Raw genomic sequence first — 72,089 nt, 5'->3', positions numbered from 1 at the left:
CCGGTCTGTTCCTGGGATTGTGGAGGTGGATGGCTGGTACATCACTAGACTCCCGCTGGCCAAACCTGGGGCCTGACCTCACCTTCTGTCCCTCAGCACTTAACCAGTTCAAATTGAATCAACTATTGAACCTCAGTTTTTTTTTTCTCTACAGCTATGAGCTCTTAAAAGCTAGAAGTAGCCTAAAGCGTAGGAGTGTCTCTGACTACAAACCCATTTGTGTCCTTCAAACCTGGCATAAATCTCACTTCTGTGATGTCTCTCCTGATGTTTGTATGCGTGTGTCCCGCTGTTGAAAATATAGACCCCACGATGGCATGTTCTATTCATCTGCATATGCCTGGTACCCGACACGAAACTGGCATACAGTTGGATCTCAAAAATATTCGTTGAATCTGTAGGTCCTCCTTCTAGTCCTCAGTGCGTTCCAATTTAACCGGCATTTATTAAATCTCTACCACTTTCCAAGCTCCAAGTTAGGTCATTTTCACATCAGTTCTCTAATTCAATATTCTCTACAGGCCCCATTATTATCTCCATTTTTACAAATGAGGAAACTGAGGCTTAGGGAGATGAAACAGGTAGAGCCTGGATTCGAATAGACTTCCACTTCCCTGGCCTATGCTCTTTGCTTTCCTGCTCAGAAGATATCCTTTGATTGGGCGCTGAACAGTAACTTCATGCCTATGCATGAGCTGACTGCTTGAATGAGCTCAGTGGAGTGTGTGTGTGTGTGTGTGTGTGTGTGTGTGTGTGTGTGTGAGCTTTGTTAAACTCTGAACATTACTGATGCTGCTGGCCTGTTCATGGTGCTCATCCCAGCTGGATGGCTGCTGCCAACTACATCACTCGTGGGTATCCTCCAGTTTAGACTCCCCAAGCCCACCCTGCAATCTGATCATGAGATCAGGTCAGATGGATGCTGGAATCTGCCCCTGAACTTGGCTCTAAATTGGATACAGGAGCCAGGCCGTCGCGTAATTGGCTTGCTCCCACTGATTCAGAGCACACCTCTCGCTGACCGTTTCCTCTGTTGAATACTAAAAATATGAAATTGTCAAGTGTCTACCCTTTAGTTGTCCTGCAACGGAGCTGCCAAAATTCTAATCGGCCGATAATATCCACCCGTCTCAGAAGAGGCCCAGGCACACCCCCACTCATCAAAGCCAGAATGAAAGGTGGTCCTTGTTACGCATATTCCATATGTGCTGAACTTGCATGTAGCTCTCACAATCCTCATAGCCAACCCTGTAGGCAGAGTTGCTATTGTTCACTGTGCTTTACAGGTGATACGCTGGGGGCTTCCGTGGGCTGGGCTGTTGGTCCAACATCACACAGCAGAGTGGGGACTCAGAGTAGATCTGGGCTCCTGGCTCTCGCCCACGGATGACACCAGCCCGAGGGAGCTTTCTGCTGCTTCTAAACCTGCTGGCCCCAATCACAGGTAGGATCACCTCGATTCCTGCTCATTACCTTCTGCCCTATTTTACAGAGGATTCAGGGCAGATTTGAATCTGGCCTAGAAAAACATCTTCCTGACCCCTCAGAGAGGGAGAGAGACACACACAGAGAAAGAGAAGAAATGTGTTTCTAGGCTGTTTAGAAACTGAGGCATTTCCACGAGAACGCCTGCTAGTCCTTGGGACACTTTCAGTGCCTCTTCCCGGGGCTCTTGTCACACTCCGCCTTGTTGATTTCTGCCCTGTCTCCCCTTCAGGCAGGGAGCTCTTCAAGGACGGTGTCTGTGTCCGACACTTGTGTCTCCTCTCACACCCAGTCTCAGCGTTCATCAGCATGCACCGAGGACTGGTCGCACACCACGTTCCGTATCTGACACTTTCACAGTCACAACCAGCTTTCCTGTTTGCAGCAATCCATGTGGAGACAACGGTACAATGAACCCATCTTACAGATGAAGCTACCGAGGCTGGGAGCAGGGTGGCAGGGAGGGGGAGAATTTTCCCAAGGCCACAGAGCAGGAAAGAACTAGCCCAAGGTCACGGGCAGAGCTGGGAGTTGAGCACTGGCCGTATAGCCCCACTGTGAGTGATCTTTGCTCAACCCTGAAGCTGTCGCCGAGAAAATGCTTCATCAGTGTCTTTGGTTGAATGAGGAAGAAGGCAAGGGAGGAGGAGAAGGAAGGGTATTGAAAACAGTTGAAGAGAGCAAAATAAAGAGAGACAACAAACTATTTCAAAGCAGTAAATTGATGGAAGGTTAGAGAAATGAGTCTGGGGTCTAAATTCCTTTCTTCTCAGGCCAGGAAAAGACGGGCATGGCCCTAAAATCAGAAAAACAAAACAAGGGAGCAGCTAGAATTTGAGCTTCTGAGCGGATCTTTCCGTGGACTCTCTCTGGGGATGGGCACGCTCCTGTGGTCCACCTCGCAGCGTCAGAATGCATATCCTAGCTGTGTCCAAGCAGTAAGATTCTTTTCAATGAGCCTGACCAATTTATAGATGCGATATGCATCAACTATAGCAGTTAGAGGTTTCTGCCCTTGGAGTTAAATAACCAAGGCCCAAATTCTAGATCTGTTCTTTCCTAGCTGCCCAATCTTTGATAAAACCTCTTATGTCTCTTAACCTCCGTTTTCTCATCTATAAAATAGGCATGGCAAGATTCTTCATTTCACAGAGGGCTAGTAAATCAAATAGTGAATATAAGCCCCTAACAGGAGCCTAATTAAATATTTCCCACATTGCTCTATCTAATGAATTCCTTTTAAATGAGAAGAGATAAAATAGTCCCCATTGCTGTGAGTTCCAGCTGCCCACGTGGGTTATCACATGGAGACAATTGAGGGCAGTGGGGCTTTCAGGGACTCCGGAGCCAGACTGTCGGGATTTAAACCTGGCTTCGCCATTCACAAGCCAAGTGACCTGGAACAACTTACTTAACCGCGCTTTGCCTCAATTTTTTCACCTGTAGAGTGGGAATGATTATAGGACTTCCTTCTTAGAGTTCTTAACAAATATGTGGCCCTGGGAACCCTGCCTAGCGCACAGCAAGTGTTCAGAAACTGTTAGTTATTCCACTGTTAGTTATTGTCACTGTTATTATTCTGTGCTGAGGGTTTCCTTGTGGCCATTTCACTGACCCTTCCCCCTCTACCCCCACCTTCCAACTGCAGAGCTGGAGGACCCAGATCTGCGGGGCAGAGAGGCACTACTTAAGCGAGGAGAGAGCTTCGTCATCTTTCACTGATGGCAGGAGGACTCCTTATCAATAATTGAACAGTTTTTCCAGGAACCCAATCTAGAGAGTGCAGTGCCCTGACTGCTGCAGAGCCCGGCTGGCTGGGGCTCCCGGAAGGCTCTGGGCACCGTGGGGATGGTTATCTGCCTGCTCAGTGGGCGGACGGGTCTGGTTGCTACTGGAAGGGCTCCCAGGGCAGGGTGGGACTCAAAACTCAAGCCTCCCAGCAGGGCCCTTGATCTTTCCCTGGCCCTGCCCTCACAGTCCCATCCTGACAGCCCCAAAATAGAAGGTCTATTCTGTACCCAGTATGCTTGAGCCCAGAGCCTGGAAGTCATTCTGAACACCTTCTGTTCCCTCACTGCTCACTTTCAGACCATCCCTAAGTCCTGATAATTTCAAGTGTGACCCAGATCTGCCCCCTTCTTCCAGTCTCATTACCACCACCCTAGTCCAGACATGCTGGGGCCCCCACAGTAGCATCTCTCTGCCTTTTCTGACCCTCACCTGCAATCCTACTGCACCCCCAGCACACATGTGCATGCACGTGCACACGCACACACACACACACACGCGCGCACACACACACACACACACAGCAGCAGCAGCAGCTAAGAGTAATCTTTCTAAAATGCAAATCTGCTCATGTCACCTCCATGCCTAAAATCTTCAGTGTCTCTGTGCTGCTCACAGGACAATATCCAGCCCCTCCACGTGTCCTCAAGCCCAACTTTCACCCCAAGCCCTTCTTGTCTTCACTCATGACCTTCTAGACACACGACCTTCTATCACGCCCTGTCACAGAGCCTTCTCACCTTCAGTCCCTCCCCCATCCTGTTCTCTCTCCCATATCTGCCTCCTACTTATCATGCAGTTCTCAGATAATGTCACCTCCTTAGAGAAGCCCTCCCTGACCTCCTGTCTAAAGCAGTGATTCCACACCCTCATCCCTTCTTCTCTCCACAGCCCCTGCATACTTCCACCGTGAGGCTCATCCCAACCACAGTGATTGTCAGTTTATCAGCTTCTTTATATTTAGAGTCTCCCTCCCCTGCTAGAAGGTGAGCCTAAGAAACACAGACCCTGTTTATCTTGCTCACAGCTGCATTCTCAGAACTTCCAGTAGACCCTGATGTTTGAAATGTGGGCAGCAAATATTTATCACATGAATGCACGGGAGCTAGGATGTCGTGTAGTGTTACAGGGTGAGTGCTGAACCCGACTAGAGCCCTGGGTTTGAGTCTCAGCTCCCTGTGTGCAGCGAAGCCCTGCACTGGACCCTCTGAAGCTGCAGCGGAGTCAGGAGACCTGAGGTCTGGCCTGGGCTCTGCACCTGACTGGCTTGGTGAGATCGGACTGCTCACCTTATCTCTTTGAGCCTCCTTTTCTTCATCTGTCCAAGGGGTTGGCACTGTCTGCCTCATGGGGCACTTGTCAAGATTCCTTGAAGTGGTGGGTGTGGAATCTGGGCAGGTAGACAGAGACTGACACATTCTGGGGGTGATGGGAGGTGAGTCTAGGGTCTGTCAAACCAAAAGCAACCAACCATCCCAAAGCCTGGCAGATGGCGCCCACTTCAAAAGAGCCAAGACAAAGCACCAACACTCTCCGGACTTGACCAAGTTTCCCTTTGGGAATGAGCTGCTAGGGAGCTCAGAGAGACCTTGGGCCCTCAACCGCAGACTTTTCTCCTACAGCATAAGTGTCCATTATGCAAACTGGCTATAACCAGATGGTTAATTTAGAGTATACAGTCGGTCTCACATGGCCCCCTGAGGGAATCACAAGGGTGATAGGTGAATGGCTTTGAAGTTGTAACCTTTGCCTTGAGAGATTTCGTCATAACTTTGGCTGAGATAGATGATAAAGAGGATAAAAAAATACCTTGGATGCTTTACCCTAATGCCAGAGCTGATGGCCGGCCGGCAGAGAAGTAGCATGTGACCCAGCAATGCGGCAGCTGCTGACATTTAGATTTTATGGCTGTGAACTCCCAGCTACAGAAACACTTTTACTGCTGGGACTCCAGGAGGAAAAATTATTTTTGTTATTGTGACTCTAAAGCTCTCTAGTCTAACCCCCCTTATTTTTTTCTGCTATCGAAACAATTTATTTTATAACTATGACCCTGAACTCAGGATTTCGTTGGCATTAAAGCCAGAAACGGGCCACCATTGCTTAGCGATCTGTGTTCACTTGCTTGCTGGAGTGTTTTTTTTTTTCTTTTTTTTCATCTTTGGAAAAACATTAATGAGTGTAAGGCACTTAACTCAGGATCTGGTATATAGTAAGCGCTCTGTAAACATGGGTTGCTCTTATTCCTACTCCTGTTTTGTTAACAGAGTATATATAAACGCATTTCATAGTCAACAGTCTCAGATCCTTTGTGGGGGATGAGATGAATGGTAAAGAAATCCTAGGGGTATGGGGTAAGTTCCAAGTGTCTGGATAGAGTGAATTTGGTTCCATTTCCTAGGGATCCTATATCCATCAGGTAATGCCTGTCTGTCTCTAAAGCTGACCTAGATAAGAAGCCCCAAATTAGATGGGAGAAGGAAATTTACATAAAGTAAGAAGTACCAGGTAGCTCCAAATAACCTTATCATTTTGAGGCCTCATGGCAACATTGGAAGGTAAGCCTTATTTTCCCCAACTTACAGACAGGGAAACTGGGTCTCAATACGACTCAATAACTCACCAGGGGAATGGAGATAGAAAATGGCCAGGCTGGATTTGAACCCAGATTTTTATGACTCTTAGAACTGCAGTTCTCTGCTCTCCAGAATCAGCTCTCAGGTCCCCGCCACTGCTTTGGGCGCTGCAACAAGTTTGAGCTTACAAGGTCTACATTTTTTGAAAAAGTAACTTCCTAAGTTGCAATTCGTTTTTTAGTGTTCATTCTCCACATTGTATGCGCTTCCCAGGTGGTGCAGTGGTAAAGAATCGGCCGGCCAAAGCAAGTGACACAAGAGACACAGGATCAATCCCTGGGTGGGGAAGATTCCCCTGGAGAAGAAAATGGCAACGCACTACAATATTCTGGGAAATCCTGAATTTCCTGGAAAATCCCATGAACAGAGGAGTCTGGTGGGCTACAGCTCAGTGTTGCAAAGAGTCAGACATGACTGAGCGATTGAGCACGCATGCACACACTTCAGGTTGCAGGCAGCCCTGCTTCAGACCTCTGACTTCTCTTGACTGGTCAGACCTCTCATCTGTAATCCAATCCACAATGCTAGCAGAATCCAGTCAAAATAAGTTATCAGCTGTCAGAGCTGCTTAAATATTTCATGGTGGCCTGGATCAAGCTGGAGGACAGACCTCTGCTCTGGGGACAGGCAAGGAAGCTAATAGGTCAGCACTGGCACCAGATGTCCTGGAGCTGGGAGAAATGGTCCATCAGATGCGGCAAGCTGACAACGGATGCTTCAGGTTAAGCATCTTTTAAGGACAGCAATGCATGTTTATATGAGACAAAATTTTTCAATGCCTGATGTAGATGGACATTGAACCTGGCCTTAAGGAATAAGCTGCTTTTGTGTTTATATAAACATTATATCAGTCCTTGCATGATCTTCTAAGAAACACATACACACATGAGACTATGAGGCCTGCTGAGCTTACCAATAGGCAGATGGGTGAATAGAGGCTCACAGAATTTAAATGACATGTTCTCGGTTATCCGGGAGGTAATGGCAACTTGGGGGGTCTGATCCCAGTTTTCTCTGTCTCCATCTAAGAGAAGTAACAAGTTATTGAAAAGATCTTGGAATCCAAACAGAAAGGAAACCAAGGTTCTCTTCCAGTCACTGCCTGTAGCAAGAGCACTTTCCCAGCTGGAGTTACAGTTTCCATCTTCTGATGGACTTCCTGGGACTCGTTGCCTACGCAGTCTTTGTCCCTCCGCAGCAGATCAGGTGGCGGCTTCTAGAGAGGGCAGGGAGATACACCAGAGGATGAGAAAGCCATTCCAGTCCTGGGCCTGGAATCTCAGCCTAGGGATTACGGACATCATGGGCAGAGAAACCAGCTGCAAACCAGGAAGCTGCTTATGTGTTGGTTGTCTGTTTTTTAAGGGTTTGAGTGCAATGACAGAATGCTGATGATTAGGGCGAAATGTCAATGAGATTAATCAACTGAAGCTTGCCTCCTTCCTAGAGCTGGTGGGCCCATACTGCTAGGGAAAGAAGGAACCTGAATTTGAACAGAGGGAGGGCAAGAGTTCTGAAAGGTGGTGGCTAACAAGTGAGAGATGCCTCGGTTTGGAATGCCAGCTCTCCACTTCTCATTCACCCAGAAATTATTTCTTGAATGCCTGCTGCATGCCAGGCACTGAGCTAAGTCCTGGAAAGTGAGATGGTGAATAGCCTTCATGGGACTTGCATTCCAGTTTGAGGGGAAAGATTGTGATGCCTAAACCAGAGGTTTCATGAATCCCAAGGGTTCTGCAGGAGACAGGACAGGGTGAGATGGGGTGATTGGCAGGAGGTACGTCCAGCAAAGTGCTCTTGCTACAGGGAGGTGACAAGGAGTGACTTCAGAGGTGGACTTGAAGGATAGGCTGGAGCCAGCCCAAGGGAGAGGGTCAAGCAAGAGGAAATAATTTGAGACTGTGCACACATTTTCAGCTGAAAATAACAGAAAACCTGACCCAGTGTGGCTTAAATAATAAGGAAGTTTCTGACTTCCCTGACGGGGAGTTCTCAAGTACAAAGGCGAAGAGTGGGGGACACAACAGTGCTCAACCATGTCTTCAGAATGTGCGATCTTCCACGTGACTCTCTGCCAGCCCCAGCATCCCAAGGCTGGGTCCCTTTTATGGTTGTAGGATGGCTGTCAGTAGTTCCAGGTGTATCTGGACCTGTGTCTAGGAGATGGAATGAAGAAAACTTCTCATAAGTCATTTTGAAAAGGGAAGACAATTTCCCTGGGACACCTTCACCACTACAGAATACTCTTCTTAAACCAGAACTGGCTCACAAGCCCAATCCCAAACCAATCACAAGTGAAAGAGGTGGTACTACCCATGGTTAGACTAGAGATCTCTTCAAGAAAATCAGAGATACCAAGGGAATATTTCATGCATAGATGGGCACAATAAAGGACAGAAATGGTATGCACCTAACACAAGCAGAAGGTATTAAGAAGAAGTGGCAGGAATACACAGAAGAACTATACAAAAAAGATCTTCATGACCCAGATAATCACAATGGTATGATTGCTCACCTAGGGCCAGACATCCTGGAATGCGAAGTGGGCCTTAGGAAGTATCACTATGAACAAAGCTAGTGGACGTGATGGAATTCCATTGAGCTGTTTCAAATCCTAAAAGATGATGCTGTGAAAGTGCTGCACTCAATATACCAGCAAATTTGGAAAACTCAGCAGTGGCTACAGGACTGGAAAAGGTTAGTTTTCATTCCAATCCCAAAGAAAGGCAATGCCAAAGAATGGTCAAACTACCATGCAATTGCACTCATCTCACATGCTAGTAAAGCCAAGCTTCAGCAATACATGAACCATGAGCTTCCAGATGTTCAAGCTGGTTTTAGAAAAGGCAGAGGAACCAGAGATCAAATTGCCAATATCCGCTGGATCATCGAAAAAGCAAGAGAGCTCAAAAATAAATCTGTTTCTGCTTTATTGACTATGCCAAAGCCTTTGTGGATCACAATAAACTGTGGAAAATTATTCAAGAGATGGGAATACCAGACCACCTAACTGCCTCTTGAGAAAGCTGTATGCAGGGCAGGAGGCAACAGTTAGAACTGGACATGGAACAACAGACTGGTTTCAAATCGGGAAAGAGGTATGTCAAGGCTGTATATTGTCACCCTGCCCTGCTTATTTAACTTATATGCAGAGCACATCATGAGAAACGCTGGGCTGGAAGAAGCACAAGCTGGAATCAAGATTGCCGAGAGAAATAGCAATACCCTCGGATACACAGATGACACCACCCTTACGGCAGAAAACGAAGAAGAACTAAAGGGCCTCTTGATGAAAGTGAAAGAGGAGAGTGAAAAAGTTGGCTTAAAACTCAACATTCAGAAAACTAAGATCATGGCATCTGGTCCTATCACTTCATGGCAAATAGATGGGGAAAAAATGAGAGACTATATTTTGGGGGGCTCCAAAATCACTGCAGATAATGACTGCAGCCATGAAATTAAAAGACGCTTACGCCTGGAAAGAAAAGTTATGACCAACCTAAACAGCATATTAAAAAGCAGAGACATTATTTTGCCAGCAAAGGTCTGTCTAGTCAAGGCTATGGTTTTTCCAGTAATAATGTATGGATGTGAGAGGTGAACCATAAAGAAAGCTGAGCACCAAAGAATTGATGCTTTTGAACTGTGGTGTTGGAGAAGACTCTTGAGAGTCCCTTGGACTTCAAGGAGATCCAACCAGTCCATTCTGAAGGAAATCAGTTCTGAATATTCATTAGAAGGACCAGTGCTGAAGCTGAAACTCCAATACTTTGGCCACCTGATGTGAAGAAATGACTCATGTGAAAAGACCCTGATGCTGGGAAAGATTAAAGGCTGGAGGAGAAGGGGATGACAGAGGATGAGACAGGTGGATGGCATCACCAACTCAATGGACATGAGTTTGAGTAAACTCTGGGAGTTGATGATGGACAGGGAGGCCTAGCGTGCTGCAGTCCGTGGGGCTGCAAAGACTTGGACATGACTGAGCAACTGAACTAACCTGAATGGTTAGACTGGGTATCTAAATACAGTGGGATATAGGATAATCCCTCCGCCCACCCCTGCAAGTGGACACATCTATCCAAATCAGAATTCTGTTGGAGGGGGGTGAGGAGTATTAACAAAACAACCAAGAGTACCCAATACAAACTGGCACGAGCTGGGATTGAGAGGTGGGAAAAGAAGGCAAATGGTACAAGAGGGAGGTGTCCTAGGAAGAGGGGCGGTCAGGGAGAAGGACAGGAGACCCCTGATTCATGTGTGAGCCAGGCCATTACTCATCCATGAGAAATGAAGGTGATAATCATACATTTCACAAATAAAGGCACCGGCAATTATAAAGCACGCCATTATTTCATGAACCACTAAGAAAGAATCACCACCATCACCCTATGACATGCTGTTAATTGTAAATTATGCTCTGGTTTCTCAGGTGTTAAAATGTGAAATAGAAATATGTGAAATTCAAGTCACTGAAATATCATGGTGGCAACCTCTGGGCCAGAGGTAGAACTGGAATCTAAATCCAGGTCCCCTGTTTCTCCTGCTACGTGAAGGTCTGATGTCTGATTCTGTTTCCCACTGTGGTGGTATAGTTCCTGTGGGGGAGACTATTAAGGCCAGGCCTTACATCGAGGGCTGACATGTTTGATTCCTGATGGGGTAGGAAACATACATGGCGGGGAGTGAAACAACCTAAGTCTGATTGTTCTTGGGCCACTCGGCTGTGACAGGACCTTGGACAAGACCCTTGTCTTCTCTGGGCATACTTCCTCTTCTGCCTCCCCACGTGCGATGAGGATTCTAGGAGCCTCCTAGCCCATTACCCAACACATTTGCAGGTACCCAAGAAAGTCCACTTCCTTTTTGTCTTGCAACTGGGTAAAGATTCAGATATAATTCCCCAGAGACAGAAAAAGCCTTTGCTCTCACCCCCTCTTCCAAACACACCGGCCCTAGTGTTGCATCTAGAGTCCACAGTGCCTGGAAATGGACATCACCATGGATCCCTCTGGATGGCAGCTAAACATGCTCTGTCCAGCCCACCACGTGCCACCAGCACACTTGCTATTTCAGTCACAGTCACTAAGTGCTCCCGTCTAAACCTCTTGAGGCTACAAGGTACCAAATGTTTTGAATTAATTGGCTTCTATTTTCCTTCCCCGTACATGTGCCTTGGTGCTTTTCAGGGCAAGATTGACTAGAGGAACCCTTCCTGAATTCTGGCAGCCCTGACTCTACTTGGAGTTAATTATCTCTAATCTGCTGTACAATTCCCTCTGTACATTTTATGACACAGAGTGGAGGCATAATTTATCCGAGTCGATCATTTGAGATCTTTTCCTGCAAAAAGACAATTATTATGTGTGCGCCTTATAAAAATATTCATTCTGCCCTCATTGTGTATCTGTGATATGTTTATGCAGGACACAGTTCTGTGCCAAGCATCACACTACATCCCTTATAATTCATTACCAGGCTAACTACTCACAAGTCTATCAGGTCAGTAGTCTTACCTCCCAATTGGCAGAGAAAAATCTAAGTTCAGGATGAAGAGGGAGCCCCGCCAGGATCTGTGTCCTTCCATGACTTACTTTTCCATAACCTGTAATAATTCGACTTCCTCCCTTTGTCCCCCAGCCCTGGGGCTGCTCCTAGCTTCCCTCTGCGGCTTCCCCATCCCGGGTTGTCCTCTAACCCCTTGCTGTGAGTGACCTTTCCTCCAGGGCTCTGGCTGGTCCCACCCGCCCAAGACCATGCAGCTGACAGATGAAGGGTGACTCTGAGACCCCATGTTCTCCCTCTGCCCACCCTCTGCACTGTTCTGCCCTCCAACCCTGTTATCCTGAGAACTTCTTTTTTGAGGATAAGAAAAAGAGAGACATGTTACATCTTCTAATGTCTGTGTTTTTGGCAGGACATTTAGAGGAAAGCAGGCCTTTTCAGAATCTGGTGAAAGGCCATGTGTTTTGCTTCCAAAACTCTATTCAAATTGAGCCAATTGACATCTATCACCTGGTTCCTTTTGACTCTTGTTCAGAGGTAGAATCAAAGGTGTCTTTGGGGAGCTGTGTTGAGTTCCCCAGTTTCCCATAACATAGCACACACACTGGGGGCTTAGAACAACAGGAATTGTTCTCTCTCAGATCCAGAGCACGGAAGACCTGAGTCACAGTGCCAGCAGGCCGGGCTCCCTCTGAGACCCTGGGGGCCCCCGTCCTGGCCTCTCCCCAGCTTCTGGGGGTACTCGGCAGTCTTTGGTGTTCCCTGGTCGCAGCTGTGTCACTCAGCCTCTACCTTCTCCCACGCGTCTGTGTGTCTCCTCTTCTTCCAAGGCACCAGTTTTATGGGATTAGGCACCCCCCCTCCACCGACTCCAGATTGACCTCATCTTACCTAATTACATCTTCAACAGCCTTATTTCCAAATACGGTCACTTTCTGAAGTCTGTGTGGGGGAGGGGGTGAGCCTGGCTTCCAACATATCTTTTTGAGTGACACCGTTTAACTGATAACAGAGCTATCATGGAAGACTGAGGGTCAACTTCGTGGGGGTCTGACTGCCACGTGGAGGTGGTTTTAGAAAAAAAGGTTTAAGAACAGAAAAAGACCAGAAGCCACAATTAACTTTAATTGTTTAATAATTTTATTTATCGGCTATGCTGGGTCTTCATTCCTGCACAGGCTTTTTCTCTAGCTGCAGAGAATACTAGAGAAATACTAGCTGCAGGGGCTACTCTCTAGTTGCAGTGCAGTGGGTTTCTTGTTGCAGAGCACAGACTCCAGGGCGCTCGAGCTTCAGAGCTGTGGCCCATGGGCTCCATAGCTGCCCGGGCTCTCAGACTCTAGAGCACAGGCTCAATAGCTATGGCACACAGGCTTAGTTGCTCTGTGGCAGGTGGGATCCTCTCAGTCCAGGGATTGAACCCATGCCTCCTTCATTGGCAGGGAGATATCTTTACCACTGAGCCACCAGGGAAGCCCCCAGGGTAAACTTTTAAGGGCAGCCTTTTTTTTTTTTTTTTTCTTAAAGGACTGTAGGCAGTATTTGCATACTTTGGCTCACATCCATTTCAATTTCCATTTGGAAAGACGAGGATGGCGGTGGTGGAGACTCAGAGGTGGGTGATCAGACAGATCATTTCCACAGAACTAACAGGACCTGCAGACCCAGTGTGTGCATGTGTGGTGGGGTGGAGGGATGATGGTAGGCTTTTAAAACATCCCCTTTTCTTGTGCTTCAGAGAAACGTGTATTGATCTGCACCAGTCTGTATAATGTGCAAGAGCAGGGGGCTGCAAGGAGAGAAGGGGCAAGGGAAACCTGGGGCAAGGAGCAAGGGTCTGGAGGAAGACAGGCTTTGGAGAAGAGTCTGCAAAAATGCTAGCATCAGCCCCCTTTTCCCCTCTCTCCCAGCCTCCTTTCTTCTCTTCCATCCATAATTCTTCCAGGCCTCCTCTCCCCTCCTCAATTGACATTCAATATATCCCACATCACATCTTTCCCAATGGCTCAGTGGTAAGGAGTCTGCCTGCAATGCAGGAGACATGGGTTTGATCCCTGGGTCAGGAAGATCCCCTGGAGGAGGCAATAGCAACCCACTCCAGTATTCTTGCCTGGAAATTCCCATGGACAGAGGAGCCTGGTGGGCTACAAGAGTCGGACACAACTGAGCACAGAGCACATATCCCACATCATGATCTTGCTTTAAAAAATAAGGTCGGGCATTAGGCCCCCCAACGGTCCCAGATTAAAGGATCTATCCAGGCAGAAGTAGGGGCTCCTGAAGAAGCTGCGTGGCAAGGAAGCTGTGGGTGTATAGATGCAGCGTCTCCAGCAATGACAGGACACGCCCTGAGCTGTCTGGAGTCTGAACAGGCATTTAATGAACAAGGCAGAAGCTCCCCAAGGGCATTATAAAAGAGTTATTCCCTTTTTATAACTTTATTTTCTGTTTAAATAGGCTGGAGTTCTTTTTTTAAGTGTGAATATTTTTCATATTTGGTATAGTTGGTTTTACACATGTAATGTATACAAATGGAGTATCACATTTACTTGTTTCCTTTAATCAAGTAATTTACAGGTAACTGATTCATAGTGGGATCGTCATTGAAGATATTGCCATAAAATAACAGTTCTGAGTAATTTTAACCAAAATATTAGAACTGAAATAGAAAGTTGTTAAATCCCTGAAAACGCTTATCTTACCAAGTCATCAGTAAGATGTGATTGTCATTTCAATGCCATTTTTGATTGACCATCAGAATCCTTGGCTCAGTATATACATAGCTTCAGATGCTTTCTGCCAATAGATTAGATTTTAGAATTATAAATAGGCTGATATTCTGATTGCAGTAGGAACTCTGACTGAGAGGAGCCACTGCCCTGCAGAATTAGAGGATCTGGGAGGAAGCTGAGTCAGGTTAAGAGAAAAGGACCTTGGGAGTCCCACTCTGTGTGCTCTTTTCAAGACTTCTTGTTATAAGAAAAATGGAATTGATCCTCTTTGGTGTTTAACTATGAGCTGTATCAATGACCAACTATGTGCTCAGCAAAATAATTGCGACCAAGAAGAAACTCTTGCAACATTTGAATTTCCCACGTTTAAACTCTTAATTTTTTTTAAATGATAAACACCACATGTACATCAGGAAAAAATATTTAGACAACGAGTAAACAGTAAAGCATAGATTTTTCCACCTACCTCTAATTCCTGGTCCTCCTAGGGGCAACCTCTATTTTGAACTTTCTTCAATGAACAATCTTTATAAAATAAAAAGGCAATGTCTTCTTTGCTGATAGTGTTCTGACTGTTCCAAATGGAATTGCTTTAAAGTAACACAAGAGGTTTTTTAATTTTCCCCCTTTCCCCCCAAATAAACTTGTGTCTTTGGAGAACTGACTAAGTTTTCTTATAATTGGTCAGACCAGCTCAAGGTTAACCAACAAGGCTAGGACACGACCAGTGAAACCTGGAGATACCTTGTGATATGGGTGTTGTTACTCTCACTGGTCGGCATAGTTGTCCCCATTTGACTGATGAGCAAACTGAGATCCAAAAACACTAAGTGACTTACCTAAGGTCATAGGAAAAATAAGGTCTGACCACAGGTTTGGCAAGCTCTCTTCAGTACATGGAGCTGCCTTCTCACATATTCCAAGAAGACTGTAAATCTGTTTCAAGGTCAGTGATTCCTAGATTAATACAAAAGTAAATGATGGAATCAACTGATCAATCAGTTTCCGATCCTACTCTGTATAGATAGATGATTTAGGAGGTTATTCAGGTAAGGAGCATTCAAAGATGGCTGCACATTTTTTTTGCCCCTTCTCCCATGAAGAGGCAGTGGTGGTTTACTCAGTAAGTCGTGTCCAACTCTTTCAACCCGATAGACTGTAGCCTGCCAGGTTCCTCTGTCCATGGGATTCTCCAGGCAAGAACACTGGAGTGGGTTGCCGTTTCCTTCTCCAGGGGATCTTTCTGATCCAGGAACCAAACCCCGGCCTCCTGTGTTGCATGCCGATTCTTTACTGACTGAACTATGAGGGAAGCCCTCTCTCACGGAGAGTATATTTCAAATCTGGATTGACTTGTGACTTGCTTTGACTAAGAGAATCCAGCAAAAGTGATGCCATGAAACTCATGAGACTTGGCTTTAGATTTTCAGCTTCCAGGCTCCCACCTTGGAAATGCTCCCTGTTGGAGTCCAGCTGTCCACGCCACATGGACATACCGCATAGAGAACAGAATAGTCAGGTTGACAGCCCCAACTGAACTCCTAGCTGACAGCCGGGACCAACGACCACCCACTACAAGAGCAAGTCATCTCAGCCGAACTGAGCTTCTAGATGAAAGCAGCCTCTGCTGACACCACGTGGGGCAGAAGAACTGCTCAGCAGGGCCCAGTCAACCCTCTGAGTCATGAGAAATTATCTCTGGTTGTGGTTGTTTTAAGCCACTGAGTTTTGGGATGGTTTTGGTACACAGCAACGGATAGACCGAGATACCTAAGTCATGTCCTTTGCCATATGATAGCTTACAAACAAATTTCTGGCGATCTCATATGCTGCTCTATACCCTTTTTATACATTTATCATCTGTGTAAATAGGCAGGACTTCTGATGAGAGTCACTGAAGGCATTTTTGCTGAGCAATGTCAGGATGTCTGAATTTTACAAAGATCTCTTTGGCTGTAACTTGGAGAACATCTGGGAGAAGGAGAACACGGGGAGGCAGGGAGCCCAGTTAGGAGGCCACCACCAAGGATGATGGTGATGTCAACTTGGCGGTGGCAGGGAGGAAATAAGCGCATAAGGAAGATACTGAAGATGTAGCTTTACACGTCTTGGTGATACAGAGGTAGGGGTAAGGAAGATGTCCAAGTTTCTGACTTGATCAACTGGATGGATGGAAGTTCCGATTACACAGATCAAGAACCCTGGAGACAGAAGGGCAAATATTAGCTTCCTTCTTTCCTTAGTGTGCGATAGTGCTGAGCAGTTGCTGGCTTCAAATCCAGCCTCTAATTTATCCTCCAACCTTAGGAGATGTGAAGACTGGGTGATCATTCCAATAAGCACATCTGATCATGACAGATTGCTACTTAAGACCTTTCACGGCATCTCCATGTTTTAAAGGTGAATCCACAGTCCTCCATGACTTGCTCCTTACTCTTCCAGCCTCCTCCAAAACCTTTCTCTGCAAGTTCCAGGAACATGTGGGTTCCACCATGCACCACGCTCTTGTCTGTTTCCAGACCTTTGCTCCCATGGTTCCTTTTACCTGGATCTTCCTTCTTCTCTTCTTTGTTCTGCTGAATCTTTTGTCAAGGTCCAGTCATCACCTCCTCTAGCAGCTTTCCCATCTGAGAGTAGGCATCAATCCTCCAAGATCTGAGAATACCCTCTGTTTACTTCTGGAGCCGGCCTGCTCAGATTCCATTGTAATGGCCTGTTTATGCATCTGGTTCTCCCTCTGGACTGAGAATTCCCTGAGTATTTGCGTCCTCAGAGTTGGCGCAGAGCTGAGTGAGGGCTTTTCCCCTGCATTACCTCATTTCTTAACTATACTATAATCGTCAGCATTTTTATTATTGTTCTTGCTTCTGCTTTTGTAAGGGAATCCTTTTAGGGCAACACTGTCCAAACGAAATCATAAATGTACTTAAAAGAAAAGAACAAACAAACAGCATTTCAGAGCTGAAAAACTGAAGAAAGAGGCCCAAAGTTTATACACAGCTTCCCGTGGTAGTGGTTTCAGTGAGAGGACAATGAGTCCCCGAGTAGTGTTCTACAACTCAAACAAGTCCCAGGGGACAGATGGAGAGTCTAAGGAGTGTGAAATTGCACAGAATTGGAGAGCTTCAGCAGAAACCAGCTTCTGGGAGCTGTAGCAGCCTGGCTTATCCCCACCTCTTCGATCCCAGACCTTTTGCTCAAACTGCTGGCAGGCTGGGGCTCCCCACCCCCGCCTTACACCCTGGGGTGATGCCCCCAGCCTCCCTCCTAGGGCTGTGTTGGGCGGCAGAGCAGGGCCTGGAGAGAAGTCCTAGAGCACCAGTACTGCTGGTCCCATGGGAAAACTCAGATTCTCTCCAAATGCTCCCAGTGTCCCATCCCTGCCCTTCCTCAAGGACACTTGGCTGCAGATTTAGGCAGCTGGAGTGGTGAACAGATGCCATGGGACCCCACTGTCAGCACTGCAAGCAGCAGATCCCTGGGGGAGGCTGCAAACTGCCAACTGGGACAAGGCCAGTGACAAAAACAGGTGAACTGGCCAAGGGTATGTTGGTACAGAAAGGTGGGGGATGAGGCAGATCAGGGTGCCCTGCTCCATCTCAGTTCATTTGCTGCTTCCCAGGTCCCACTGATTTTTTTGCCACAAGAGAATGTCAGGCCAGGGAGGCCAGATCTTCTCTTATTTCTTCAGTTATACCCAGAAATAAGAACTTTAATGTGAATCTCTCCCAATATTTAATACCAAACATGAATTGATAAAATTTTAAAACATCTCTTGCCAAACAAAGCACAGGCAAGGTGGTCTCTTTTCTACTAGCATGTGTCCAAATTAAGATCCATATCTGAATGTTTGCCATAGCAGGGACCTTTCCAGGTCTGGTTTATCGATAAAGCCACAGGTGGAATGAGGTAGCAGAAAGATTTAGGGTGTCAGAAATAAATGGGTTCAAATCTCAGCTTCACAGTTTTCTAGGTACGTGGTCTTTACTGAGCTTTATTTTTCACACCTGGAAGATGGGTGCAATAACCGTTTGCACTGCAGGCTGTCGGTTGCCTGCAAGCAGTCACTCCCTACCCCAACACTCTGATTGGTTCTTTCTAATAAGAAATAATTTTGGTCGGGCATTGGAGGGGCAGCAGTGAGCTTACTGCACTTATTAGAGAGAGGACAATGCCCTTTCATGGAGATATCTTACGTATCAAGCAGAGCCAAAGTGTTCAGGCAGACCTTAGCTCCTTTCATTCTGTCTTTATTTTCATCTGAAGACATTTGAAAAGGCACTGTTGTCCAGCCAGCCCAACCTGACACGGGTCCTGCCTGAACTAACAGTCTAAAGTATACCTGGAGTGCTGTTCTCAAACAATATTCATTAAGCAAACAGAAAGGACAGTGAAACTGCCACCGTTTAACTTCCCATAGAAGTTACTCCTCAGCTCCAGCGTGTTTGAGGAACCTCCTCAAAACATGAAGTATGGGATAGCTTCTGTACAAAATATCAGCTCATATCTTTGACAAATGTAATCGATTGAGACACAGCTCTGGTTTTGCAGTGGAAGGGCTTGTGATCAAGAATTTCCCTGTACAATCTCCCACATGGGGACTTTAACTTACTTACTGCTGCTGCTGCTGCTAAGTCGCTTCAGTAGTGTCCGACTCTGTGCAACCCCATAGACGGCAGCCCACCAGGCTCCCCCATCCCGGGGATTCTCCAGGCAAGAATACTGGCGTGGGTTGCCATTTCCTTCTCCAGTGCAGGAAAGTGAAAGTGAAGTCGCTCAGTCGTGTCCGACTCCAAGCGACCCCATGGACTGCAGCCTCCCAGGCTCCTCCATCCACGGGATTTTCCAGGCAAGAGTACTGGAGTGGGCTGCCATTGCCTTCTCCAGAGCTTACTTACTAGACACCCACCTAATGATGCCCAGAAACTGGTGTAACTATCTACCATTATCTCCCATCAGAGTGGAGTCCCTTTAAAGCTTCCCCATAACTTTCTCAGGCACTCTTGGTTTGCTCTCCCCATGCTTTTTCTTCTTTTTTCCTTTTCAGTGACATCTCTAGTCCTACTTCCTAAGAATCCTTTTCTTATTCCCCAAGCCTTCTGCATTTTCCCTTTTCAGGCTGTGCTGATCTTTCCTGCCCAGCTATAAGGGCTCACGGGGACACAGTGTGGATCAGTAGAAATAGCACAGCAGAATCTTTCTGGAAAGGCTCCACCACCTGGCTCCCCGTCCGGCTCTGTCCCTATCTCAGTGGAGTCAGTTGGTCTAGGAGCCTTCCACAGCAGCCAGCTTCTCAAACTTCAACGTACATGTCCACTGCCTGGTGATCTTGCTAAAAGGCTGATTCTGTCTAGGTTGGGGCCTGAGATTCTGCAGGTGTAAATTCACTGGCCCCCAGACCACACTTGGAGTAGCAGTTCTAGACCTGCACTGCCAAACAAGCCAGCCACTAGCTGTTGAGGGGCTGTCAGGCATCTAAAAGGGAAGCTGGACTTAACCGAGATGGGTTGTCTGGAATTCAAAGACAGTATGAAAAAAAGGATGCACAATTTCTTAGGAATTTTTTTTACATTGCTTACAAGATAAAATGATAGTATTTTGCATATGTTGGGTTAAATAAAATGGATTACCAAAATTAATTTGACCTGATTCTTTAAACCTTTTTTTCCCTTATGTGATCTAGGAGTAAATTTTAAATTCCACACATGGCTGGCGCCTGTAGCTCCTGTTATATTTCTATTAGATAGCACCTTTCTAGATCACACTCTAAGCACACATACTAGGGACCATGGAAACCTTGCCCAAGGGGCTAAGAGCCCAATTCTAGAACCTGCATAGACTTTCCCGTTTGTCCTCCCAAAGGCTGAGTGAGCTGCCCTTGTGCAAACCTGAAGGCCCAGTGGAAGCCAAAGTTCAGCTATTGGAGGGGAGAGGGAGTAGATGGTGGGGCTTAGACATGAGGCTGGGGTGCCCTCGTGCAGCATGAGGTCTATCTCAGAACAGGACAGGGCCCAGGAGGAGGGCAGGAACCAGGCCCGGGGCTGGGGACTAGCTCTCCTATGTCACAGAATTCTGAGGTATCTGAGATTTCTCAGTTCCATCTTAGCCTTCCAGATTGTTAGGCAGATATAGTTGTAAGGTGTGTGGATGGGCCCTATTTTATTTAACAGTTTGTTAGCTTGATTTATAACTTCCAATATTTAGACCTATGATATGTGTGTCTCTATTTGTGCTCTCGCCCTGGGCAAGTAAGGTAATTACCACAAAACTTTGTAAAGGCTGATGCGGGATGTCTGCAGTGCAGTGGAAGCCCAGAGGAGGACGGCGCTCTGTCTGCATCACAGGGTCCTTGAGTAACGTAGAATTTCAGAAGAAAAAGTCACAGCCCAAGGACCTCTGGTAAGTACAGTGGGAAGAACTTGAACCTGCTTATTTTTCCATGACAGAAAAACAAGAGGAATGTGCTGGGCATCTAGCTGCTGGGCTAGGGATCCCAGTGAGCAACACAGCCAACCTGCTTTGCTCGTCTCCACTGGCTCACATTTGCAGCCACGGAGCATCTGAGTCCAACACCATCCATCTGCTTCCTTGGGAGAAAAAGACAATTGACTAAGTACTGTGAGGACCCAGGCTGGGAACTTAGTTCTTTTAAGCCTCCTGAAACCAACGTCACGTGGAAGATGCAGGACTGCTGGGATTTGGATGCCAGATCCCGTGCTCTGAGTCTCAGTTCCCTCATCAGTATAAAATGGGCTTGACAATACAGACAAACCTCAGAGATACTGAAGGTTCGCTTCCAGACTACCATGATAAGACAAATATTGCAATAAGTAAGTCGCACAGTCAAATCTAAAGGAAATCCACACTGAATATTCATTGGAAGGACTGATGCTGAAACTGAAGCTCCAATACTTTGGCCTCTTGATGTGAAGGTCTGACTCATTGAAAAAGACCTTGATCCTGGGAACAATTGAAGGCAAAAGAAAAGGGGTCGGCAGAGGGTGGTGTGGTTAGATAGCAGCACTGACTCAATGGACATGAATTCGAGCAAATTCCAGGAGATAGTGGAAGACTGAGGAGCCTGGCATGCTGCAGTCCATGGGGTCTCAAAGAGTCAGACGTGACTAAGTTACTGAACAACAAGATGAATTTTTTTTTGTTTTTTTTTTTCAGAGCATATAAAAGTTCTGTTTATGCTATACTCTGTTAAGCATGCAATAGCTCTCTGTCTAAAATAGCAATTTACATACTTTAAAAATACTTTATTGCTAAAAAATGCTAAGCATCAACTGAGACTTCAGCCAATTATAGTAGTAGCATCACTGATGGTCAATCCCCCTAACAGATATGATAATAATGAAAAAAACTTTGAAATTTTGTGAGAATTACCAAAATGTGGCACAGAGACACAAGTGAGGAGATGCTGTTGGGAAAATGGCACCAATAGCTTGCTTGACTCAGGGTTACCACAACCCTTCAATTTGTAAAAAGAAAACAAAACACGGTATCGGCAAAGCTCAATGAAGCAAGGTATGCCTGAAATAATGCCATCAGGAGGTTCTTAGGAAAACGAATTGAGATGCTGTTTATAAAGGACCTAAAACTGTGCCTGGCTCCACCCAAGCACTATACCAACACTGGTTGTTACTAACTCCATCCTGCAGATGGGACACCAAGGTGGAGACCCGTGAGGGAGTCTGGCTTAACGACCACACCCAGTTCAGTGGCAGAGCTGAGGCTCAGACCAGCTTTCCTGTGCTCCAAAGCCCATGCTCTTTCCTGCTGTCACGTTGCCTCTCCCACGTGAGCGTTTCTCAACCACAAAGATAAATGCGTCTTCTCTTTCATGCGGGGCACATTCGCCGAGCTGGAGAGAAAAGGCTAAAAATACTGCTGGGTGTAAATCTGATCCAGTGAGAAGGACTGAGCTGTGGTGTGGTTGTGCAGGGAATGAACAGCCTGGCAGACAGGTCAGGGGACCTTGTGGCGGCCCCCACATACCCTTCAACCTCCTCTCCTGCAGCCTCCTTCCAGCTCGCTCCTGGGCCTCAGCCCATGGAGCCCATCCCTGATCCTAGAACAAAGCCAGATGGGGTCCTCTCCTGGACTTCACACGCACGCCCAAACCCAGACCTCCCCAGGGCTGGCTGCAGGCTCAAATGTCACAATCAAAGAGACCCTCGTCACCTTCCCTAAAGTGGCCTCTGCCACTTCCCCACACCAACCCCTCACGCAGCAGCGCTTTGCAGGCTGTGTGGCACCTAGCACAGCCTGAAATCCCTTTGTCCACCCTCGTCCATCCGCCCCTCTAGAATGGGAGCCCAAAGCTGGCAGGCACTGTGTTCATCTCGTCCACTGCTGCATCTCTGGAGCCTGCAATATGCCTGATGCTTATTCATCTTCAAAACTATTTGTTGGATAAATAAACATGTGCCTGTAGGAATAAATGAACAAAGGGATGAAACCTCAGCTCTGGTCTGATTGTGACACTCACTTGCTGTGTGATCTCAGGAAAGTTCCATGATGTCTCTGAGTCTCAATTATCAAATGAGAGCATTGTACTAATTAAAAAGGTCAAAGGTTACTTTGTGGGTAATACTGGGATCCAATAAGAAGTAGATCAAAGATGCTCATTCTGGAGCCCAGGGAGCGGCCAGAAGGCGGTGACAGATGTGCAGGCCAGAGAGAAATGAGTCTCCCAGGCTCATCAGAAGATAGCAGATAAGCATCACTGGCTGTCTCAGGTGACAAACTGTCGCCAGGGACCCAAGCCTACTGTAGACTACAGAATTATACGCGCTGTTGTTGAAACTTCTCTCTGTGTCTCTCTCTCTTTCTCTCACTCACACACACACACAAAACCCTCTTCTGCCACCAACCTGCTTCATTACCAACTGGGTTTACAAGCTTATGTGGTGACAACACATGTTTAAGATTTTCTGTTGTCAATCTGACAACAGATGTTTAAGATTTTAACATTTTGATAAATATCTTCCCAATGACAATTTGTGTGTATCTAATTGCCCCCTTTCCATATTCATCCTACAATAACACACAAGGTATTATATATGTACCATGATACTATAATAGTATAAAATAGTGGCTTATGAATGGAGACCAAATCAAGATTAGGGAGGGCTTCCACAGCGGCTCGACAGTAAAGAATCTGCCTGCAAGGCAGGAGATGCAGGTTCAATCCCTGGGTCAGGAAGAGCCCCTGGAGGAGGGCATGGAAACCCACTCCAGTTCTTGCCTCGAGAATCCCATGGTCAGAGGAGCCTGGCAGGCTACAGTCTGTGGGGTCGCAAAGAGTCGGATATGACTGAGCTCGCACACACGCATACAAGATTAGGGGAAATAGATCAGATTCAGACCAAGAAGAAATGTGGAACATAAACAGGCAAACAGAGGAGTCTAGCACTGAGTTTTTAAATCGAGCCTTCCTCTGGGTAGAAAAATGAATGAAAAGAGCTAAATTTATTGAATCTTTGTTATGTGCCCAGCACTGGGTTGAGCAGGTGACATAAATGAGCCCAGCCCTCTGCCAGACCAGAGGGGAAGGGTTGTCATCCAACCAACGATGGGGTTAGGAGGTTCTCGTGCCTTGCTAGAGATCAAACAGTTCTTAAACGCTAGTCATTTTGACCCCATGTTTCTGCCCTGGAGCAAGAGACTCTTCCTCTCTGGGGAGTCTATGACGTGTGCTGAAGATGTGGATATTGGCCCAAAGCCAATTTTATTTCATAAACCCAAAAGCAAGAATCCTACAGGAGAGCCATCTCTAGATGAATACACAACAATGTCCACAGTTTCAAAGGGAGAAACTGATCAGTCCACCAAGATCCACCAAGATCCACCAAATTGCTGACGTCACCAAATTGGTGACGTTTCATGCACAAAACACAAAATGTTCATTATCATAAAATGGCTAATATGTCACCTTCACAATTGCTGGTAGCAGAGAGAGGGGAACAGGCCCCAGGCAGCCAAACTGTCTAGTTTTCCTTGATTTTTGTCCATATTACACCTTAGTACTGTTCTTACTAGGGGCTTCCCTGGTGGCTCAGATGGTAAAGCATCATCCTGCAATGCAGGAGACCCGGGTTCAATCCCTGGGTCAGGAAGATCCCCTGCAGAAGGAAAGAGCAACCCACTCCAGTACTCTTGCCTGGAAAATCCCATGGATGGAGGAGCCTGGTAGGCTACAGTCCATGGGGTCACAAAGAGTCAGACACGACTGAGTGACTTCACTTAAGACAAGTGTGAGAATTGAGTTTGGAGAAAACATCCCCAGAGCGCTCTGTGTCCACACTCATCCCCAGAGCATTCTATCCACACTCTCACTTAAGTGTGAGCCTGGGTTCTGGCATCTGAAAGAACTGAGCTCAAGCTCTGGCTGTGCCCTCACTAGACTCCTTTGGCCAGTTATCTACCTCCTCTCCTATTAACAGCACTGACCACATAGGATGATTGTGCAGGTGAAGGAGCGAGATGCTGGCTATTCGGCGTTTTGTCGCACGTCTGGCACACAGCAAGTACCTAATAGATGAGAGTTATAATTGTTCAGTAGCTTAGATTACAGCCCATCCCTGGACAGTCACGCCAGTTAGGGGGCTGTTGTACTCTCACTGGCCTGGCCTGGATCAGAGAGTTACTTTCTGAGAGATGGTATTGATTGCAGCATGGGCTTGAACTTGGGGTTGCAGGAAGGGAAACATGGCCGGCAGTGATTAGGAGACTGTGGCAGGAATCAAGGCACAAATGGTGGTGGTCTGAAAGAGGGTAGCCCCTGTGGTACCAGAGCTGAGGCCCAGGCCTTGTGCTCCTGGTAGGCTGTGGGTAGTGAGTCAAGCTTTCTCCAAGCTATCCTAGTAGCTCTGCTTCTCCTTACCCTTGTGCACAGGGACAGAGAATGCCTGAGGGGCCAAGATGAGGCAACGCATACCGTGGGTATATCTGCAGAGCTGAATAACAGCCTATCCTTCCTATGTCGGGTCATCAGATGGTACCCTTCTCAGACCTGGGTTGTTATAAAAAGGAACCCCTGGAGGAAGGGCATAGTGCAGGGCCAGAAGAAAGCTCAAGAGCTCTCCGCCAGCCATGCTAACCATGAGCAATGGGCAGCCCTTATGTGTGGGGCCTTGGGAACTGTCTACCCCATGCCGCTACTGCTCATCCTTGATTGCAAGCGAGTCCCTGGGTTTCAAAACAGGAAGTAGCTCAACTTGGGTTGCTGTTCCTGGCAGCTTCCCTTCCCGGCATCCCCTCCTTCAGACAACGAGGCAAGGCAGCTGTTCCGCAAAGAGTGAGACCACACCCTACAGAGGACTCTGGGGCAGGGGACAGGATGTGCAATGGCCCAGAGGGGGGACCCCGGGAAGCACGCAGAGCTTCAGCATGGCCCACTGCACCTATACAAAACACGCTTGGAACTGATCAAGCAAGAATCACATGAGAGGGAAAGGGGCGTGATAGGAGTGCAGAGCTAGCCATGTGCCACGTGACAGGTTAGGATATTTTATTTGGCTTTTTTTTTTTTTATGGCTTTCAAAGACCACTGAGAAGGGCATGTTGCATCCCTTATGGGACAAGCTCAGAGTTGGTGAGTGGTGCAGCCAGGACTCACAGCTCTCTCTTACTCCAACTGTCCATTACTTTCTCAGTCAGTCACCTGGTCGTCTGTACCTCCACAATGAACCCATGACTCCAGGAGGTTTTTTTGCCTCCACTGAGTTGGAGAAGCATTCAGAGCAGTCAGAGACTGCCAGCATCTACTGCCAGGAGTTAAGAACCGCCTCGTAGCTGTGTATACATACACATATATGGACGCACTTTGCATATTGCAGAGAGTAATGAAAACATTAGGGCTTATCACTATGAGCAGCTCTACTATTTATCACACTGATTCCCCTCTTAATTTAGAACAGTCTAATTTCCTTGAAGTCAGGAGGCACCTCTATCAGTTTCATCTTGTTCATCCAAAGGATGGTGCCCCATCAATATCTCACACATGGCAGGTGCTGGCTGTATTTTGCTTAAATGGAAATGAATTGAATTGCATGTTTTATCTGTGCTTCACAGTTCTTTGGAATTTAAAGGGAGCTGGTAGTCCACAAATTTTATTGCCTTGTCAATGGTAAAGAGCTTTTCAAAAGGGAACATTTTCTTTAAACTCCAAGGGGGTTGGTAAACATGGGTTTGAAGGAGTGTAAAAGGGGCTCATTTCTCAGAGAGGTCTCATGTCTCATACATACACAAGTGAGCTATGCCCAAAGCTCTTATTATGCTTTTCAGTTTGGCTTTGATGAAAGCCTGACCAACACCCTAGGGCCTCTCCAGTTTGTCTTGCCAGAAACCAAAGTTCCCAGCCATTAATCAATGTCTGGTCCCAACCAGGCTGAGAATAGGCCACTTGCCTGTAAAAATGTTCAAGGAAACTGCCAGTGGCTTCGGGTAAAGGTGGTGTGAGTGGGAAGGACAGAAATTAGCAAAGAAGCGCACTTGAGTGGATAGACAACAAGAGACCATCGTCAATGGTTTCATCCAAAGCAGGGTGTGATTTTAAGAAAAATGAAAATAAAATAGAAGGGGAAGAGTAAGGTCAATGTCACTTCCTAGTTCATCCTGAGTTGAGCTTCAAACAGTGATTCTTTGTGTTCAGCCTTTTCTATGAGGCAAGATGTGATTGCAACTGAAGTACATTGATTAAACCAAAATAACTTTCCCTCAATTTGCTGGTTGCTTGAGAATACTCCGGAGATCTCACTTTTTTTTTTTTTTGAGTTAGCCATTTGGGAGCTTGGCGCTGATCCTTGTACAACCATTCAAAATGAGTGAACTAGAAAAATGTCAGGAACCACACAAGGGCATATAATACAGTTTAATTAGTTTAGAGAGAGGGTAGGTCCCCTCCCCTTCTCCCTAAACATCACTCAAGTAAATTGTTTTTTTTTTTATGGTCTTGTTAAAATAATTTCATGGTTGCAGTTTTGTTCTCAAGCTAACTGAGCAGGACCGCATGGGTTATTAAAAAGGGTAGTCAGCCTGGTGAAGGTGGGTGCACTCTCTGTGCTTTTAAAAAACAGAGGGGTTTAATCACCTGGCTTGTGCAATGGCATATGAAAGAAACCAATCTTGAATGTCAGCACAAGGCTGAAGCGCCTGTGAATAACAGTCGCTAGCTAGGAAATTCTTCTGCTGACTTTTATCAGGAATTTTCCATAGTAACGAAGGCTGCCCACGGCAAGGCGGCCAGCGGGATTTTCATTCCATCACCCACATTTTTCTGTTCATCGTGGTATGGAGAACATTGCTTACTGGAACATGTGACCAGAGTTATGCTCTCTGGGAGTGGAAACCTTGCTGCTCCTCCTCCTCGGGGAAATTCCTCAAAAAGATTGGAGAACTGTTCTCTTTAAAGGAAGACATGCCACAGTGGTTTCAAAATATTAGTCTGGTGCATTCATTCCCAGCCCCAGATCACCCTGTGTTGTTTCGTCTTATCATAGACATCTTGCGGTCACAGGGGCAATCAGAGCCCTCCCACCTGATGCGGGAACCAGGCTCCGATGGCACAGAACCATCACTCCTTTGCGGAAGAAATTTTCATGGCTCCCCAGGACCCATGGGATAAAATGAGGTCTTCTACAGCCCAATATTCAAGGTCATTAACAATCTAGCCACAAATCATTGCTGCCTTCTTTCCCCTTTCCCCATGCTGTCCCAGCTGGACCCCAACCTCAGTAAGTGACTCTTTTGGGCTTCCTTAACAAAGGCTCTTCCCAATCTCACTTCCATTAAAGCAGCTACTCTAAAATAAATAAATAAAAACAGAAATAACAAGTATTGGCTAGGTCGTGGAGATTTTGGAACCCTTGTGTACTGTTGGTGAAAACGTAAAAGGGCCCAGGAGCTGTGGAAAACAGTATGTCAGTTCCTTTGAAAACTAAAAATAGAATTATCATACAATTGAGCAATTCCATTTCTGGGTTTATACCCCAAAGAGTTGAAACCAAGATTTCAAAGAGATGTTTGTATATCCACGTTCATAGCAGCATTATTCATGATAACTGAAACAGGGAAGCCATCCCATCCATGAATGAACGGGTGAGCAAACGAGGTATATACATATAATGGAGTATTATTATTCAGCCTCAAAAAGGAAAGAGATTTCACAATATGCTACCACACAGATGATTCTTGGAAAGATCACAGTGAAGTAAGCCAGTCACAAAAAATCAAGTGCATGTGTGGTCAGTTGTTAAGTCTTGTCCGACTCCTTTTGACCCCACGGACTGGAGTCCACCAGACTCCTCTGTCTATGGGGTTTTCCAGGCAAGAATACTGTGGGTAGCCATTTCCTGCTTCATGGGATCTTCCAGACCAAGGGACAGAACCCATGTCTCTTGTGTCTTCTGCATGGGCAGGTGGGTTCTTTATCACTGAGCCACCTGGGACCCCTACTTCTATGAGGTACTTGGAAAATAATCCTAGGGACAGAAAGTAGAATGTTGGTTATCAGGGGCTGGGGAGAGAGAGGAATGGAATGGAGAGCTATCATTTAATGCTATAGAATTTCAGCTTTAAACATTGAAAAGAATTATGGGGACGAGTGGTGGTGATGGTTGCATAACATTGTGAATGTGTGTAATACCAGCGAATTGTACACCGAAAGCTGGTTAAGACGGTACATTTTAAGTGCATTTTATTGCAATTTTAAAAAGATATGACATAAAACCATAAAATTCTGTAGAGCAATTATCCTTCAACTAAAAAAATTTTTTTAAAGATAAAGAATGTCCTTCTCCATGTCTGTCAGACAAAACCTTTTTCATCTATCCTCTTTCAAGATAAACACAAATAGCATCTCTTGTAGGGCCTTAAAGGCTGTGCAATGCAGGCAGGGAGGCTGCCTCAACAGCACTGTTTAGAGCTACCTCCAACTGAAGCGTTTATAGAAGGGTGTGTGTGGGTTTCTGTGTGTAATATACAACTGCCTTTTGAGCCATTTACCACGGAGACAATGGTGACTCCCTAGAGCTTTGCTATTCCAAGTGAAGTTTGCAGCATCAGCCTCACGTGAGAGTTTATTAGAAATGCGTAACCTAAGCCCCCACCCCAGACTACTGAATCAGAGGCTGCACTTTTACTGAAGCTTCAGGTAAATCATCTATGCATTAATATTTGAGAAGCCTTGGTCTCCAAGGGCCCAACTTCATGAGAGCCATCTTTCATTCCTCCATGGTACACGGTTCAGTTCAGTTCAGTCCAGTTGCTCAGCTGTGTCTAACTCTTTGTGACCCATGGACTGCAGCACACCAGGCCTCCCTGTCCATCACCAACTCCTGGAGTTCACTCAGACCCATGTCCATTGAGTTGGTGATGCCATCCAACCATCTCATCATCTGTCATCCCCTTCTCCTCCTGCCTTCGGTCTTTCCCAGCATCAGAGTTTCTACAAATGAGTCAGTTCTTCACATCAGGTGGCCAAAGGGTTGGAGTTTCAGCTTCAATATCACTCCTTCCAATGAGTATTCAGGACTGACTTCCCTTAGGATGGACTGGTTGGATCTCCCTGAAGTCCAAAGGACTCTCAATAGTCTTCTCCAACACCACAGTTCAAAAGCATCAATCTTTCCACACTCAGCTTTCTTTATAGTCCAACCCTCACATCCATACGTGACTACTGGAAAAACCACAGCCTTGACTAGGCATACCTTTGTTGGCAAAGTAATGTCTCTGCTTTTTAATATGTTGTCTAGGTTGGTCATAACTTTTCTTCCAAGGAGTAAGCATCTTTTAATTTCATGGCTGCACTCACCATCTGCAGTGATTTTGGAGCCCAAGAAAATAGTCTCTCACTGTTTCCTCATCTATTTGCCATGAAATGATGGGACTGGATGCCATGATCTGTTTTCTGAATGTTAAGCTATAAACCAACTTTTTTCACTCTCTTCTTCCACTTTCATCAAGAGGCTCTTTAGTTCCTCTTTGCTTTCTGCCATTAGGGTGGTGTCATTTGCATATCTGAAGTTATTGATATTTCTCCCAGCAATCTTGATTCCAGCTCGTGCTTCTTCCAGCCCAGCGTTTCTCATGATGTACTCTGCATAGAAGTTAAATAAGCAGGGTGACAATATACAGCCTTGATGTACTCCGTTCCCAATTTGGAACCAGTCTGTTGTTCCATGGCCGGTTCTAACTGTTGCTTCCTGACCTGCATACAGGTTTCTCAAGAGGCAGGTCAGGTGGTCTGGTATTCCCATCTCTTTCAGAATTTTCCAGTTTATTGTGATCCACACAGTCAAAGGCTTTGGCATAGTCAATAAAGCAGAAATAGATGTTTTTCTGGAACTCTCTTGCTTGTTCAATGATCTAATGGATGTTGGCAATTTGATCTCTGGTTCCTCTACCTTTTCTAAAACCAGCTTAAACATCTGGAAGTTCACGGTTCATGTATTGTTGAAGCCTGGCTTGGAAAATTTTTGAGCATTACTTTACTAGCGTGTGAGATGAGTGAAATTGTGCTATAGTTTGAGCATTCTTTGGCATTGCCTTTTTTGAGTTACATGGTTACACAGCAGAATTAGTATGGAACTTTTTAAATATCACATCCACCTAGGGCTTACCTGATTTAGTAGGTCTGGGGATAAGTGAACTCTGATCAAGTGTAGATTTTTAGAGTTCATGGGTGATTAAGATACACAGATAGGGTAGAGAACCAATGACTTAGCCCAGTGGTCCTTAAACTTGAGTGTTTTATCAGAAGTATTGAAAGGTTCATTAATTCAGGTTGCTGGGTCCCACCCCGAAATTTCTGATGGAGTAGATCTAGGCTGGGGCTCAGAATTTGCCCTAACAAGTTTCCCAGTGATGCTTCTGTAGGGATCACACTAACAGCCATAGGTTTAACACACAGAAAACATTTGTTGGATGTACAAACAGAAGGGACAATTAGATAAAAAATTAGATTCCAGAAATGTCCAGTGTTTTAGTTATCAGTGGTTGTGTAACTAGCCATCCCTAAACATAGGGGTATAAAGTAAAAATAATGTATTATTCTTCAAAATGCTGTGGGTTGACTGGGCTCAGCTGGGTGGTTCTTTTGCTCCATATGGTGTAGCTGAGGGCACTCATGACCTGCCTTCTACAGGAAGCTTAGCTGGGCTACCCTGCCCAAGGTGGTCTCTCACCTTCAAAGTTTCGTTCCACTTGTTGGCTTCTTACCCTTCAGTAGCCTGGCCCGAGCTTCTTTAAAGCATGCAGTTGGCTTCCAAGAAGAGAATGAAGTTGTCAGTCTTCTTTTTAAGGCCTGAGCTTGGAAGCTCCAGACCATGTTCTGCTGGTTATTATAAACCAAGCCCAAGGCCAGCGTATATTCAAGGGAAGGAAATCTAGACTTTCATCTCTCAATGGGAGGAGCAGTGAAAGAACTGTAGCCATCATAACCCCCTCATATCTATTTTCTTTACAGAGGACAAATTAAGAGACTGAATGAGAAAAACCTGAAATCCCATTCATCCATCAGTTGGTCAGACCAGCACGGTCTATCCCAGCCATCTCTTGCTCTCCACGCTGGATCTCCATGGCTGAGAATTCAGTGGTGGGTGTCAGCTTTGCTCAGCATTCCTGCTTAGTCAATCTCTCTTTGTGATCTCTCTTTTTTTTCCCTTTGACCTAGGCTTTCTTTCTGTATCATCTATTATGCCAAAGATGGAAGGGGCATGGGAGAATTCGTCCATGGGTATAAAACCACACTATACAAAGGGCTCTTCTATAGGACTCAGATGCTCAGGTAGTGAAAGCTCCTAATTAGTACAATGAAACACTGATGAATCTCTTAACCTTTGATCATCAGATGGCAAAAAGATACACATGTTGGGGAAATGAATGAAAATTTGAATGACTCTGCCTATGGCCCATTCAAGTGGGAGGTTTTATTAGTCGTAATACTATTTTGACTTTTCTTCCTCGAGGAACCATCCTATCTGGACAGTCTACAGAGCCCTGTCTCAGGGGTATTATCTCATCACCAACCATCAGGTGGTACAATTTACCTCATGCTGCCCACAAGGAAGCTGAGTTTCTAAGAATGGAAGTTGCCTAAGATCATTATAATAGCCACCGGAGTTCACATCCAGGACTCCTAGCCATGAATCCTCTCCATGAATTTGTTTCAGGAAATTCCTTCCAGGAAAGAACTTAATTGAACATCCTGTTGTCAACCTAACACACCCAGAGGAAATACAGTACAATTTTTACTTTTGTTACTTAAAGTGTATACTCAAATCAGCAGCATCACCACCCTGGGAGGGTTAAATCTTAGGTCCTAAACCAGAGGCTACATTTTCAACTTCAAAGTCTTGGAGTGATTTGTGTGCCCTCCAATATGGGAAAGCACAGATTGGACACAATTTTGGAGTCAGGAAGGCTGAGGTCAAATCCTGCCTTGCTTACTTACTATCAGTAATTACATAACTTGGGCAAGTAATTTTCTAAGCAACAGTCTCTTTATTTGTAAAACAGTAATTTTAAAAAAGCACCTGCCCTCCCAATGTTATTGTGAACATTCTACAAGTTAATGAACAGATCGTGTTCTTGCAAACGGCCTGGCTCATAGTAAATGCTCAGCAAGTGTGAGCTACTATTATTGTTGTTAAAAATGATCACCCTTCCTGATTACAGATGGCTCATGACTCCTTGCTGTGAGAACCAAATTCTCCACCCATATTCAGAAACTGCAAAAGAAAGAGGAGACAGAGGCTTTGCCCTTGAGATGCTCCCAGTGCAGTGAGAAAGAAAGGGCAGCTGAGTCAGAAAAGAGGCAAGCAAAGTTCTCCCAAGGAGGTATCCCCACGGAGCCTGCACCCTCACCGCCTAGATGGACTGTCTGATGAGGTGCCACGGGGAAGAGACATGGCTCCGGAGCTCGTTAACTAACTGATGAGTCAGGGGTGACAGCCACCGAAGCGTGAAGGTGGAAATGCACAAAGAAGGCTCAGTACAGCTGGGCCTGCCGGGGCACACGTTCCCTCCATTGTCCCCCTCTGTTGGGGGCAGAGAAGGCTGGCAGGCTGGGGTGAGTCTGGAGGGGATGAGGGTAGTGTGGGATCTGGACTGGTCCCACTTGGGGCAACAGAGGACACTGGGGCCTGAGGGACTCAGTGAGCCTGGATCTATAGGGGATTGCTGGGCTCCAAGTCCTGTGGGCAAGTACACTCATTGATTCCACATCCAGGGTGAGTAATGGCAGGATGGATGTGCCCGGGCGAGAGTACACAGGCAGAGACTCTAGGTACATATACCTTAAGCACTAGGAGCTGGAGAGGGTTAAAGTAAGGATCGGGGCTGCCTTGAATCATGATACCATAATAGTAACAATTGACATAACAACAACAATAATAATAAACCGTGTATCAAGTGCTTAGTGTGTGTCAGTGTTTTCTATGTGTTACCTTATCCTCACAAGTATATGAAATCAATACTTTCTTAAATAGATGAATTGAGAAGAAGAGATGGTAGCTACTTGCCTGTAGCCACACAGCTAGAAAGTGGCAAAGCCAGGCTGTTGGGCTCTGAGAACTGACTCTCTTAACTGTCAAACTGGACTGAATATCAGCTGGTCTTTGATGATACTGGCAGGGGGGCAAGGAGGGGCTGATAGATGAGTTGGGGGCAAAAGTTGAGATAAACTATGATACTGCTTTTTGAGGAGGTGGCCACCCTAGAGATGAGGTCACTCTTAATTTTACTTTGTCAGTCCACCTGGGGCAGGTGCTGATAAATGACACACAGATCCAGGTTCTGGGAGACATCTAGGTCCAGCATGCCTGTTTCAAACATCTCTATGCAAACTACATAGAAGCAGGAAAGGATACTGTGGCTGTGACTTTCTTCTAGCCAGTGAAACCAAGATGGTGGAAGGGTTGGCGCTGCTCTTTCTCTTTCTGATTTCCTGCATGTGCTAGGTCTGTGCAAGGCCTTCCCCAAGCCCAATCGGACTTTAAGCTGCTCTACCTTCTCGTCTTCTCTGATTTTTCCACACACTTCCTCAAGCCTCCTTATTTATAAATGTCATAGATGCAGTCCCCGAAAAGGAAGAAGCTTTGGAAAAATCCCAGTTTATCCAGCATGTGGTTAGAAATGACCCATGAACCAAAACAGCCCATGAGCAATGCTCTCCTGTAGAGATTAAGACCATTCAGTTGAAAAGAAAAATGAAGCAGTAGAAAGAGACTTGGTATTGGCTTGGAAAATCTCTGCAAATTCCAGCTCTGATTCTTACTAGCAGTAGATCCTGAGTAGTGACTTACCCTCTTTAAGCCTGTGTTTCCGTCTCCTATGCAAAATCCTTGACTTTCCCCTATTTCCCTGCATGATATAGGCCCCACTAACCTTGCCAGTCTCACTTCTCACAATTCCCCATTAGTGAGGATACTTTTGCCTTCAAATTACAAATGAACAGTCACTTAAGTCACAAGATGTATATTGTTTACTTAGCAAGAAGTCTGGGGGGACTGCTTCCAGAGTTGCTTCAGCAGCAGCCTAAGGCCCAGACATTTGCTCCGTGTCTCCCCAGTTGTCTTGGCCTATGATCACAAGACGGTTGCCACGGCTCCAGGCATTACACTCACACATAACACTGAGGACCTCCCCTCCTTGACGTCTTTGCTTTAATCTGAAGCTTCCCAGGAAACTTGATATCTTTCTGGATGACACTGTGTCACGCGGCCATCTCTAACTGCAAGGGAGTCTGCATATCTTGCTTCTGTCTGTACTGTAAAGCTGGTAAGAGAGAAAGTGAAAGTGAAGTCGCTCAGTCGTGTCCGACGCTTTGCAACCCCATGGACGGTAGCCTATCAGGCTCCTCCGTCCGTGGGATTTTCTAGGCAAGAGTGCTGGAGTGGATTGCCATTCCTTCTCCAGGGGATCTTCCCAACCCAGGAATCGAACCCAGGTCTCCCTGGGTTCTGCGCTGCGGGCAGATGCTTTACCGTCTGAGCCACCAGGTAAGAGAGAAGAGGGTTGTAAACGGCTATTGAGAAGTCAAGTAATACTGTCTGCTACGTTGTGCTGTGCTGGGCTGTGCTTAGTCGCTCAGTCATGTCCGACTCTTTGCGACCTCGGACTGTAGCCGGCCAGGCTCCTCTGTGCATGGGGATTCTCCAGGCAAGAATACTCGAGTGGGTTGCCATTCCCTTCTCCAGAGGATCTTCCCAACCCAGAAATCAAACCAGGGTCTCCTGCATTGCAGGCGGATTCCTTATCCCTTACCCAAATCTTGTCGCTCTAATGTGCTAATTCACTCAGTGTTCCCTAAAAGAGCATATAATTTCAACTTCTATTTCATTACATGTGCTAGTTTCCTCTGCCTGGAAATCCTTTCCTTACCTTCTTCATCTGGAAACCCTAACTTACCTTCCAAGATTCAACTGTACAACATTTTCCTTCAACATCACTTCCACTCTAAAATCTGAGTTCAATGGACCTCCCCTCTGTGAATGTAAAGCTTTTCTGATTTATTTCTATATCCGAGAATATAGCCTATTACCTAACAGAATACAAGAACCCATTAAATGTTTATTGAGTAAATAAGTGAGGATAATAGTTACTGCCTCATAGTTATTATGAAGTTAAAAATGAGATAATTTATGAAAAATAGTATACATTTTTATTCACAGTTGATATAATGATATAACTAATTTCAGGCAGCATGCATTGAGTGCTTTTTATATGCCTGCCATTTTTCTAAAGACATTATACATCTAACTCATCTAATCCTGAAAACCATATGAAGCAGGTGGGTTAGTTAGCACAAAAGCCAAGTTTTGCTGAAGTAACAAACAATGCTCACATCTCAGGGGTTTAAACACCAAAAATTTATTTCTCACCCATGCTAAACATCCTTTGTAAGTTGAGAGGCTCTCTATTCATTTTAAGCATTTGGGAATTCAACTGGCCATCCTGTAATGACAACATTCAGCACACATGGCCTCCTTGGTCTAAGCAACAGAGAAAGAAGGCATGGAAAACCCAGTCCAGCTCTACGTGCTTCTGCCCAGAAGCGATGCACATCACTCACACCTACATTTCATTGCTCAAAGCAAGTCCCTTGGTCATGCCTAAGTGCAAGAGTGTGTGTAACTGAAGGAGTTGGTGAGAGCTGGGAGCATCTGCCACTCAGATGTGTAATTAACAGATGGAGAAACTGAAGCAGAGAGAGAAGGTAATTTGTGCAAGATCACACGACTGGTAAATGGTTGATCCAGGATTCAAACTTGGTTTATATGAATTAGAGCAAAGGTTGGCAAACTTCTATCAAGGGTTAAATAGTGAATATTTTAGGCTTTGCAGGCCACCCAGTTTCTGTGATCAGAACTTGTGTCCACCGTTGTGGTGAAAAAGCAACCTCGAACAATACGTAAATAAATGGGCACAGAAGGACTCCTTTGCTGTTGTTCAGTCGCTAAGTCATGTCCAGTTCTTTGCGACCTCATAGACTGTAGTACACCAGGCTTTTCTATCCTCTACTGTCTCTTGGAGTTCGCTAAAATTCACGTTCACGTCCATTGTGATGCTATCTAACCATCTCATCCTCTGCTGCCCGCTTCTCCTTTTACCTTCAATCTTTTCCCAGCATCAGGGTCTTTTCTAATGAGTTGGCTCTTTGCATCAGATGGCCAAAGTATTGGCGCTTCAGCTTCAGCAGTAGTCCTTCCAAAGAATACTCAGGGTTGATTCCCTTTAGGATTGACTGGTTTGATCTCCTTGCAGTCCAAGGGGTTCTCAAGAGTACTCCTAGGAAACTTCATTTGCAAAAGTAGGGGAGTGGGTCTGATATGGCTGGTGGCTGGCCTTGGTTTGCTGACCCCTAAGTGAGAATTCTTGCTCATGACCTCAGGTTACCCTGATCTCTGAAGATTGTGAAATGATGAACAAACGTGAGTTATTACAACCATCTACTGAATATCTGCTGCATTCCTCCCTAGCTGGCCAGAGAGTCAAATGACTTCACACACTTTAATGGGTCACTGAGCTTTCATCCAGCCAAGGTTAAAGGTGACCAGCTTCTCTTTGGGGCCTGGCTAATTATTACTGTACAAGTTTAAAGGGGATGACAGAAAAAAAAATAAATAACGGGAATGACAGATCATTTTCTTACTGGAAACAAGAACAGGAACCATACCAAGGACCAAGCAAGCCAGTATTAAACCCCCATTAGCTGCATGGGGTCATTCCTAATGGCACATTCACCAAGGGGACAATTATTCTGCTGGCCTGTGCTAACCAGCAATTGGAATCAATGGGAGGCTCTGGGCACCAAAGCAGGTTTTTTTCTGGGCCACCTAACCCAGACCTTATTTTTCCAGCTGACACTCTGCCTGTGTCAGCTAATTCCTGCTTTGGAAAATGCATTCCAGGGCTCATAAAGACTTTAAAGTCATACTCTTTTCTCACCATATTATTAAAACCCCAATGGCTTTGCTTCTTCCTAATATGACCAGATTTCCTGACTAGCTTAGAAAAATGGCCCAATTGTCACAGAATCTGGGTTTCCAATTGGAAAGACAAAGCCTGGGGTTTATTCGTGGATTAATTGTTTCTAAATGAGTCAAGCACAGTGATGGGAAAAGAACATGGAGGCAGCAATTTTACAAAATCGCACAAGTGTTTGAAAATCCATAAGGCAGGATTCAGCTTCACTTACTGCCTGTGGGAATCCAGGCAAGTCACTTCAACCTCACTGAGCCTCAGTCTCCATGTTCATCAAATGGCAACAAGGAGACCCATTTCTCAGTCTTGTCCTGAGGCTGGCAACATGGAGTCAGTGCCCAGGAGGGCCTCCCAGAATGACAGCTCCTGTGGAAGCAGCAAGGTCGTGGGTCTGGCCAAGCCAGAAATAGCCCAGAACTGGCTCTGGAAAACTGGCAGAATCCAACCCAAGCTGGTCTTCCTGGTGCTAAATGGAAATTAATCAGGAGGAACAATCACCAGCCAGAACAATTAAGGGAATATGCGAATGGCGCCTGCCCATTAAAGTCGCAGCCCTGCTCACTGTGCGGCAGCAGCCATTTCTCCCCAGGCCATCGGCAGCTGCCACGAGGGAGGCAGGCTGCGCGGGGGCAGAGGGCAAGCGTGCCTTATCTCAACGGCTACTTTTATCTCCTCCATCAGTTCTCACAAATGCTGCCCTTTGCTCACCAGAGACGGCAGCCAGGGCCATCCTTCGGAGGCCTGGGGGGGCTTGTGGACGTCCCCAACAGAGTAGGTCACTGAGGTGGCAGGGAACGGCCAGACGTGGCCCTGGGCCCCAGCCCTCCCACAGCTGAGTTGCAAGCAGGTGGCCAGACTAGAGGCTTTAGAAGCAGGGATGGGCACTTGGGGCTCACTCAGACTTCACACACCCCTTTTTCAGATGAGAAAACTGAGGTCCAGAGAGAGTTAGTGATTTGCTGAAGGTCAAGCAGTAGAGTTGTAGAGTCCCATGCTAGCTAGGAACTGAACATAAATCTTTTCCTAGTGAAACCAATAGGCCTTCAAATCCCTTCAGAGATGGGGCAGGCACCAAGATTAGGTTGGAGAGGCTGAGGCTGTTTGAAGAGGACAGTGTGAGGTCAAGAAAACAAATTTTCCAATTATTTATTGATAACCTATAACAGAAAAGACTCTGAAAAAGAATATATATGTGTATCTGTCTAACTGAATCACTTTGCTGTACCGTTGAAACTAACACTGCATTGTAAATTAACTGTGCTTCAGGTTTTTAAAAGCTGGCATAAAGAGTGAACAAATAATAAATAAGCAATGACCAGATTTTTTAAAAAAGAAAACAGCTTCCTAAAATTCTGAGCTAGGTAAAAGGAAAAATATTTCCCCACCATGATAAACAAGGGACTCTTTAAATCCTGTCACCCCCAGACTGTATTCAAGTCAAGCTAATCCCTAGCAAGAAGGGTTTAGCTGATGAACTAGTTGATTGAACATAAAGGCTATTTTTGCCCAGTCTCCTCTTAGAAAATGTTCCCATCCCGGTCCTGCTGTTTCCTGGCTGCGAGTCCTTGGGCAAGTCACTTCCACTCTCTGAGTTCCCATTTACCCACCTGCAAAACTGGATGGTACTAGAATTAAGAATCTTTTGTAAGCTGCCAAGCATGGGACAAACAAAGCTTTGGCCAAGAGGCTTTTATTTCTGTGTAAAGCAGATTGATGCAGAGAATTCCCAGCTGGTAGCAGGTGTCTCCATTTCTTTAAAAGGGATACAGAAAAATGCCAACCAGTTATCCTGCAGAGCCTGGATGCTCCTTCCTGTTTTAACAGCCTCCCTGTAAACTGTCCAGGGGGTGACCAGCTCTCCTCCACAGAAATTTATCTGCAGTAAATTGCATTCCAGGCCGGCTCACCAATCATTAGCCATGCGATCCTGTTTATCCTGCCCAGCCTGGAATTTAGCCTCTTAAAAACCCTTGCTCACAAAAGGAGAACAGGTCTGACCAAAGCTGCATAGCCAGTGAGGGAAGCCTTCCAGAAAGCTCAGGGATGTTTATTAAACAGACACCAGGCCAGGGCCCACCCAAAGTCCCTGCTGACCTTTCTGTTGACACTGATTTAAGTTTGAGGGTGTGATCTGACCCCCAGAAAGGACAGCTCCCCAATTCAGATAATCATCTAATTCTGGGTCTTTATTGCAGCCCCACCTTAAATTATTTGCTGGTCACCTTCGGTGGAGCAGGAATTGTGTAATCCTTACAGTTTCTCTAAGGTTTCACAGAAGTGGAAGTCGGGCTTCTGATCCATGGAGTCACTTGCTCAAGTTCACTGCGCCAGGAGGGTAGAGCAGCCAGAGCCACTGCTGTTTGTACGTGCTGGCACCCTTCCCCGACTTCCCCCTTCCTAGGGTAAGAGACCTGGGCTGGGCACAAGACCTAGGCTAATCCAATCACAAGACCACATCCTCCTGGCAAAATGAGAGAGGAGCATGTGACCGAGCAGAACCAAACAGACCCTGTTTTGCCCACTTCGCAACTGAATATCTTTATGCCTCATAAAAGCACAATGATACTGATTCCATTTCACAGATGAATAAACTGAGACCCAGCAAAGTTAAGTAAAAGAGGTGACCTTAAGTGGAAGGCTTAAGAAACAAACAGAACAGTCTGATGCCAAAGCCCATACCACTAGGCTGGCCTGAGGCTGAATAGGCATGCATGCATGCTCAGTTGCATCCGAGTCTTTGTGACCCCCATGGACCATAACCCACCAGACTCCTCCGTCCATGGGATTCTTCAGGCAAGAATAGTGGAGCGGGTTTCCATGCCCTCCTCCAGGGGATCTTCCCGACCCAAGGATTGAACCCAAGTCTCCTGCGTGGCAGGATCCTCAACCCGCTGATCTACGTGGGGAGCCGGAGGCTGATTATATCTGGAGAGACCTTGGTCTGTGTGACCAGCGATCAGCTGGCTGCTTTTTAAGCTCCACTGTGCTGCGTCTCAGGGCTTTTGTCTTCTGTGAGGCCTCCTAGCCCTTCCCCTGCTCTGCTTCACAGTGCCATTCTAAACAACCTAATCAGGGCCTTCTGCCTCATAGCTTCCGCATCATTCTGACTCATACAGACTCAAGCCCAAGTACCTAGTCCACCCCTGGGTCTGCTCTGCCTCCCCTCTATGGCTTGACTCCACACACACACACCATTCTTGCAGACAGACCAAACCACCTACAGTTTCTGCAAAATGTTCACTTTTTTATCTAGAGCAGAACTTCCGGTACACATAATGGGAGCCACAGACCCAACTTTAAATTGTCAAATGGCCATGTTAAAAAAGCAAAAAGAAAGCAGTGAAACTATTTTTAGCAGCATATTTAATATATTCAAAATACTAACATTTCAGGAGGCAATCTATATACAACAAATTATTAATGAGTTTCTTCTTTTTGTTCTAAATGTTCACAATCTGGTATGTATTTTACACTTATGGCACATCTCAATTTGTACTGCGGCCGCTGCTGCTAAGTCACTTCAGTCATGTCTGACTCTGTGTGACCCCATAGACGGCAGCCTACCGGGCTCCCCCATCCCTGGGATTCTCCAGGGAAGAACACCGGAGTGGGTTGCCATTTCCTTCTCCAATGTGTGAAAGTGAAGTCACTCAGTCGTGTCCGACTCTTCGCGACCCCATGGACTGCAGCCCACCAGGCTCCTCCGTCCATAGGATTTTCCAGGCAAGAGTACTGGAGTGGGGCAATTTGCACTAAGTGGCTACCAAGTTGGACAGTGCAGCTTTAGACTTCAGTTCAGTTCAGTTCAATTGCTCAGTCTGGTCCTACCCTTTGCTACCCAACGGACTGCAACACGCCAGGCTTCCCGGTTCATCACCAACCCCCAGAGCTTGCTCAGACTCACATTCATTGAGTTGATGATGCCATCCAACCATCTTATCGTCTGTCGTCCCCTTCTTCTCCTGCCTTCAATCTTTCCCAGCATCAGGGTCTTTTCCAATGAGTCAGTTCTTCGCATGAGGTGGCCAAAGTACTGGAGTTTCAGCATCAGTCCTTTCAATGAACACCCAGGACTGATCAATCTCCTTTAGGATGGACTGGTTGGATCTCCTTGCAGTCCAAGGGACTCTCAAGAGTCTTCTCCAACACCATAGTTCAAAAGCATTAATTCTTCAGCGCTCAGCTTTCTTTATAGCCCAACTCTCACATCCATACATGACTACTGGAAAAACTATAGCTTTGACTAGACGGACCTTTGTTGACAAAATAATGTCTCTGTTTTTTAATATGCTGTCTAGGTTGGTCATAGCTTTTCTTCCAAGGAGCAAGCACCTTTTAATTTCATGGCTGCAGTCACCATCTGCAGTGATTTTGGAGCCCAAGAAAATAAAGTCTGATAATACCATGATCAGCATTAGAGTAAGGCTTCCCAAAGGTTTTTAATCCCTCTAAGTGCCCCCGATGCTCTCTAGGCTCTCTAGGTCCAAAGTAACAGTAATAATAGCAGCAGCAACAATGCTCTCCATTCTCTGAATGGTTTCTGTGGCCATTCACTTACTGAAAGACTTACAGGCGATCCTATGGTGCTGCAACCAGCCCCGTGTTACAGAAGAAACTGAGGCACAGAGAGGAGCGACCTGGTCACACAGCTATCATCTATTTCACATCCATCTGCACTGACTGGAAAAATGACCTTGGGGGGGGGCGGATTATAAAATATCAACTGACGACAAGCAGTTAAGTTAGCCGAGTAGATTGTAGTAGAAATTTAGGGGTCAAAGGCGGGAAGATTACGTCTCACGGCCTCCCGCCGTCTTGCCGGCTTTTAAGTCATCTCTTCACTGCTGCTATGGCCTGCATATTTTACTCCCCAACAGTCCATGTGTTGAAACCCTAACTTCCAATGGGATGGTAGTAGGAGGTGGGGCTGGGAGGTGATGATGTCATGAGGGTGGTGCCCGACGATGGTTTAGGGCCTTGACGGGAAGTGGAAGAGAGCCAGTCCGTTCAGTCTGCTCTCTGCCATAGAGGAGGACCCAGCAAGAAGACGGCAGACCCAGGAAGAGGATCTACATCAGAGCCTGAGCATGCTGGCCCCCCACTCTGGACTTGTCAGCCTCCAGAACTGTGAGAAATAAACGTTTGCTGTTTAAGCCACCCAGCCAGCGGTCTTCCGTCACAGCAGTCAAGCTCTCTGAAACAGCCTCCCTTTTCATCTGTTACTTTCTCCCTCCTCCCTAGAATTCCTGAAGTTCAGAAGTTATAGATTCTTTTCCCTCTATCATGCAAACTAGTTCAGCATCCTCTCCCAAACATGGGTGGGATGAAACAGCAGTGGATGTCAGGGCTGACCAGGCCTTGTCAGACGTGTATCTTCTGTGTCCTTCTTGGTGTCCATTCTGCTGTGGACTGCCTACCTCAGTCTGGCCCCTGGATCGGTGCCTGCCGAGAGTCGTTACTCTTAACTGGCCACTAGGGCCGTGGGTGGCTACTGTCGCTGAAGTTCACGGTCCAGCTGTTTGCCTCTGGTTTTAAGCCCATTCACATCGGCCCTTTTCAGCGTTTCAACATCCCTCGCTGGGCCCCCAGGGAACTTGCTGAAACCTTGCACACCTCCTGCTGCCTCGGGCTCATTTATCCAGGCTCCCGCATCTGCACAGGCTGTTGTCCCTGCACAGCTGGACGTGACTCTGTGCAGTGTCCCCCTGCCCCCCATACCCAGGGAAGTGAGCCATCCATCCCTGCCCTGTTCTCAACACCCCCTCTCCTACCTGAGTGAGTCCACCACTCCCTCCTTGGGGGCTGCTCTCTGACCTGGGAAAACCAGACCCACATCCTTCTGGCCTCTTCTTCTGCATGGAGCAATCACACAGCAACAGAATGAGCATGTCTCCCCTTCCTCGCCTCCTGCAGCTCAGGACTTGGCCATCTAATCTTCTCCTCTGTCCTGAGATGACCTTCACCCTGCTCCTTCCCTGAGGCCACAGTGGATGAGCAGCAGGCAGACAGCAACAACACTTCCAACAAGTTGCCAATCAATAATGGAACATCTGCCAATATTATTCTGGCTTCAGTTGCTTTTCCAAACCTTCCCAAGTGCTCTGCAGAACAAAGGGTCCCTAGTCAACAGTCACCACCTTCCCGAGAAGGCAGTCATGGTTAGAAATGACAATTTTTTTCCATATACCATGATGATTGGATACAGGAGTGATGCTACCATGATAATGATTCATTTAGTCCGCCATGGAAGAGAGGGAAAATATAAACAATGCAATTAAGAAACACAGTCAGTGTCCGCTTATAAGCCTCCTTCTCCTCCTCCGCCTCACTGAGCCGTGGCAGAAATCCACCTCCCAAAGCCGGTCCCCGCAGTCTCAGTTTCCCGCACTCTCCTTCCCTCTCCTTTATTTTATATATCATCCAAGATAGTCGTTTTCATTCAGCTTCCTCCACCAAACATCTCATCACAGAAATGAAACAAAAACAATATCGAAGTACCAGCTTTACCCAACCTGACGAAACACGCAAAATGATGATCATACTCAGCACGTAAACCTTTTGACAGTTTGGCAGGGAGGTGCCAGAGCGATTGAACGATGTTCATCCCCTTTGACCTAGAATTTATCCTACAGACATAATTCCTGAAAGGAAAAACTGTCACACGTGTGTTCATTGTAATGATATCTCTAATAGCTCCAAATTGGTAACCTCAAAACCAAATGACAGGGGAAAGGTGAGGGAAAATACAGTCCTTTGAAGCAGTGTAATACTATGCGGTCTTTAAAAATGACAGGAAGATTAGGGAGCACCGTCAAAAGTGCTTGTAATTTAATGTTCAGCATAAAAAGGCAGAATACCAAACTGTCTCCCTGCAAGTTTTCCCAGAGCCCCCACAGCCTGGGTTAACCGGATCCTGACCAGCCTGATCTTCCTGTCTAGCCCAGTTCAGGCCTCATCATTGCTATCATGCATGCAATGGAAATTCTCACTGTCTGTCTACCTGTCCATCTCTGGCCCTAGAAGATGCCCTTTTGGAAGAAAGACCTGGCTTTGTGAAAAAAGTTCAAGTGTTAATCCATCAGTCATGTCTGACTCTTTGCCACCCCATGGACTATAACCCGCCAGGCTCCTCTGTCCATGGAATTCTCCAGGCAAGAATACTGGAGTGGGTTGCCTGGAGAAGGGAATGGCAACCCAGGTATCAAACCCTGGTCTCTCACATTGCAGGCAGATTCTTTACTGTCTGAGCTACCAGGGAAGCCTGTCTGGCTTTAATAAATGCTTATTGAATTAAATAATCAATGACAATAACTTTGCCTATTGTTTATTGAGCACCTATTGTGTGGCAGTCATAGTGATCAGCATTTCCCATGTATCATGTCACATTAATATATTCTGAGATGATCTCGTGAAGTTGATGCTATTATCTCTTTTGTACAGAAGAGAAACTGGAGTTCAGAGAAGTTGTCATATCATCAAAGCCATGTGTTTGGTAAGGGAAAAAGACAGAATTTGAATCCAGCTCTTTCTGGCTTCTGAGCCAGTCTTCTATTTAAGACGCGCACGCGTATGTGTGTGTGTGTGTGTGTGTGTGTGTGTGTGTGTGTGTGTGATGTCATCCGTAGGAAACATGGGGTAAATTCTAGATGATTTACTTGGCTGGAGAGTAGTGAAATGAGGGGTATTTTTTTTAATATATATATACCATTTCTTTAAATGTTAGGATGGACTGAAAAGAGAGGAATCTACCGAAGTTCCAAGCGCTTTTTGAGCAGAGTCTGGGTAAGCCTAAGAATCTTAACAGGAGATTCCCTCTCGGTCTGTTAACTCGTTTTCTGCTGTCAGGGCCCAGGAGACATTCTGCTCTAAAGCGCCCACTGTGTGTAAGACCCGAGCCTGTGATGAGAGCCAGGAGCAGGGAGCACAGTTGCCCCGTGGTGCTGCTGCATAAGCCTGGCCTGCCTGCCTGTTGCACAGGGGCAAGTATTTGCTCACCCCTCCTGCCACTCTGCTGCCTTGGGTGGAAGCTACCCAGCAGATGTTCTGGGGAGAATCTCATGACTGGGGTGTGAGTGCTGGCTGGAGGTAGGGACGCATGGAGGATGGGAGCATTCACCACAGCCACCATATTCATGGAGGTGCTAAGGGCTAGAAGGCTGATATTACCTCTGAGTTGAGATAGAATTCAAAGGAGATACTCGTCATACACTTTTAAGCTTGCACCTAATTTCTGTAGCATTCTATCTGTGTGTCATGAGTTATTATATTTAATAAATCCTGCAATTATCTTATGAATAGCATAATGATACTGCTTTGTAATTTTTTTCAGTGTTGAAGGCATGAGTTTGACAAATGCAAATGTTTAAAGTATACCCCAAGTCTCCTAAATTTTGTTTCAGCATATCTTCATTAAAAAAAAAAAAAGACTCAGAGATACTGAAAAATTTGAAGTGGCCTGGGGCTATTTTGTTCCTTGAGAAGTCCAGGCCCCTGGTGTCTGAGTTCATACGGTATAGAGACAAGCTCTTAGTACATTTTGGACTATTCAACATGCCTCTGAATGGAACCTATTCTTCATAATGAAAATAAAATAAGATAAATGGGGGAGGGGCAGAAAATAAGATGAAAAGAAGCAAAATTTAGGTTTATAAAAGAGCAGGGGATAACTTTCGTCTTAACATGAACATCAAATCTATTCATTTGTATCTGCTTCTTCCTCAAACACCACTAAAATGACAAAGGAATATAAAAGGTGTAAGTTTACCAAAAAAATAAGAACTCAGATATATCAACTAATTTTATGAAAAGGGAAAACTATACAGTGAATAGTAATCAGCTTTGCCAACCAGAGAAAGCTTTAACCTAGGCCTACAAGAGAGAAGCCAGAGGACCCCAGAACATCTCAGGAACTGGGAAGTAGGTAGCCTGAAGCTGCGGTAAGTAGGGCTAAAAATAATGGGAACAGTTCAGGAAGTAAGGGACAGCAAATACCATCATATCCGCCGTCACCAACATTACCACCGCCACCGGTACCAACACCATTTCCTCCCTCAGCTGGCAAATGCAGACAGTAAAAATATAGATGCTTTTCTTTGGGGTAAGATGAATTGGAGAGACCCTCCTACAGCTCAGGACAGGTGCAAAAAAACTATTTCACAGAGGTATTAAATGAAAGTCTCCACATTGAATACAGGTATCCATCCTGAGTATCAGGTAGGAGGGTGAAGGACTCCTTTCTAGGGACACTAACTAGCCTAAGAGCAAAGCCAATTCACCACTTTTTTGCACGATAGTGAAACTCACCAGTCAACAGGCCTCACGGATGAGCTTGCAAACAGCTTTTCAGTTCTTAATGGTGAACAGCAGTCAAAGCCTCCGGAGCAAATCAAAGAGAAAAGGGAACCTAAAGGTCACAGAGATGATGCTAAGGGCAGAAGAAAACTGTCAAGGAGAAGAACAACAGTGATAATACCTTCAGAAGGGAGGGGTGGCAGCTCCATCCCTTAGACAAGAGGAAGAGGCTACAAAATGAAAGGCCAGAGGATAAGAAGAGCCCTTTTGAAAAAGGAAAGCAAAATAGAGGGACGCTAAAGGCCTTTGCCCTCCCAGGGGCTTGGGTGGGCAACACATCAGAAGACCAAGCCACAGCTTTGGGCAGCAGGGCACCTTGTTTCCAACAGTCTGTGTCAAAGATGCATTTGAAAACTGGCGAATGTGGCTACCAACCTAGCTCCCAGTATTTATCATGCATTCGCACAAACCGTGCTTTACGTATGAATTATTATCCTCATTTGATACACAGAATCTCAAAGAACTTTGAGATTTCAAATTTCAAATATCAAAAAGATACAGTATTAGGTCAAAACATAAGAAATAGTTTGCAGATGGTTGCAGTTTCCATGGTTCAACCTATTATCTGTCCTAAGGTCACACTACGACATTTTTGGTCAAAGACGTAAAATGTTAAAATAGAAAACATCATCATCCAGGGGCTCAACTCGCTGTTTTTTCATGTGTCATTTTTGAATCTAAAAGGAAGAAGAATGTTTATTTTGGTAAAGTTTGCTGAAATCCTCTTTGCTACGTTCCTTGTGGCTGGTTTGCAGCAAAACCATAGTGTTAATGTTGAGTGAGTCTATGTATGCATTGGAGGAGGGACAAGGGTTAAGTGAAGAAATCAAATTATGGCATGGCCCAAAGTCATAAAGAGACAACGTGTGTGTTGGTGGGAGTGTGGGTTGGATACAGAAAGCTCATCACTGGATCTTTATTGCTGACTCTCTGTGGAGGTGCAGTTCTTGGTAGAAAAACACAGCTCTTTTGGTACCAGGCACCAACCCAGGAACTTCGTTTTTTCTGGTGTGAACTTGTAAGCTTAGCTTGACTCCTTGCCACCTTGGATAAGATCTTTGAGAGCAGGAAATTTAGCCATCCCTTCTTTGGTCACTCATCTTATGTAACAACAAAACTTCCCTCAGACACTTATATTCCCAAGAATAGTCTCAATTCCATAATTAAAATTTCCAGTCCGGGTAAGTGAAGGGACTCCGAACTTCATTTACAGTGAAGGTGTGTTTCCTCCCAGCAAGCTGCCACCCGCTTAGGGCCCTTGCCCAGGCCTCCTTTGGTTCCTCGGGGTAAAATGGGAGGGGAGGCTCGGGAGCGCTCATCTCTCCATGGTTCCTGGTGCCCATGGTCTCTGGATCTGGCCTCTCCTGGCTTTGGCGGCGGGTTAAGCCTGACTTTTCTTCTCCTGGGTATCGCGTGGGTCCTTGGAAACATTTATTGCTGGGTGTCTCCCACAGCAATTCCTGTCGGGCACTGACGGCCTCTGGTGACTGGCTGTGCCCCAGTCTCACATCTTGTTGCTGTCGTTGAATCACTCAGTCGTGTCTGACTGTTTGCACCCCCACAGGCTGCAGCAGCATGCCAGGCCTCCATACCCTTCACCGCGTCTAAAGTTTGCTCAAATTCATGCCCACTGAGTCAACGATGCCATCCAACCATCTCACCCTCTGTCACCCCCTTCTTCTGCCCTCAATCTTTCCCAGCATCAGGGTCTTTTCCAATGAGTCAGCCCTTTGCATCAGGTGGCCAAGGTACTGGAGTTTCAGCATCAGTGAATATTCCAGTGAATATTCAGAGCTGATCTCCTTTAGGATGGACTGGTTGGACCTCCTTCCAGTCCAAGGGACTCTCAAGAGTCTTCTCCAGCTCCACAGTTCAGAAGCATCAATTCTTCGGCGCTCAATTCACATCTTATAGGTTTATCTTTGGGGTCATTGCACTTAGGTGGCCATTTTGGATAAAGACTCCAGTCAACTGCCGCTTCTGCAGGATGCCCCCATCTGGAGGAAATGCTCATGCATTCTTTGCCTCACCAAATGGCTAGCCATTCCCAGCTCAGCACTCCTCTGCTCTTCTTTCTTCAGCCCATCCCCTTCTTGGCCACTGACCTCTTAGATGGAGGGCAAACACCAGCTCTGTGTGTTCCCACAAATTCCGGGGGCAAAGACCAAGCTCTCCAAGTAGTCCTCTGAAGATGTCAGATGGGAAGGAAGTACTCCCCCCTCCCATTTCCTGCTTTTAGGCAGGGCCAAGAGAAAATACCAGAGCATCCCAGCTTTGCCCAGGAGGGTCTTTCCTCTCAACCTATTCAGTCTCAACACTTTTATACCCTCAACTAGGTATTGGGCTCAGGGTTACAAAGCTAAAATTTCATCCCCCACCTCTGTAGGTTCAATGTAGGTGGAGGAATCCATCATTTTGCGATAGAATGGGTCGCATTCTTGTAAATCGATGTTCCACTAGTGTGTTCCATAAGCACGTGTGTGCTTGGTAGAGCAGAAGGTGTTTGTAGAGGATTGTTTGTGCCTGTGGAGAGTATGCACGGCCGGATGTGTGTACATAGATACACACTGTGTGTGCGGTTCACGAAATGATCGCAGTAGGTGTAGGGATTGTATGTGCAAGCACGTGTGTGTGTGTGTGTGTGTGTGAAGTGTGTACTTGAGCTGAATGTGCACATCCAGATCTCATCTGTAAGCACCAAATTGTGCATTTTCCCCATGAATAACCCCATGTGTGCCAGTACAGGAGGCTTCCTCCACGACCTCTCTGCTAAGCTGTGTGAAGCCAGAGGCAGCTAAGACCAGTGTGTGGGCCCTCACCAGTCTCGGAGGCAGACTAACCCTTCTTACAGGGGGGCACCCTGCCAGGGAACAGCAGTCACAGTCACTCTCCAGTAGAGTGAGGCTTTGCCATTCCCGCCTGCCTCACTGAGGGGGCCTAGAACCACAATTTCATTTACCTTAGAGCAAAACGCTCCCCTTCTGGTTTTGCCTCTAGGCTGAATGCAAGGGGGAGAGAGCGAGAGATTCCCGCAAAGATTATCGCATTTGTGAAGCCAGCTGATTTCCCCTCTTCTTTGAACATGAGCCACATGAGCTGCCCACGTGAGTCTCAAGTCCCTGCCATGTGACTTTCTCCTTCTCATGGTATCGCCGGGCAGCTAGAGCCATTGAACCAGGTCACCATGCCTGTGTGTGCCCATTTTGGGGCCCTCGGAAGTGCCAGTGAATGTCACTGGCATATGTCTCTCTGGAGAGCCAGGGACCCGTTTCCATGGCAACGTGCAGAGAAAGCCAGGGACTCGGGGACAAGTTGCCAGACGCCGTGACCAGGGCAGGCTTGCCACAGTGCACAGGAAGGAGAAGTCCCAGCTTGGGTGGAGAGGGTCAGGAGGGAGGCTCGTGCTCTGCCTGTAAAGAATTTGCTGTGTGTTCTGCCACATGTCACCAGCAAACTCAGGCCCCCAGGGTGGAGTATTTGCATTTCTCCTATCCTCACCCCAGAGGACCCAGGAGTCCACCCTAGTACCGTAGGCACACAGCATCCCTTTTAGTAAAGGTGCCGGTTAGAGGGGCTGGTTTTACACAGAGTCTGGAAGAGGTTACTGCAGAAATAGTGGGGGCAGGGGGAGGGGAACCCAGTCCGTCTCATTCTTCAGGTCGGTCTGGGCCATGGGATTATCCAGTAAACTCTCAAGGAATGGTTAGCTTGAAGGGATTAAGACAGTGATGCTCTTTCTCCTGAGAAAGATACGACACAGTGAATCTCAGCCATTTTAGACTTTTGCAGCTTGAGAACCCCCGCAAGTCACCACCTCTGCAGGTGGGCATACTGAGTTCATTCATTTACTCACTGGACACATATGTACTGAGGGCCCACCATGTCCTTGAGATGGGCTCTGGGAGGACAGTAGGTCATGGAGCATCCTGGCTCTCACGGAGCTGACATTTCATGGGGGGAAGAGTATTGATGATAATCAGGATTAATAAGTGAGATATATAGCATGCCAGGTGGTAATAGATGCTATGGTGAAAAATATAACAAGGTGAAGGGCATTGAGGGGGAAGGGTGGTTGCTGGAGGGACATTTCTCTTCATGAGGGAGGCAGAAAGGCCTCACTGGTAAGACGACCCATGAGTTGAAATCTGAAAAAGTGGAGGGAACACACTATAGAGATATCAGCAGGAAGAGGGTTCTGGGCTCTGGGAGCGCAACTGCAAAGGCCCTGGGGCAGGAGCTTGCTAAGTATGTTCAAAGAACTGCAGGAAGTGCAGAGATACTAGAGCTGAGGGCCAGTAGGAAGGTGTTAGGAGTCAAGGTCACAGGGTAACAGTGCCCGTTATGTGGGCTCTGAAGGCCTCTGTAAGGACTTTATTTTTGCCCTATGAAAAAAGACAGGTCACTGCAGGTTTGATAACAGAAAACACATGATATTACTCACTTTTCTTTTTCAAAAATGTTTTTATTTTGGTGAAATACTCATAAAATGTACTATCTTACCATTTTTAAGCATACAGTTCAGTCATATTAAATATCTTCATAATATTATATCACCACTATCATCCATCTCCATGAAGTTTCTTAAATTTTTTTATGAAGTCCAGCTTATCAGGGCTTTCCTTTTTAATCATCTTTAAATTGATTGTTTGGCAGTGTGAGGTTTCAGCTGTGGTCCACGGGCTCTAGGGTGAGCAGGCTCAGCAGAGGCAGAGGTTCCTCTTTTCAGTTTCAAAGCTGAAACTCTGTCTTCATTAAACAACCACTCCCCACTTCCGCCCCTTGCACCTTGGCAACCACCCCTGCACTTTCTTTCCCTGGGATTTTACCTAGTCTAAGTACTACACAGAAGTAGAGTCATGTAGTATTTGTCTTTCTGTGACTGGCTTATTTCACTTTAGCATAATGCCTTCAAGGTTCACCCATGTTATAACATGGATTGCAAAATCTTTCTTTTTCGTGGCTGAATAATATTCTTCTGCATGTGTACACCGCACTGTGTTTATCCCTTCATCCACAAGTGGTGGACACTTGCATTATTTACAACTTTCAGATATTGTGAATAACACCGCTATGGACAGGAGCGTGCATGTGTCTCTTCAAGGTCTTCCTTTCAGTCATTTACGCTATGTACATGAAGTCCAGAATGTACTGGTTAAGTACGTTCTTAACCAGCGCCCAGTCAACACAGTGACATCAAGGGGAGCAGTGGCCTTGCCTTAGTGAAGCATGTCTAACAGGCACTGGACACACAGCTTCAGGTGTTCAGGGACATAGATGGCCAACCTACTGTGTGATCCAAAGGGGGGAAAATAATGAATTCAGATTCAGACTCTGCTCCTGAGATGCTCACAGAGTATAAAAAAGTAGCCAACCCTGTTAGTCAAAGGGACTTAATTTATCATCTTTTTAGGGAGGTGTCTCATGGTCCTAATGTACCCAGAGTTGGTTGAATAGATGTTTTAGATCCACAGTAGCAAAATAATGACGTGGCAGATGGTAATCTTACTGACTGTTCACTCTGTGCTAGGCATTCCTAACAGCTTCATACATTATCTTAACTGAATCTTTGCAATGACCTGGTAATGTAAGTATGGTTATGCTCATGCTTTCACAGATGAGGAAACTGAGGCTGAGGGGGCTGAACTCATCTGCCCACACCATGCAGCTGGTGTCAGAACTGGGGTCAGGCCAGCCCTGCCAGACTCTCTGGCCTGTACTCTTATAAGCCACTGCCTGCCTGTTCTTGGCTCTGCCCTCGGGTCACTGTGCCTTTCCCTTCTCTGGCAAGCTGGGTGAATCAGGCTTAGAAGGGCCCACATGGGCCAGGTCCAGGCCCCCAGAGTGAGGAGCCTTTGCCACTGACAGGAGCACCAGCAGATTTCAACACCCACATTTCCTCATCTTCCTTTCCCAACATGTGGCCCACTGGCCCCATGACACGGCAACAGTCAGGGAGAGGAGGTCAAGGGTCAGGAGATAGACTTCAGTTTGTCACCTCTCCACTGAGCCCGCAGCATCTTCTGGCCATCTGTGTGCCACACAGAACCCTGAGTGTCCTTTAACAGTATAAAATGCATCACGTTATGCAAATGGCTACAACGCATTTGTAGTTTCCCACTGCTCTTAAAATAAAAGTTACACCCCCTACCCCAACTTGCAGGCTTCCCTGGTGGCTCAGCTGGTAAAGAGTCTGCCTGCAACGTGGGAGACCTGAGTTTGATCCCTGGATCAGGAAGATCCCCTGGAGAAGGGCAAGGCTACCCACTCCGGTATTCTGGCCTGGAGAATTCCACGGACTATATAGTCCATGGGGTTGCGAAGAGTCGGACAGGACTGAGCGACTTTGACACACACCCCAGCTTACACATCCCACGTGGTGCTGCCCTCCCTCTCTCACCTAATCTCCATCTGCTTGCTTACCACGGTTTGGCCAAGCTGGCTGTGTTCTGTTTTCTCCTCCACTCTGAACAAATGTTCTTTCTCCAGAAAAGCTTCTCCAAACTTCTTAGGTATATTAGACCTCCCTTTGTATCATACAACCTTTTTTTTTTTCTTTTTTTTAAAAAGGTCAATATTTTTTCACTGTGGTAAAATATGCATACTTCCCAAGTGGTGCTAGGGGTAAAGAACCAGCCTGCCAATGCAGGAGACTTATGAGACACAGGTTGGATCCCTGGGTTGGGAAGATCCCCTGGAGAAGGAAATGAAAACCAACTCTGGTATTCTTGACAGGAGAATCCCATGGAGAGAGGAGCCTGGAGGGCTACAGCCCATGAGGTCGCAAAGAGTCGGACACGACTGAAGCACCTTAGCGCTCAAGCACACAAAATACGCACACCGTAATGTTTACCATGCTGATCATTTTTAAGTGTACGTTTTCGTAGCATTAATTACACCCACGATGTTGTGTGACCATCACCAGCAGCCATCTGCAGATGGAACTTTCATCATCTTGAAGAGGGATTCTGTACCCATTAAACAATCCTTTTTCATCCCCCTTCTCCCAGCCCTTGGTAACCTCTATTCTAATTTCAAGTTGCCTATTCTAAGTAACTCATATGAGTGGAAGCATGCGGCGTTTGTCCTTTTGTGTCTGGCTTATTCCGTTTAGCATCACGTTTTCAGGTTCATCTGTGTTGTAGCATGAATCAGAACGTCCTTCCTTTCCGAGGCTGAATGATATTTCACTGCATGCCCATTCCACGTTTTGTTTGTTCATGTGTCTGTCGATGGACGCTCGGGTTATTTCCACCTTTTGGCTACTGTGGATGCTGCTGCTATGAACACTGGCCTACGAGTATCTGTTTGAGTCCCTGCTCTCAGTTATTCTGGGCATCACAGAATCTTTGGGATCATGTCTATAAAACACCCCAGGACCTAAAATTATTTTGCTTCTTCCTTTGTTTGCTAACTTGATTTCCACATCCTCCCATGTCTCCTTGGATTCAGGAACCTTGTCTGCTTTGGTCCATGGCTGTTACCACAGTGACCAGCTGATGTTAAGTGCTCCATAAACATTTTTTAAATGAATGAATGAATGGAGGAGTAACACTGCAGATGGGCCAGCCTGTTGGGTACAAGACTAGTCACTTCTAAAATGAAGACATGTCTTAAATGCTAAAATGTTGACAGGCATTCACAAGCATTATTTAAACGTTTTTCTCTTTTGAAAAAGCAAATTTAAATCAAAAATTACAAAACTGACGTGAGTATCACAATCCACGGAAACGAGAAATGCCTGCACAATCAACACAGCATCAGAAAGTTGGGGAAATCAGAAGAGTATTCTGCCAATCTGTCAGTGTGTCTGTGTTGCTGGAGACAGGTAAGATGAAGGTTTGGGGGGCTCTGGGCCAAGGGGCCAGTCTCCCCCAGTCACCCCCTCCCCCAAGTGAACACGTCTCTCTGCAGGCCCTGGTCATCTGCACTGCTCTGAGGAGGAAGAGTATTTCAGGAGAGACAGAAGCCCCTTAAACCCCAACGAAACCACAGTGTCAGTGAAGCAAAGTGAGCAGACAAGCTGGGGCCCTAAATTCAGCCTACTCTCCCCTCTGTGTTGAAACTGGAGCCATGTCATTTGTCCCCTTCACTCTTCATGTCATATGCCTTTTTTCAAGTCAGCTGGAGCCCAATCCCCCACAACATATTCCCTGTACATAAATACTCTTCCTTATGTGTGTATGGCTGTGTATATGTGTGCAATATTGTGCTTTAAATATATATATATATATATATATATATATATATATATATATATATATATGTTCTTCATCCCAGTTTCTGACACAGAGCTCCTAAGTGATAGGAACAATAAAGGTGTCTGTGGATATTCACAACAAACCACTTTCAACCACACCCAAGTTCGCTGATGAGGCAACTTTTAGAAAGCACCCGAGGATGCAGGCTGCTTACCAGGGAACCAACCAGGATTAGAGGGTTGGACTTTTCTTTTTCTATTTTTTTCCTTATTTATTGAGCATTGAAAAGGATGCGGTTTGGAGAACGTCAGGTTGGTGAACACGGGGAGGTACAGGTAGAGTGGGGTGTTCCTGTGGCGGGGCAGGGCGTAAGGCAGGGGGAAGGTGGGGAGAAGCTCCTTTCCCCGTGCCTTGCCCAATGCATCTCCTCCATCTAGCTGTCCCTGAGTTATATCCTTTTCTAATCGTCTGGTGATTTAGGAAACACAATGTTTTCCTGACTTCTGTGAGCTGCTCTAGCAAATTAATTGAACCTCAAGGAGAAGGTGATGGCTTCTGACTCACAGTTGACAGATCAGATGCCCAGGAGACAACCTGGACTTGTGATCGACATCTGAAAGGGAGACAGGACAGTCTTAGAGGACTGAGCCTTTAACCCATGGAATGCGACGCTGTCACCCAGTAGACAGTGTCTGAATTGAGTTAAATTGTAGGATGCCCAATCAGTGTCCACTGAGATTTGAGTTAATTGCCTGGTGATGTTGGAAAATGAATTACACAACCTGTGTGTGTGAACATGAGTGTGTATGTTTCTGGATGTGAGTGTGGGCATGCATACAAGTGGATATGTGTGTGGATGTGTTCACCTGCAGAATCTTTTGGCTCAAACTCAGTTCCAATTGGACCGTGTCGCTTACAAGCTTGGGACATTGGATAAATCACAGACCCTCTGAGCCTCTGTTTTGTTTTCCATAAAAACAGCTAAACAGAAACTCTCCCACTGCAGGCTCTGTGAATTAAATGAGGTGATGTCTTTCAGCATTGCCCACAGGGCTGGGGCCTGGCTCACTGTAAGTCCCAATAGATGACGGCTGTTGCTTTCTTTTTTTTCAGCTTATTACTCAAATTCCTGGCCAAGATTCATGTCGTCCGTCACTAGTTAAGCTCAGTAAACCACATTCTGTTTCTATTCAGTGGGAGGTGGAGAGCAAAGAAGGGACATCTCATTTCTCAAAGAAATGAGAGAAGGCTTGGTTCACCAAGCACATGGTAGAAGGGCATGTTTTCTAGCCATCCTGTATTTTATATCGATTTCTTCACTGAATCCCCACCTCAGCTCCATGAAGGTGACTTAATGATGCCCAATTTATAGATGAGACACTTGAGGCTCAGCAAATAAAAGGTCAGGAATCCAGCCAGCAAGGAGCTGGCGTTTGAACCCAGGCCTAGGGTCTTTAGAGTCACTGTTCCCCACGCTCCCTGACAGTAGAGCATGGCTTGAAGACCAGCCGATGACTCTGCTGCAGAGACTGTTCCAGGCAGGGGACCCAGGGAAGAGAGGGAAAGAATGCAGTTGGTCCTAGAGGGTAGAGCTAATGTGAAGAGGGCAGAGATGAAGACTGACTGGAAAGGTGAGCGAAGACCAGATGACACAGGAGTTTGCAAGCTACATTGATTAGTTTGGAATTTATCCCAAGGCCAAGGGCTTTAAACAAGGAAATGAGGTCAGATGTGAGCTCAAGGAAAATGACTTTTCATATTCAATAAAAATAAACCTCGAGTTACTCCAAGAAAAACTCTAGGAGCAATGGCCGTGGCCTGGGCTAGGAAGGATGCCTCTGGGAAGCATGCCTGAGGAAGCAGCAACCTCTGAGTGCCTACGGGGTCCTCACACTGATCACACTGGCCACAGCACCCTCCTCTCTAGGAGATGGCCGGGGGCTGGGATACAGCTGCCACCTCCCTCTCCCTCACTGCTCCGAGCCAGTAGGTCTGTGCTCCAGGCAGGAGCTCCAGAACCAACACAGGTGTCAGTGGAGGGCCCGGGTCCAGTGGCCTCAGGGCCCTCCTGGAGAAGGAAGGTCAGCAGGAGCACAGGCAGCGCAGCCGTCAGGAGCACACGCTGATCACGGTGGCATTTCGTGTTCATGCTTCCTTGCTCCAGGGTAAGCAGGTAGCCTCATGCTACAGATAGAAAATGCTCAGTGAAAATCTGCTTCCTTGGGGTTTGTGTTTCGAGAACCCTGAACTTGGGACTTCCCTGGTGGTCCAGCGGTTGAGACGTCACCTCCCAATGCAGGGGGTGCCGGTTTGATCCCTGGTCGGGGGACTGGAATTCCACATACCTCACAGCCGAAAAACCCAAAACAAAACAGAAGCAGTATTGTAACAATTCAATAAAGACTTAAAAAAAAAACCTCCACATCCAAAAACTAAATAAGTTCAAACCTTAAAAAAAGGCCTGAATTTGGGGTTATTGTCCTTCATAGAATCGAGAGCCAAGAGCCTTTGAGTGCAGTGAGATGGAAGATTCCCTAGGATGGGGGGATGGGGCGGAAGCTGGCAGTGCCAGGGAAGGTGGCTTGGAGGGGGACATTTAACTTAGGGAGGCCAGACCCTGGCATGGCAGTAGCAAGGAGGCCTTCTCTCAGGGGACTGCACAGGAAGGCCACGGGGAAGATCAACAGAGCCATGGCTGGAAGGATGCCCGGAAGACCCATTTCAGTGGACAACTATCATACTGTGGGCTGCCTAAACCAGGGGGTCCCCTCACCTCAGTAACTACTAAGACCGAATCTCCAGTCACCTTGGCAAGAATGTGGACGCAGGGTCAGATTTAATTAGACTTTATGGAAGTAAAATAAGGCAAAATTCCTTGCACGGTCAAGCTAATGGAGTGGGATTCATACCTCGAATCATTTATTAACAGGACATAGGAATTCCATCAGGAATTGTCTGGTTGCTAGGAGTAGACTTTTACTTGGAAAATTTGGAAAAAAGGAAGGCAGTCAACAAGATACAGAGCAACCTCACAGCCTCGGGAACCAAAGATTTCTTTCGACATCTTTCTGTGGCTCCACGCTTGGGGCAGCTTCTCTGATCACGTGCTTCACCCTCCCTGGCAGAACCTCGCTGTCTTCAGGTTTTTGCTTCCTGCGTCAAGCTCTTGTCCAATTCTCCATTATGCCCTGGGGAGATAGGAGCATGAAATGAAAAAGACCCAGGTCACATCCTATCTATGCAAGTTTATTACTGCCCCTGCCAATGGACTAACAACACAGACAAATGGCACCAATGTAGACACATTCTCTATCTGTATCCTTTCTTCTCTCCTCCCCACTAATATAGCTGGTGTGTCTGTATTATTGATTGGAGATGCATATGAAGACTTAATACATAGACCTTAGAGCATACGATCATAAGGTCTCAGCGGAAATCCTTCTCAGTATGCAAAACTCATGTTAGAGTTATTTCTTACAGTCTTCAACTTTTGTGCCAGTTCCAAGAAATGCTCTATTTTGGAGTAAATATAACTTATTTGGAATTTTTTATTGGAATTTCATTATAAAATTTACCATATTTACATGAACAATATGAAATGGTTTCTACAAATACCTTAAAATTTCAATATATGTATGATGAAAAATATATTTTTTTCCTAGAAAACTGGAAGGTCTCTCAACCAGCTGTATGCCAGAACATGATAAATATGGGATTTCACTGGAACTCAGTTTCCTCATCTGTAAAATAGTGATACTACTTTACAGGGTGATGTGAGAATGAAATAAAGTGCACAGGAGAACAAACGTGTAGCAAATATTAATTATTCTTTTTCCTAGAATATTGCAGCTATAGACTACTGCTGCTGCTGCTGCTAAGTCGCTTCAATTGTGTCCGACTCTGTGCGACCCCATAGACAGCAGCTCACCAGGCTCCGCCATCCCTGGGATTCTCCAGGCAAGAACACTGGAGTGGGTTGCCATTTCCTTCTTCAGCAGCTATAGACCAACTCTATCTAATTGATTCAGGACCTGGATATCTTGGTTTAAACTCTCCAAAGGATCAATCTAATTGTTATAGAATATGTTTCCTTAGGGTCAACAATCTTTTGGAATCTGGTCCAATCAGCTTGACTGGTGGGAGGGGTCATGTGGCACAAACACGGTTGCCCAGGCCAACCATGTGGCTGGCTAGTGAAGACAGTGATTGCCAGGAAACTGAATGGGTAGCTTTGCAGCAACACATGTCTGGAATCAACAATCAGAGCATTTAGAGTCACAGAGCTGGAAAGGCAAATGAAATCATCTGGCCCAGTTGTTTCAATTTTGCATGTTTAGAAACCAAGGCTCTAAGAAACATGGTGACCTACTTGGGATCACACAGTGAGCTGGAGGCAGAGGCTGCTCCAAATACCCAGTGTTCTTGTGTGCATTGAACCTGTCTCCAGGAAATGCACCTGTCTCCATCCAGTGGGGCAAAAGCCCTAAAGGGCGCAGAGGGGAGCTACAGCAGACCCTCCCACCAAACCACCTTCCAGAAACCTGTGAGTTTGGCGGTGTCACAGCCTCGACCTGTCAACAGCCTGGAATCCCAGGCTGCAGGAAGTATTCACACTCCCAGCCTTTTGCTGCCCAACCCTGGCCACCTGTCTAGCCAGATTCCACCTGTTCCATCCAGCCGAGCAGGTCTGATTGCCACAGGTGTGCCTTCTTCTGCACCTTTGCTTACTGAGCAGTTTACTGGAATATGCCCCCTTCTCCCCAACCCATCTGGGTCCCACAGATCCACAGGTCACCACCTCTGGGAGGTCTTCCAGTTTCTGAGTCTTTTCTTCTCTCTCGACTCAAAAGACCACGGCCTGCTCCATTCAGGGGATATGTAATTATATACTACAGGCTTGTTTTAATTCTCTTATATGTTATCTCTTGAGATTAGAAAACTTACCTTACTCATTTTGCATAAGCAAAGCACCTAGTGCTGTGTTAGGTGTTTTGAAGGTGCTCAGTAGACATCTGTTGAAGGAATGAGTAAGTGAGTAAATGACTGAGTAAACAAACAGAGAATGATTGGAGTGACCATCAGGTGGGACCCTCCCCTGCCCACACTACCCTGAGAGTTGGACCCTCGGCAGCCTTTGTGGCCCTTGGATCTCCTGGGAAAGGTGGAGAGGGCCCTGGTGTAGACCAGTGACCACAGCCTGTCATGGAAGACTCACTGGGATGGGTCAGCCTGGAGGCCTCACCGACCACTGCCCCTCAAGTCTCACCCTGTTATCACTCCCATTTCACCAATGGGGAAATTGAGGCTCAGAGATGGAAGTGAGTCCCTGAGGGTCATGTGCAATCTGTACCTGCCTGGGGACTCAGACTGGGGTGAGGCTGACCCCACGGATCTGTCCACCCATCTCATGTACACGCCATGTGTGAGCCCCAGGGGTGCAAATGAGCGGGACACACCTCTGACCTCTAGGAGCTCGCAGGGGCCTGGTGAGCTGCGGCTGGAGACTAGCCCTAGGACACCACTGAAACCCCAGGCCCCGTGTGCCCAACAGAACAGAGGCTAGACGGGGGGCGGGGTGGGGGGAGAGGGGGGGAACATAAAGGAAAGCCACAAGGAAGCCAGAGGAAGCAAGCAACACTTTTCTCTGCACAGAAAAATCTATAGGGTCCCTAGACCTTCCGAACTTCCCTGTAAGACAGCTGGGGTGAGGATAATGAAGGCTTATTTACAGGACAGCACACAGAGTCAGAGTGAAGAGAATATGGAGACCAGTGTGAATCTTCTCTCCCAGCCTTCTCCCCCGCTAACCGTTTCTCTTTCCACTGACCTACAGGGAAATCCAGGGCTTCCCTGGTGGCTCAGGTGGTAAAGAACCTGCCTGCAATGCAGAAAACCTGGGTTCAATCCCTGGGTCGGAAGGATCCTCTAGAGAAGGGGATGGCAACCCACTCCCGCATTCTCCACTGGAGAATTCCATGGACAGAGGAGCCTGGTGGGCTACAGTCCATGGGTTGCAAAGAAATCAGATACAACTGAGTGACTAACACACACACACACACACACACACACACACACACAGGGAAATCCCGTTCCAGAGGGTCAGCTCCTGGTTTTCAAACATACCGTTCTTTATTTGGCTGCCCAACCTTTGCCTGGGCCGTTCCCCATGCCTGGACACTCTTCCTGCCTAAACTTTCCAAGGCCCCAGCTTTGTAGGACACAGCCCTGATCTTAACTTCCTCTCAAAACCTCTCCAGGTCTCCTCCAATCTGAATAACCCCCTCCGCTCACCCCAAAGAATCTCTGCCTATATCATGCTCTGATTTAATACTTCTTTATTATTTTTAAAATTATTTTTTAATTGAAGTACAGTTGATATACAACATTGTGTTAGTTACTGCTGTAGAGCAAAGTGATTCAGATATACACACACACAGTCTTCCCACATGGCGTTAGTGGTAAAGAACCCACCCACCAATGCAGGAGACCTCAGAGACTTGGGTTCAGCCCCTGGCTTGGGAAGACCCCTTGGAGGAGGGCCCCACTCCGGTATTCTTGCCTGGAGAATTCCACAGACAGAGGAGCCTGGCAGGCTACGGTCCACAGGGTCAGAGAGTTGGACACGACTGAGGCGACTTAGCACACACACACACATACATACACACACATATATATATGTGTGTGTGTATGTATTTAGTTGTTGTTTAGTCACAAAGTTGTGTCCTACTCCTTTGCGACCCCATGGACTGTAGCCTGCCAGTCTCCTCTCTTGATGGGATTCCCCAGGCAATACTGGAGTGGGGCCCTCCTCCAGGTATCTTCTCGACCCAGGGATTGATCCCACATCTTCTGCACTGACAAGTGGATTGTGTACCATTGAGCATATATATATATTTTTTTCCATTATAGTTTACCACAGGATATTGAATATAGTTCCCTGGGCCACACTGCAGGACTTTGTTAGTTCTCTATTCTGTACATAAAAGCTTAACATCTGCTGACCCCAACCTCCCACTCCACCCCTCTCCAACCCTCGCCTTGGCAAACACCAGTCTGTGCTCTATGTCCATGATTCTATTTCTGGTTTTCTAGGTAAGTTCATTCAGATTTCTTTAAATGATAACACAAGTGCAGGGCCCAGTGTCTGGCTCAGACCACACTCTCCGGAGTGAAATGGTGTTCCGCAAGTTTTGGCAGAGTGCAGGTAAGAATGAGTGGTGGCCCTTTCACTGTTGTAGAGAGGATTCATTTCAGTGAGATGGCCTACAAAGTCTCCAGCATGGAGAGGGGCCCCGAGCAGGGGCCTGTATTATGCTCAGTGTTGTGAAGTGGTTTGAAGCAATGCGGTCTCCTAGACCACACCCGGCCAGCATAACTAGACTTCCTGATCGGAACAAATGCCAACACAAAGGCTCCAGCAGGCCTGGTGCCAGAGAGCTGCCCACTGATTTCCAGAAAGAAGCAAAGTCTGGCTCTGCCCAGCCACCCTTCATCTTGCCAGCTCCTGTCCCCACCTCCCCAGCTTCCTAGGCCCACAGTTTGGGGAAGAAAAATGAACAAAAGTCAGGTTCAGCCAGACGGTCAAGCTGTTTTTTTATTCACCACTCGTGGAGTCCTGGGGCTGGGCTCAGGAGGTGTGGCTGCGAAGCAGGCCAGGGTGGCTCATGGTGAAGAGTGGAGGCCCCGGGTCTAGATGGATTGCTGGCTTCATGGGTACCAGCTGCGGTGACCCTGGGCAAGGCCATCTCCCTCTCCAAGGCTCAAATTCCTCACTTACAAAGCACAAACAATACATTGCCATATGTTAGTCTGTAGACAAATACTGACTTGGGACATATAAGATAAAGAGAAAAAGGATGACAATGAATATTATATATTCATATAACACATGATATGTTCATATATATTCATTCATACATATATTATATGTGCGTGATATATTCATATATGATATACATATAATATATACGCATATACTATATATATTATATATGTAACAATACATATGTATATCCATATCTATAGATCCCTCTATATATTACATAGGCAAATATATGGACATACTGACATGGTAATATTTATCACCATGTTAGGTTTTCAATTGTCCTCCTTTAAGAATTTTAGCCTTTATTCTGAGATTATATCTCTCCTTTACTATTTTTTGTTTTGTAGTTGAAATGGCTAAGGGTTTTCATTCTTCATTCCCTTCACCTGGAATCCCTAATCCACCCACCTGTCCACCCACAGGCTCACTCCCTCACCAGCCTCAGAACTTTACTCAAGCGTGTCCTTCTCAAGGAAAGCTTCCCTGACCTCTATTGAAAGTTACAGCCCATCCGCGGAACACCCGGTCCCCTTCCCTGACCTGCTTTTCCTCCTTGGTACTTAGCACCACCAGACCTAATATTTATTTCCTGGTTTGGTCCATTGTCTGACTTTTCCCAGGAGGACAGGGATTTTTGTCCATTTCGTTCACAGCTGTATCCCAGAACCTGAAATACACAGTTGACCCTCAATAAATATTTGTCAGATGAATAAACAATTAAATGAATATTTGTTTTTTTAATGTGTTTTCTTGGCAAAATTAAAAATGAGCTACTCCTTTTTCAGCTCCTGAAATCAGGTGTTGGAAAGGAGAGGATTTTACAGATCTGTGAAACCCTTATCACTGAGCAAACGTATATGAAAGTTTTGGTAAAATTCTAACTGGCAATAATGATTCCACTCGTCCTCCTGTGCCCCTCCCCCATCTTCTCCCCTCCTTTCCTCCTTGGTCCTTATCTGTCCTCACCAGGACTGTCCCCAGCCCTGCAGAACTCACAGGAACTCTCTGGCCTCTCAATTTGCCTAACTCATTTAGTTTCTTTAAAAACCCTGATTATAGGCCTGGCTTGGGAGAACCAGACTGTCAACAGGCTTGTAATGAAGGCTGTCCTGCCTGGGAGACTCAGGCACCTGTGTGGGCAAGACTGCGCTTATGATCCCAGGCCACAGATGAAATCAATGAAAGGTGTTAGTTTATCTGCTTCTCAGTCCTGGTCCTGCTGTTTCCCGAGCCCAGGTGCTCGGTGCTGAGAAGGTGCTGGCTTCTGTCAGGAAGACCTAGGGAAGCTGCTGGCTGACACCCGCTGGCCTGAGAAAGGGCAGGGCGGCTTCAGGACCTTGGAGGAGATCCAGAAGGAAGCTCAGAGACTAAACAGATTGACTAAGTCAGTGTGCTGCTGAGCAGACTAAGGTCCGGAGAGTCTGGGACTGACTCAAGATCACACTTGGAGGGACTTCCCTGATGGTCCAGTAGTTAAGAATCTGCCTTCCAACACAGGGGACGCGGGTTTGATCCCTGGTCGGGGAACTGAGATCCCACACGCCAGGGGGCCTCCTGAGCCCCCTCGCTGCAGCTAGAGAGAAACCTGTGCACCACAACGAAGGGTGCGCACGGGCAACTAGGACCCAATGCACCAGAATTTAATTAAAGAGAACCATCTCACTTGGAAAGAAGAAAACCAAAATCCTGATGTCTTTTCCTGACTCCCTGTCCAGCACTTTCTGACTAGAACAAAAGGGACTTTAGCCCTGGGCCCTGCAGTTCAGAGGAGCCCGCTTGGGCCTTCTTCCTTCCCCGCAAGCGAGGAGTCTCAGGGAACAGAGGAATGTGCCCAGTTGGAGCCTACAGACCTCCCCTCCAGGTGGAACTTTGGGTTTCTAGGACTTTGGGATTCCCACTGAAGTGTCCGAACTCACTTCCCACGACTATGTAGGCATCTCTGCATCCCGTCTTCCCTTGGGTGGCCAGTGGGTGCCGCTTGCTAAGTGACGGTGGAGGGGCATGTGTGGGCTGCTTCCCAGAAGCCGCTCACAGAGCCAGACAACTCCAAGGATGGGAGGGCAGCTGCCACATGCTGGGGTAAAACTGCAGTTAGGCCTAACTCCAGGTCACTAGGAAGCCCTGCACGTTAGGCCTTAAAGCACACTGTGGTTGGCAGTTTCTTCACTTGATCTATGACTTTTGAAATAAGTAGACTATGGTTTATGACCAGATCTGGGATGAACCCGCCGTCTGGAGGCTCACTGCTTCTCGGGACCTCCAGTGTGCTCTGCTAGGGAAGGGAGACCCTCAGGCCTCGGGGAGGAGGGAGCAGGGAGTGAGCCTGTTACGCCCTCCCCCCTCACTCGGGCGGTTTGCCTCTAGGCCCCTTCATTTCACATTTTCAGCTGAGGAAGCTCAGGCTCACAAGGCTTTGGTCAAGGTCACACAGCCAGGAACAGATGGCCAAGGGGCTCTCGCCCTTCCCAAACAGACAGCAAGTTAATTTTGAAACGACAGAAGGAGGGGACAGAAAGAGATGTATTTGCCCCACCCGACCCGTTCAAAAGGCCCCTTCAGCATGTGCAGGTTTTGCTGGCTGGGCATCTGCCTGGCTGCTTGACCTGGCCAGCTGGGGTGGGCAGGGGCTATGTGCCGCCCCTCCTGACTACTGCTACGGTCCAATCATCCACCATGCTGTGACTTCTCAGGAAGAAGCTTGATTTAAGGGGGTGACAATGCAGGAAATAAAAGCTGGCACCAAATGTGCCAATGGATATGACACTGGAAAGGGGCTTCCTGGGAAGTTAGGCTTCCCGGTGTCTTTCCCTCGGAGCCCCCAGATCTTTGCTAAGTTAATTTCCTATGGAAGGGAGACTTCTACTCTGCCAGAGCTTCTGTTTAATTGTTTCTGATGAAATGACCTGAACCAGAGTTCTCTATCAGACCTGACCCTCCCCTATTTACAACATCTAAACAGTGGTCCCATCTGTTGCTTCAATTTCCTCTCTTTCCATCTCCCCTCCCGGGGCCCTGGGCTCCACTAACAGCTTCCTAAGCAACTTTTGCTTTTGCGCATGCTACTTGCCCTGGGATGCCCTTGCCCTCCTTTCTCCAACTGGCTGGAAAGTCCTTCTTTGGGAGCCAGCTCAGTGCCCATCTCCCTGGCCTGGCCCCTCCCAGTCCCCCCAGTTGTCTCCTCCGTGCCTCGTCTGTACTCCCCAAGACCCCTGTGCTTCCTTCCATAAAAGGACTCTACACTGAAGGCTGACAGCTACCTGTCTGTCCCCACTAGGGAAACTAGTGAACAACTTGGGGCAGGGACTAGATATTTTTCTTTTCTTTGTCTCACTGCACACCTCAGGTCTGGAAGGCAGTAGGTGCTCAGGAAAGGTCAGCTGAGGGTGGGAGTCCCGGCTCTCCAAGGGTGTGTTCCTAGCATGACCTTATCTTCTATTTACTGACAGAGGACTGGTCCGAATAGCTATTATTATTCCCATTCGTCACTCCAGAGGCTGAGAAGCACTGGACCATGCTCCTCTCTGGGGGCCCCGGGTGTCTGCAAAGCAATCCTGGTTTTTCCCCTGCTTGGCTGGGGGCAGGGGAGCCGCACAGCACTGGCCACGTGCTTCCCAACCAAGGAGCAAGGTGGCCATTGACCGTTTTCTCAACAATTGCCGGACTTTGCCCCAGGGCAAGGAGGATGGAAGGGTGAAATGGGAGAGCTGGCATGAGGAGGCCAGAGACCCTCCCTCTCCTAGGGACTGGCAGAGGCCCAGGCAGGGGGCATTTCCAGGCGGGCGCTGAGTCCAGCCCCAGGGACGCAGCAGCACAGGGCTGGGGAGAGAGGAAAGGTCGGTTGCAAAACCCCATGTGTGGCAGCCTGGCTGCTGAGTCAGGCTCCTGAGCCCAGTCAGGGACCAAAGTCGGGACTGCAAACTCAGAGCCACCCGGTTAGCCTTGAGCCTGTTGATTCCCTGATCTTCCACGTCTAATCCTTCCTTGGGCCCGACTAATCTCCTTTAGTAGAGCACAGCTGTTGTTTTGGGGTTTTCTTCCCCAGCATACCCCACTCTTTGGGTGACAACATCCTGGTGTTCCATGGAGACCCTCTTCCCCACCCCTCTCAAACTGAAAGAAGTCAGATTCTCTCCTCCCTGCTTAACACCAAGGCTGGTCACATGGCCCAGGCTTAGCCAATCAGAACATTTTCTCTTGCCCTTGACAGGCTCCAGGATAAGAATGTGGTGAACACAATAACCAATGAGCCTCAGTCCCAAGATAGTCTCATGTTGCATAAAAGATGCTTTATCTTCAACAGGAATTGCTAGGTCTCTAGAGCGACTAGAGACTGCATGCCTAGTGGTTGCCTGAGAATAAGGTCACCCCAGAGACAAGCGAGGCTGAGAGAGGGTGCAAGCAGGACACCCAGTCTTACAGTCATTTGTGAAACTCAAAACGTACCTCTTGCTTTCAGCTGCATGGACTAATATTTGCCTCTTTGCTTATGCATGTTTTAAAGTTGGGTCTTTGTCATTTGCAAATAAATAACCCAAATCCTACTAATAATTATAACAGAGTAATGCTGCTGCTGCTGCTAAGTCACTTCAGTTGTGTCCGACTCTGTGTGACCCCATAGAAGGCAGCCCACCAGGCTCCCCCGTCCTCAGGATTCTCCAGGCAAGAACACTGGAGTGGGTTGCCATTTCCTTCCCCAATGCATGAAAGTGAAAAGTGAAAGTGAAGTCACTGAGTCATGTCCAACTCTCAGCGACCCCATGGACTGCAGCCCACCAGGCTCCCCCGTCCTCGGGATTCTCCAGGCAAGAACACTGGAGTGGGTTGCCATTTCCTTCCCCAATGCATGAAAGTGAAAAGTGAAAGTGAAGTCACTGAGTCATGTCCAACTCTCAGCGACCCCATGGACTGCAGCCCACCAGGCTCCTCCGTGCATTGGATTTTCCAGGCAACAGTTTAGGCAGACCTAATTTCTCCCACAACAGTAGCAGATTTCGAGGGTAGAAACCCTTTGGTCCTTTGGAAGCACAGAACCATGATCGTCCTGGACTTCAGGGACACTTTTTAGGGGCACTGGCTCTACTTCTAGTGCATCATTTTGCTTTCCCCCAAGGTCCACATTCAGTTTTGCTGCCATGTTCTGATTGCTCAGGCTTGGGCTGCCTAACCAGCCCTGGGCAGTCACTGTGGTCAGTTGTGCTGGTTGGCTTGCCTTGGATCGTATGTTCTGTTCTGGGTCTCAGTTTCACCCAAACCATACGGGCAGAAAGTGGGGAGATGATTCCAGGGCATATCAAAGTGCTGTTACCAGAAGAGATAGCTGCTCCTTCTCACCCCCTGCCCTAGACCTCAGCCATCCAAAGCAGCAATCATTTATTAATATTTGCTTTTGCAGGGTGCCAGCCCTAAGCTGAGCACCAGAAGGACAAACAGGGTGAGCACATTCAAATGGTGAGGAGTTCACTGAGAATAAAAGTATCACGGACGAACCATCAAAATGCTGTAGGATGAGGTGATAGCCAAGGAAACATAGAGCACCCTTGAACAATTCATTTTGCTTGGGGATGGGAGAGGGGGCATAGGAGAAGCCATACTGAGGAGGTAACATGTGAGCTAGGCTTCAAAGGGTGTGGTCGCTTTCACCAAGAAGGAGTGGTGGGGAACAGCGTTTCCGGCAGAGGGGAACAGCATGCGCAGAGGTACAGAGACATGAGAAATCTGGTATATTCTGGAAAGAGTATAGTTGGATAATAAAGCAAGACAAGGAAGGGGAAGAGGGGCATTTTAGCCTGAGGAATAAAGGGGGGAAAAGCATAAAAGCAATCACTATTAGTTAGAGTTTAGAGTGACCTTTCTTGGCCTTTTACCTAAGCTTCACTTAGCCCAAAAGGAAATTGGTACTTTCCCAATCCACAGCTTCCCTTGGGAGAGGAAGGGTTAATTCAAACAAGATGAAGAAATGCCTGGGGAGCTGAGCGTGGAAGGGAGAGACCAAGATAGCCTAAAACCTGCGCAAGGGAAAGGGGGCCGCGAAGGAAGGGGCCGGCCACAGAAGGGACAGGTCAGTTGCTGAACTCAATAAAAACTTCCATGCTGAGCCCTCTCCTGGACCTCGCGAAATACAGAGATCAGTAAGACAGGGCTCGTAGGCTGGCTAGAGAAACACACAAGGAGGCAGCAAAGACAATAGGCTGAGTTCTATGGCTTGCGATGTCCAGCAAGTATCTATGGGGTTACCAGAAGCACCTACTCGAGGCCAGAGGCAAGGAAAAGTCCTCTTAGAGGAAGTGACACTGGAACGTCCTCTAAGTTGGATTTTAAAGAATAATAGAAGTTTGCTGCCTAGAGACCGAGGGGCTCTTATCATTCCCTTATCCCCCCTCTTATTAAAACTGCGCACGGTAGCTATTTGGCTAACATCTGTCCTCCCTGCTGAATTCCATGGCAGCAGAGGCTTTACCTGTCCGGTTCACTGAGTTCTCTCCTAGACCTAAGTGAGCGCCTGGCGTAGAGTAGGGGCTCAATAATGTGTGTGTGTGCAGGAGCAAGCACCCTGTGCAACGCCTCAGCAAAGCGTGCAGACAGAGGCAGCAGCAAAAAGTATGATTTGGGATAAGGCAGCTGGAGCAGGCAGAGTTCAGGGCGGAAATGGCCTGATTGTCTGTTTGAGCAGTTTGGAGTTTAGCCTTCAAATGAGGAGGGACATGATCAGATTTGTATTCACCCGCTTAGGAGCTCCAGTTTGATCCCTGGGTTGGGAAGATTCCCTTGGAGAAGGGAATGGCTACCACTTCGGAATTCTTCCCTGGAGAATTTCATTGACAGAGGAGCCTGGCGGACTTCAGTCCATGGGGCCACAGAGAGCCAGACCTGACTGAGTGACTAACGCTACTACTACTATTTATTTGACAAAGACGTATGGACTACCTACTATATGCCCAGGACTGTGTTTGACTCTAGGGATATAGGAGTGAGACAGACTCCTTCCTCACAGGAGCCAACACTCTTGTGGGAAAACAGAAAACTTGTAAACTATTAAGAAATAGTATATCTTCAGCTAGTGTTGAAATGCTACGTAGGAAAATTAATATGGGTAAGAGGCTCGAAATCATTCAGAGGGGGCAGTTTCGGAGCCAGATGAGGAACACGTCGGATACAATTATATTTACTGCAAGGAGCAAAAGAGCTGGTTCACAAGTAGCCTGGTGTGTAGGAGTTTATTTGTATCTCATAACAGGAAGTTCAAGAGGTAAGCACTCCGGGGCTGGATGGGGACTCAGGGATGATGTCAAGAAAACATGTTCCTCCATCTTCTTGTTCTATGCTATGAGCTTTATCTCTGATGTTTTAATTTTCCTTAATGAAGAGTCATGCATTATATATTTACTTCAAGTTCATAATTAAAGACACAATGCTTTGCTGATATTTAAATTTCTCCATCCAGAAATATTCAGAAAAGTCTGACACTCCCAAAAATGACTGATAGGAGTTTGGGGCAGTGGGAAATCGGAAAAAGGGCCAAAGCCGCATCTGTATTGATACGGTAGATGATTAGATGGCACCCACCGGTACGTATGCAAGGTATTCAGTTCCCATCCTGGGCAAATTCAGTGGAAGCAGATCTTCAAAACCAGAAATGGCCGTGAGTGTGTGAGCCCTGTCTCCCCACATCTCGCACAAAGAAGCGTTTTCGTGAAAGTGCCAGGCTTCCTAACTGTAATAGAATGGGAGATAGGGGACAAGCTGACCGCAGCTGACTCTTGGTTTAGAGAGGACCACTCTGGAGCAGTGGGGAAGAAGGATGTGAGGAGCAAAGTCTGGAAGCAATAGTCCTGGGAGAGATGGGGAAGGCTGGCCTGGGCAGGTGACGGGAATGGAGAATGCGGGAGCAGCTTTGAGAACTATGGGGTAGGAAGCTGGCACCTCGGCAGTTCAGGGAGAGGTGAAGGAAGGGCGACTGAGAGGAGGGGGCCCGGAGGCAGCTGCAGGAATTGGTGAGCCGTTCCCAAGCCCCAACGCTCTCACGCCCCCTTTGGATTGCTGCTTGTAAGAGGCGAATTCCAAGATGGCTTTCCGAATGCTAAGGAGTTCCTGGGGTCAACCTGTCCTTCTCTGATTGGTGGAGCCAGTCATGAGATTCAAATACTGACTGGGTACTGGGCATTCATTACTGTCTTGGTAACCAATGACAAATCTGTTTGAAAAAAAAAAAAACACACACACATGGTAGTGATATCTAAGGAACTCAGGGGAATGCAGGCCAAGGAACCCAGCCCTTGGGCCCCAGTTACTGGACTCTTGACTTGGTTACTGTTTAGGGGAGATTTTCTTGAGAGGTGGTAAAAATTGCTCTAAAAATCTGGGCCTAGGAATTCCCTGCACTCTGGTGCTTAGGGCTCCTCGCTCTTACTGCCAAGAGCCGGGTTCAATCCCTCATCAGGGAACTAAGATCCCACAAGTCACATGGTACAGCCAAAAAAATAAAAACGAAACAAAAACCCAAAAGAAACAATATCCTTAGGGGCATGAATATCATCTCCTAAACAAGGAAGGGAGGGTATTGGTCTGAGAAAGCTTCCTTCCTCACAGATTAAGACCTTATTTTTCTTTAATGTAACTAGCTAAACCGGTTTCAGGTAAACAAACAGTCTACCCTGCCTAGGCCAGGCACTAAAAACAAAACAGAAGAGATTCCTTCCCTCAGAATTCTGGTAGTAGGAGACACCCAAAGCCCTAAATAAACAAGTTGTCTGTATATGGTATACTAGTGGTTTCCTTTTGTTTTCCTATGTTAAGCAGTGTTCTTGGAGCTAAATCTATCCTTCGTTGCATAATTCACTCATAAGTCATGTTGGGTTTTTTTCTTCTTCAATCAAGATCCAGGTTTCCCAGCTCACAGGCCCAAGTGGTATAATTCAGCATCGCCTGATGGTGAGACTGCCTGTTCTACGCTCCAGACCAAGCTGCTGGCCCAGGGGCTGCTACACACATGCCTCATGGTAAAGACATTGTTGAGTGTGCAGCTCTTGCTCGGCGACAGGGAATTTCCTCATTGTCACCTCACTCCACGCAGACTCAC

The sequence above is a fragment of the Ovis canadensis genome, chromosome 16, assembly GCF_042477335.2.
Source record: "Ovis canadensis isolate MfBH-ARS-UI-01 breed Bighorn chromosome 16, ARS-UI_OviCan_v2, whole genome shotgun sequence".
In the NCBI taxonomy this organism is placed as follows: Eukaryota; Metazoa; Chordata; class Mammalia; order Artiodactyla; family Bovidae; genus Ovis; species Ovis canadensis.
This window is presented reverse-complemented; position numbering follows the sequence as displayed.